At 43.1% G+C, this 63,021-nt stretch overlaps 1 protein-coding gene across 1 annotated transcript; it reads left to right on the top strand.

Moving 5' to 3' along the window:
- The first annotated feature begins 17,547 nt into the window (after positions 1-17,547).
- LOC145416324 (uncharacterized) lies at positions 17,548-62,807 on the top strand. Its single transcript, XM_080285322.1, has 15 exons — positions 17,548-17,977; positions 19,001-19,072; positions 24,394-24,951; positions 27,002-27,184; positions 31,679-31,845; positions 32,637-32,720; positions 33,404-37,561; positions 42,168-45,513; positions 46,387-46,736; positions 49,945-49,977; positions 52,356-52,556; positions 55,024-55,226; positions 57,071-57,253; positions 58,129-58,435; positions 62,554-62,807. Exons 1-15 carry the CDS (start codon positions 17,548-17,550, stop codon positions 62,719-62,721), a joined length of 10,443 nt encoding a protein of 3,480 aa, XP_080141448.1. The 3' UTR covers positions 62,722-62,807.
- The last annotated feature ends 214 nt before the right edge of the window (positions 62,808-63,021 follow it).

Here is a 63,021-nt window from a genome sequence, read left to right as displayed (position 1 = left end):
GTGGTAGTGTCAGCCAGGACTTTGACTACTTGGTAAATGTGACTGAGTGCCCCGCCTGAGGGTGTTGTGCAAAGCTTTTATCCTGCCTTCACCCCACGTCAGTCCCATGGTAGTACCTTCCAGGGACCATGGTAGCCATTCATTTGTGTGTGTGTGTGTGGAGAGAGAGAGAGAGAGAGAGAGAGTCAGCGAAACAAGGCCAGCACGACACACGGAGAAAAAGAGGAGGCGAGAAATCTTGTGTGTGTGTGTGTGTGTGTGTGTGTGTGTGTGTGTGTGTGTGTCCTCAAATTTTCTCACCACCATCCCCATGCTCCACCACTGTTGCTGCCTCTCTCCATCTTTCTCCATCATTCTAATGTTTCTTCACCTCTGTTACTACATCACCACCAGTGTTTCTGAATGACCACTACTCTCTACTCTCTCTCTCTCTCTCTCTCTCTCTCTCAGGACCCGGTGTCTGTGGAAGGCTTGTGCATCAATCTTCAGGCAGATGGCAAGTCCCATCTGTCTAAATCACCGGAACCATCTGTCCTCCTTCCTCACCATTACCACCATCATTCTCTCCATCACTCTCTCTCTCTCTCTCTCTCTCTAATTAATGGACCTGATGGAGCAAGAGGAGAGAAAGAGGAGAGATTATGAGGAGGAGAGGTGGAAAAGAAAGAGGAGGAGAAGGAGATATGAAGGAAAAGAAGTAAGAGGGAATGTATGAGACGGGATAGAAGGGAGAGAAGGTGAGAAAGTGACAGACTGAGTGAAATGACGAAATATACGAGAGAGAGAGAGAGAGAGAGAGAGAGAGAGAGAGAGAGAGAGAGAGAGAGAGATGTATGTATGTGTGTATGTACGTATAGTTTAACCCTCTCTTGTTCCTATAATCTCTCTAATCTGAAAAAATTCGTCTGACGTCAGCTGTCCCGTATTCTTTTATTTTTCCTCCTCCTACTCCTCCTCCTTCTCCTCTCTCGTCCTCCTCCATTTCTCCTCCTCCTCCTCCTCCTCTTACCACCACCACTACTACTACTACTACTACTACTACTACTACTACTACCACCCGCGTGTAAAAGTGAGGTATGAAAATGAGGAGCGAAGTGTGAGGGTGACAGAGCCTAGAAGGGCCGTCTTATTAGTGTCTGTCACCGCCTTTGCCTACCCCTCCTCTCTCTCTCTCTCTCTCTCTCTCCCCATTTTCCCATCCTACCCACCCCATTCAGTAATTTCCCAGTAAAGCTTTTAATATTCGTTCTAGCGGTACACTACACGGAACTGCCTGACATGTTTTGGCGGCTTAAAAGCTTACCTGCCGCTTCACGAGAGCCTTGATTAATAAGCTTACCGATAGCTGATTACATTATAGAGGCAGCTAAACAAGTCAAGGCTAAAGCTGGTTTTTTTTAGAAGTCTGCCTTTGATTCGTTTGATGGCGCGATGAATGATTTGCTTTTTACTCAATTCTCTGTACACACACACCTAACAAATCATAACACCCGCTCTCCCTTCTCGAGCGCGGGTGTAACGAGAGAGAGAGAGAGAGAGAGAGAGAGAGAGAGAGAGAGAGAGAGAGAGAGAGAGAGGCAGGCAAAGAAGTGGAAGGAGTGGAGAGACAAGCAAGGAAGAGGAAGGGAAGGGTGGAGAGCGGTGGTGGAGGTGGGGGGGGGGGGAGACGTGCCTTACACACTGAGAGACTTGGAGCTGAGGTTGTGGTTGAGCGGAGGGTGTGGCTGTGGTAGAGAGAGAGAGAGAGAGAGAGAGAGAGAGAGAGAGAGAGAGAGGTTGTTTGTTGTGTATGGTGTGTATGTATGTGTGTGTGTGTGTGTGTGTGTGTGTGTGTGTGTGTGTGTGTGTGTGTGTGTGTGTGTGTGTGGTATGGCCGTGTATGTGGTGTGGTGTTTTGAGTGGCGCTTGATGTGGTGTGGTGTGGAATGATGTGGTGTGCTGTGGAGTGGTGTGGCGTGGTGTGGTGTGGTGTGGTGTGGCGTGGTGTGTTGTGGAGAGGTGTGGTGTGGCGTGGTGTGGTGTGGCGTGGTGTGTTGTGGAGAGGTGTGGTGTGGCGTGGTGTGGTGTGGCGTGGTGTGTGGGGTGGATGGAATAATTACCAAGTGGAATTCACGAAAAACATATTGCATCTATACATGCATATGACATTTAGATTCATAGTAGGCAATATAGATGTATAGCTGGTTGAATGACAGCGTGGGTGAGTGTGGATGATTGGGATGGATGGTTGAAGAGGCACAAGGCTGGGTACTGAAATTTGCATAGAATAATTGGATGAATGTGTAATGGATGTTTAGTCTGAGTGGATGGTTCATGTGTGTTGGAGTGGATGATTGTGATGCAGGATTACAAGGAAAGATTGAACAGGCGTAGCGAAATCTTTGCCATAGTTACCTCCCACAACGAAAACTGGAGGAGGACATGTTTTCACCCCTGTTTGTCTGTTAGCCTGCAAGATATATCCAAAAGTTATTGTTGGATTTCAATGTAAATTTGTGAGAATGTGGGTCATTGGCCAAGGATGAGTTTGTTACATGTTGGTGGTGATCTGAGTTGGAGAGCCGGTTAAGGACTGTTTTTGTTCTTTGTCCACAAGATATTTCATAAAGGTATTGACGGATTCCAATAAGATTTTGTAGATATGTGGGTCGTGGGCCAAGGAAGAGTTTAGTAAATTTTGGTGGTGATGTGATGTGTTCGGTATGGGCGTTGGCGGAGGTGTGTGTTTTCTGAATGCTGTTCTTCGTGTTATTTATGTATTTGATTGTGGCATAGACTTGGCACTACATTTCCTGAGAGACCCATCATATTATATACCGCGCACTTTCATCTACCACCACTTCGGCACTAATACACCTTCCATACTGAATACTTCCAGGGGTGTGGCATTCAGGGCTGGTGTGGTGGTGTTAGCAGGGGTGTGGCGTTCAGGGCTGGTGTGGTGGTGTTAGCAGGGGTGTGGCGTTCAGGGCTGGTGTGGTGGTGTTAGCAGGGGTGTGGCGTTCAGGGCTGGTGTGGTGGTGTTAGCAGGGGTGTGGCGTTCAGGGCTGGTGTGGTGGTGTTGGCAGGGGTGTGGCGTTCAGGGCTGGTGTGGTGGTGTTAGCAGGGGTGTTGTTAGGTGGTGTCGGTGGGTCTTGTGGCAGAACAATGAAGTCTGCTTTAACGACATTCAAAGCGTCAAACTGTTCCCTGACTCAGCCTCTCATCAAACTCATCCGTGTGGGAACAGAACCACAGACAGATATATAGGGCAGATAGATAGATAGATAGATAGATATACAGGGTAGATAGATAGGCAGATAGATGCAAAGGGCAGTCCACATATAACTCTCCTCTTGCACTCCGACGGGCTATTTCTGGTGTGTTGCGGGAGCGGCTCCGGCAGGTGTACCAGCGTCTGCCTTGCATCATTTATTCATTCCCTACTCCCACTGCCACACCCTTACCCACACCAGCAGACTGAGCCAGATAAGTTTCCAGTGAAGCACTATTTACGGATCATCCCGTAGGTAAGATGGTGGCTGTGTACTGGGTGGAATAGAGAAGGTGGAGGAAAGGTGGAAAGCGGACAGAATTTGTGGAGAAGTATATTAAACTAAAGTGGAGAGGTCTGGAGACAGGGTGGGCGGTGGAACTGACTGTGGGTGGAGTGGGAGGGACGAGGTGGATGAAATGGGAGTGGTATGGGTGGGCTGGGGCACTGTGGGTGGAGAGGGCGAAGGGGGTGTTTGAGTGGGTAATGTGGACTGGGTGGAGAGTGCTACAGCGAATGGGACGGGGTGGGCTACAAGGGATGTTAAAGTTACACAGTTACAAACCACCAGGACTCGTCAAACCTTTCTACTTGGTCTGTCCTTTAAGGAAAAAATAAATAAATAAAAAATCACTAATTCCAGACGCTAAACGTTGAACCATCACAGGGGTTTAAGAAATGAATTGTACAGCAGATGACTCTCCTCCTCTCTCCACACCTACCAATCTAGTGTAGGAAAAGAGAGAGAGAGAGAGAGAGAGGAGAGAGAGATGAAGCATACACCTGGATGGAAAGGTAAAGCAGGATATGTCTGAGGGAAATTTCACAGGAATGGAGAAATTAGTACCAAATGAATCCACTCGTCATAAGAAATCAGGTGGTATGATTTGACATGCGTTATTATATTACTGTATGCATATTTACAAACTTCCGCACTCACACACACACACACACACACACACACACACACACACAAACATATACAGATAGATAGATAGATAGGTAGATAGATAGATAGATATAGGTATAGATGTAAATGTGCAGAGGGGGCATCATGGTTGAGAGAATGGGAGTGGGCGGTATGAGGTGGGTGGAGCGAAAGCCAGGGAGGAGAGAGAGAGAGAGAGAGAGAGAGATGAAGCACAAACCTGGATGGAAATGTACGGCAGGATGAAAAGGGTAAAACAGTAGATAGAGTGACAAGGGAGGTGTGTAAGCCAGAGTGATGTAGCAGAATGAGTGGCAGGGTGACAGGCAGGGTGGCAGAGAAGGCGGGATGACAGGGTGGCAGGGTGGGGCGGTGGCAGGGTGGCAGGGCAGGGCGGGATGGCAGAGCGAGGTGGCAGGGTAGGGAATCAATGCGCCTACACGAGTAAGCATTTTCGCTTGGCGTGAGGCCAGCTGTGTGTGTGTGTGTGTGTGTGTGTGTGTGTGTGTGTGTGTGTGTGTGTGTGTGTGTGTGAGGGGCTGGAACGCTGCTGTTTCCCTCCCACACCCCTCTCCTGACCCCCACCCACTCTCCCCGTCCCTCCGCCCTCTCTCCCTGTCCCCCCACCCATCTATTCCCTTCCCCTCGCCCCTCTCTTGCTGTTCCCTTTCCACCTCCACACTATCCTCTAACCCCCCTCCTCCACCCTCCCTCCGCCTTACTCTGCTACACCTAACCTAACTCTGCTACACTGCTACACCTAACCTAACTCTGCTACACACCACTACACCTAACCTAACTCTGCTACACACCACTACACCTAACCTACTGTAACTCTTTGTCGCATTGCCACTCGTCACATGACCTCTGCTAAGGCTGTTATGCTTGGCTAATGTAACCTAACCTAGCCTCCACACCTGGTTTGTGCCACACTACTACTCGGCTTCACAGTGCATCGTATAACCTATCCTACTTTTACGTCATGCTTGTACAATTAGCTGAACGAGGTACGCGGCTACATGTATCCGGCACAGGGAATAAAACCTTCCCTTGCCCTGCATAGTGCCGGGTCACCTTTGGGCAAGGTGTAACACTCATTACCACAACAAAAAGGAGCAGGTAGGTGGTTACAATTACCCCAGGAGCCACTACCATGGATGTGACGTGGGGTCAAGGCCCGGTAGCTGGCCTTGTACAACACTCTCAGGTGGGGAACTCAGTCACAGATACCAAGTACTCAAGTCCCGGCTGAGACTATTACTCATACATACGAGTATCTCCTTTACACAACTCATCCTCTTGGCGGCTACTCTTCCTCCATTTTCCCTGCACCTCGTCCCGTAGAAGGATCCAGTTCTGACCCTGGTGAGGCGTTGTCTGCCGCAGGAAGGCGGCTGCTTGCTTGTGGTCGATGAGTCAGCTCAGCCAGACAGACCGTGGTAGAAAAATAACACCTTGCTTTAAGTTACGATAACATAAACAACTTTACAGTGTTGTGCCTAACATACCGTAACATAGCATAACATAGCCAGTCATCACACGGCTTTACCAAACGTGGTGGCACCGATCTAAGCCGGCGATGGAGATGCCCGGCTGTACAAATGTCTGTCAGCTCCCCTCCTGTCTCACGAAGGGAGGATGGTGGACGGAGGGAGAGGAGTCTGCTGGGTTCACAAACAGCTGAGTCTGGGATGCAGTTACTACGACTAATAAATGAACCTCTTATTCCTAACAGCTCTTTCTGTTATACCTGTTATATCATTTTTTACTTCAACTTGGCCTAAAATTATCATCTCCATCTAAAATGCTGAGTTGTAGCAATAGATTAGCAGTAGCATATGCTAGTAGTCAGAAACAAGTGCTAAAAAAAGGATATAGAGCTGCAGCACTGTCTTTCCTGCCACTGAGCTACGTTGAAATAGACTGCGAATGGATGAAATTCTGAGCCAAGGTGAAAAGAGGATTGTTTTGCACCGTCCTGAGAGAGGAACTACACATAATGAAAATGGTGACAGCGCTAAAGGTAAGTAAAATAAAGCAAAAGGAACAAATAAAAAAAAAAAACGGGAAGTATGTCTCAAGAGAATGAAGATGAGAGATTAGATAGGAGTGTGCATGTACAGTATGTAGACGAATAGACGAAGAGAGACAGGTAGACGCACAGGAGCCTTAAAACCATCACCCAAGCGGAAAGTCTTCTGAAACTCTCAAAACATTGACGGGTTGTGACGTCACGTTGTAAGTTACCACCTCGGTGCTCTGTAGTCTGCAGACCCAATAAAAAATATAAATAAAAATAAAACGTCCTTCTCATCATAAGAGAGTAGGTAGGTAGCAGTTAAAGTTAAAGAAATATAGTGACTTAATTACATAGTGGGGTTGGTGGAGGATTAGTGCCCCTCCCTGTAAAACAATTAACTCTAAGCCCTTGGCCACCCCGTTTGGGATACATGGCGTCTGGCAATGAATGAATGAATTACATGATTTCGATATTTCATACCGGCACATATTGGATTCCTAAGGAAATATTAAAGACAGTGTCAGCTGACAGATAGGCTAGCTAGAACAATCATGGTAGTGGCTGTATGTCAACCTGATAGGCTAGCTATACAATCGTGGTGGTAGCTTTATGTAAACCTGATATAGTGGCATTATGTCAGCCTTAATAATGTTAATGTTATTGCTATGCTATCAACCAGGGGTGCTACTGGACTGGCCTGGAGAGAAGTCTACCCAAGTTAGCTTAGCAAGTCAAGAGAAACTCAGGGCAAAGATTCATAATTCAGTCTCTTCCATTTTTCTCATTATTTTTCTGTTCATGTCATCTTTACTTTTTGCGATTTTTATTCCGTATTTGACACAGGTAACCATGCTGGCAGGAAGTACTAGGGGGAGAGGCCAAAGTGACTAGGGTGGGAGGTCAAAGTTACTAGGGCAGGAAAAATTTAGGCCGGAATGACTTGAAATCGGCTAGACTAACCTAACCTAACCTACCACCATACTGTATACAGTAGGCCTAGGCCTAGACTCACTCCCAGAGTCCAAGTCCCATAAATTACATTATTTGTCAACTTAGCTGTCAGATTTTGAAATACTTATAAAATTTGGCTCAGTAGGCTATTAGGCCTAGGCCTATTCTACTCTGGTTCTAAACTGGTGTGGTGAAAATGTTCATATTTGTTATTAGGCCTAGGCTAACTTAGGCTGTTAATAGGGAACTTATTTAGGCCTAGCTTAGGCCTCTAACATCTGACTGAGCATGTTAAAATCACATTTAAGCCTAATTACAGCAAACTCCAAGAGGTATCAAGTATATCTAAGTTCTCTTACCTTTTTAAGCTGCACGAAGGCCAACTCCGTTGATCCGGCACTGCGTCTTCTTTTAAATTTCTTAAATTCCGTGCAATGTTATACCCCAACAGCTCATATTTCAAATGTCTGAATGTTTGTGTTGAACTAAAATGTTTCTGGCAAATGACTGCTGTTTGAACATTAACTTTGTCAGCCTACGGCACTTTTGCAGCCACATCTAGCTAAATTATCATTTCTGGGGAATTTGCGGTACCCCAAGTCACTGTTCTTGTCAGGGGTACAAACACAGCACAAACTCTAGGTTTTCCCATAGCCTATTAGAGTCTCCAGGTTATTCACGCACTGCACAAGAAAGGCAATTGATAATTCAAATGAATAACAAGTTTAAAGCGAAAAACGCAGGTCGAACACACGTGCCACACCAACACAACCTCGGATGTTTGCTGCACAGCGTGACGTCACAGCAAGCCCCTGGTTCCAATAATGTCCACCGTGCGTCGTCTACCTCTGTGTGTGAGTGAGGTGGAGGGGTGGAGGGATGGAGGGATAGATAGGTAGACAGATAGATAGATTGATAGACAGACAAATAAACAGATAGGTATGTAGACGGAGATAGATAAACATCGATGGATAGATAGACAGATAGACAGGTAGGTAGATATATAGGACTACATAATAGATAGATAGATAAATAGATAGATAGAAGCAGGAAGTCAGTTGATGAGAAGGTGTTGTGTCTGCGAGAATCGAGCAGTGCTAAACATGCTTACACACTCTTAACACTGAGGAAAGCTGACGACAGCGGCCAGTAAGGAGATGATGCAGTTAGCTGTCAGCAGTCCTCTCGTGAACAAAGATCTGGTAACCATGCACACACATATACACACATACTCACACACAGGCTCCTTAAGCTTTCCATCCACGAGGAACACACGTGACACACCCCTGCTACACCAGATTTTAGGAAAGAGAGAGTAGAAGGAGACAAGCGACCCTAGAGACAGGTCACGGAAGAAGGGCTTAGCGATTTGAGAGAGAGAGAGACAGATAGCGAGACAGGGAGGTAGCTACCCGGGACTTATACTCGTTCCGTGTGAGAGACTTGTTAATATTTCCAAGACAAAATAAAAATAGTCCCATACTATTCTTTACCTCTCCTGTCACTACATGACATTTGGTGGGGAAGCTACTACAAGATATAAAAGCCGCTCGACCACAAGTCTAAAATATACTTCTCTACAAGTAACTACAAAGTCTTTATGACAGATACATGCATCATAGTAGGCGAGATTATCCTCTAAGGCTACCAGACTCTTCTTTCCTTGAACCATCGAAGAGAAATAGATAGACCTAGATAGATAAATGGACAGATAAATAGATAGGCAGGTAGATAGATGGATAGATAAGCGGATGGATGGATGGAAAGACAGATAGTTAGATGGATTGATGGATAGATAAGTAGATAGACTGATAGATAGACAGACAGATAGATGGAGGAATTGATAGACAGACAGATAGACAAATAGAATTATACACAAGACAGCGCAAAGGAGAGACTAAATGTACAGTGTGTTGGCTAATTATTTTGGTTGACCCTCCTTTTTTATGCATTATTTCTGCTGCAGTCTCGGTGATTTAATGGGTAATTTCTTTCAATAACCTGATCTTTTTAATTCCACCTATAGCTGCGGTGAGGCATTGTCCAGAAACAAGGATAGGGAGAGCAAAATGGGAGTTATTGATAGCACGGCCAGAGAGAGAGAGAGAGAGAGAGAGAGTGAGTGAGTTCCACATTCCCCACTCGTTAAGGTGTAGGACAGATTAAACGAAAGAGAGAGAGAGAGAAAGAGAGAGAGAGAGTAACTATCAGGAAGCAGAGAGAAAATACATATATCAAAAGAGAGACTTACATAACTCTAAAACTTTCAAACCAATGCACATTTCCCGCTCGTTAAGGTGTAGCTCAGATTAAAAACATTACGCGTGTATAATGAGACTCGATAATTTCTCATCAGGCCGCTGGGAGCACCATTCGTTCGTGCTTTTTTTTTTTTTTTTTTTTTTAGCTGCAAATTTCATAATCCCTGAATAATGGATCCGTAATTCACCAATTGATCTCGTATGTAAAAGTTCATTATTTTATATCACGGTCATTTTTCACGCGGGGACAGGGACGCTTTCCTTTCTCTATTATTTTTCCCCCCAAACCGTGGTACTCTGTTTTTGCCGATGTTATGATTTATTTGGCAATGTATTCTGCATATAAAACCGTACTATTTTCTTGTTCGTTCAACTTCAACTTCAACTTCAATGAAGGTTACAACATACTTGCCTGCATACATCGGCCTTGGTCACCTAATGGTGGCTCTCCACGCTGCTCGATCTCTGGCAGCTTCTTTTTTTTTTTTTTTTTTAGTCCTTTATCCCTGAAGTCACACTGTATGACCTCGTCCCAGGCCTCTTTCGGTATGCCTCTCGCAACCCTACCCCGACATTCACACTTCCCATCTTGCGTTCCATCCTCTCAACATGGCCAAACCACACCAGTCTACCAGCCCCGCATCACACCAGTACTGTACATTCAAGTCCCGTCCTTCCTCTCAACTCGCTAATCGCAATCCTAGCTCCCCCAGGCCTTACATTCAAGGACGCACTGCACATCCATCCACTCACTGTCATTTCTGTACGTTTGAGCCTACGAATGTCCTCTTTCTTTGCCGCCCTTACAGCATTACACTCCTAACATATGCTTCATACAAAGATCCCTTAGCACAGAGGGAAGCCTTCTCACTGTCAGGAGAGGCAACAGCTCCCTGAACTTCCTCCTCCTACTTCTTTCCCTAGCCACAGAACTAGCTCCAGCCCCACCTCCAGCACATAACATTTCCCCTAAATAACAAATCTCCTCCACGTATTCACGAGACTCTCCAGCAAAACCAGTCCCTTCACGCCTAACAGTCTCTATGTGCTCTCCCCGACACACCACACACATGAAATGAACATTATTTTCCAGTCTAACTTTAATATTAATTCGTCCCTTAAGCACCCACTTATCACAAACACTGTACAAGATGGAGTTACTTGATCCCACACACTTGTGGCAATCTGCACATGGCCACTTTCCGTCTGCTTTGACAGTACCGCCACCAACCCTTGATATCATTATTTTTGTTTTTCTGCATTTACTCTCAAGCCCTTGTGCCCCATACCATGTCTCCATACCCTAAATCTTTCCTCTGCCTCCATTTCATACTCTGCAATCAACACCAAGTCATCAGCATACAACATCACCCATGGGAGCCCATTTCTGAAGTCATGTGAGGGGGCTTCAAGCACCATGATATCAAGGGGCTCAAGACTGATCCCTGATGCATTTGAACATTCACGGAAAACACATCATTCAGATCTCCATTCACTCTCACCTGGGTGAGAGCACCCACATGCATGGCCATTACCACTCTAACCAGCTACTCCTCAATCCCAAGCTTTCTCATTGCCCACTTCACCACCTGCCTAGGGACTCTCAAAGACCTTCTCCAAATCAACAAAAACAAAGTACAGTTCCCTTTTCATTCCTATACATTTTTCCTGAACCTGTAAGACAATGAATATGGCATCAGTGGTCCCTTTGCCTGGCATAAACCCAATCTGCATCTCATCAGTGTTCACTCTTTCCCTGTCATACTTACTACTGTAGATCTCTCGCCAAAGGTCAAGGGCTCGTATTCTCGTCGGTTGAGCAACTTCCCTAACACCTCTTCTTAAGCTATTTATTTTGCTTATAACACCTTGCTGTCCTCTTCTGTGTTGCGCAAGTCCTTCCAATATCGCCAAACTCTGCAAAAATAACGTACAGAAGGACATTAACCAACCATGTCCAAAAATAACTACAATAACTGAGGAAGAGGTGTTAGGAAACTTCCTTAACGAGGGAGAATACGTGCCATGGTCAGAGAGCAAAGTCAGATGTTCGATCCCATGACTCACACAGCTCTGATCCGATTTTGAGCACACTTGGTGGGGGAGTGAGGGTTAGACAAGGATGATGGGGGAGGGGGAGGGAGGAGGGAGAGAAAGGGAGGGGGTGAGGAAGAAGGGGATGACGGAGGAGGGGTGGGGCAGGGGGAGGGGTGAGGGGTGAAGGGGTGAGGGAGGAGGAGTTATAAGGAGAGTACAAAGGAACATAAGAAAATAGGAAGAGAGGATAACTGCAGTAGGCCGGTTGGCCCATGCTAGGAAGCTCCTAAAAGAGTAACTGAACTACTAGAATGACATAAGGGTAGCGAAGAAGACGGCTCTCACCCCGCCCTCCAAACCCTCTACCCGAAGCCGGCAGGAAAAAGTCAGAAGGAACACCACACAGTACAGAAAAACTGGAGTGGACATTTTATAGAAAAGTGTGAAAGGAGAAAAAGAGACTATCATTGTGTAACCTGAAAAGTGAAAAGAATTAATTAGTACTAGTAAAAATAAGATTTTATTTTTTCTATACCCACCCCTTATTTGTCATATACTTATCTTGCCTATGCTTGAAACTCTCAGTGGAAGAGGCAGCAACTACATTCTTAGGCAGCTTATTCCATTCGTCTACTGATCTATTACCAAACCAATTTCTACGTATTTCCATACTGAAACGGAATTTATCTAGTCTGAAATCATTACTTCAAGTTCTATCCTGTATGCTCACTTTACGTACCTTGCTAATATCTCCCTTATTTATACCCTTCATCCACTTAAACACCTCAATTAAGTCTCCCTTTACTCAACGCCTTTATAGTGAGTGCAGATTTAGTCTTATTAGTCTGTCTGCATATAAAAGGTTTCCGAACACCATGTAACACTTTTGTCCTTCTCTGTACATTTTCTAAAGAATTAGTGTACATTTTCTAAGGAATTACAAAGGAAAGCAAACAGCACCAGACCTGTTGCTCCTTTGGTGGCTGTTTGGTATAGGGAAGGTTATAACAAACAAAGCTACTCTAAAAGACGATGATAGAAAAGAGGGAAAGGCGAAGGAAGGGATGAGAGGGAAGGAGTGTGGGAGGAGGGAATGAAGGAGGAAGGGGTGAGAGGGATGGGGTGTGGGAGGAGGGAATGAAGGAGGAAGGGGTGAGAGGGATGGGGTGTGGGAGAAGGGAATGAAGGAGGAAGGGGTGAGAGGGATGGGGTGTGGGAGGAGGGAATGACGAAGGAGAGGGTGGGAAGGAGGAAGGAGGAGGGGAGGGTGTGAGGAGCAGTTCATTGGAAGAAGCTCCTTCGATAATGCCTATCAGCTGGGCAGGAATCATAAAAAGAAGACAATCGGTATTTTCATGGTGTCAGTTATCCCCCGAAACACGACCTGCAACAGTCAGTGTCACATCCAGGTCCCTAATAATACTGCTTGGTGAAGGACAGGGGAAATGACTTTCACCATCTGCCAGGGCCGAGAACTGAACTCGGGTTTTTCCAGCTGTGAGGTGGATCTGCTAACCAACGCATCACCTGCTTCCCCTAGTTCGTTTGTGTGTGTGTGTGTGCGTGTGTGTGTGTTGGGGTCGGAAATGGGAGAAATGGCGCTCCCCGAACTAGACCCTGTATTGGATCACATAGCCCCGCTAGGTTACAGGAGCGCGCTACCACTCCCGGCACGACAGTCCCGGGCGAGGCTCGAACTCGCAATCCCCCGATTACGGGCTTAATACTCTACCACTGGGCCACCGTGCCCCCATTGGGGTGGGAGGTAAGGACAGCAGCTGTACCCTTGCCCCACTGTTTCTGCCGTTTCCCACCAGATGCCTTCGCTTCATCTCTTTTTCCATCCTGTTTATTCTCCACAAGCCCAGACACGGAAAGATGCTCTACTGACACCGGTGACTGATAGGAATGAAGGCCCGTACGCTAGGAGGCGTAGGAGGCTTGGTAGGGATAGGGGAAGGGAGATACCTAAGATGAGATGCAGGAATGGGATGGAGAGGTATGCGAGTAAGGATGAAGTTGGAAGGGATACAACCTGATGGGAGAGGACAAGGTGACATGAAAGTTATGTGTCTGTAGTCAATAGATAGCTAGGTAGAATAGATGCATCGTGTTGGGGAAAAATGGCATGGGTGAAAAATAGTGGGAGGGGGTCGGGACATACTGGAATGGAAAGAGCATGAAAGTATCCCACAAAACATCAAGATGAGTCATGAAGTGATATTATAAACCAGTAAATACTAAATCAAGTGGGCTGAAGGGAGCAAAATAAGTATACCTTGCCTTCTATTCCATTTTCTTCAGTGGCACATATCGACTACTCTCTCTTTTGCAGGTTAGTGGTAAACATTTATAAATCTGCTGTCCACATCTTGCTGTCACACAATGGCTGACCACACTTTCCGTTCCCAGCTCCGTCCTTTTCCTGAGACTGGTTGATGTTCGCTGTGATGCCACACACCTCGACCGTTTCCGTGGCACTCATGTCCCCGGTGTGACTTCCTGGCTCCAAAGACGTCTTTCAGCACTCTGTTGTCCTCTGCTCTATGGGCAGAGATCCCGCCACTGTTCGTGTTGTCCTTGTCACACCCATCCCTGCTGACCTTCTGTCCCCTGTCTGGACACGTACAACTGATATTCATTATTATACCATCTAACACTGCAGCTAACCGTCCACCTATCCTTCCTCAGTTCTCCATCACTGAGACCCTTAATTAACTCAGTGGCCCGTACCTACCTTACCCTACTAATCCTGTTTACGTTTATAATGATGGTTCTGTTCTTGCTAATGGCCGGGAGGGGGCTACTTGCCTTGCCTTTCTGTTCCTCCGATTGATTTCACCTCCCACCGTCTCCCCAGCTGGGCCAGCAGTACCCAGTTGATCTGTCTTCTCTTACCTCTGCCCTCGACTTTCTCCTCTCTCAAAAACTCTTAGGCCTAAACATCAGCGATTCCCAGGCAGCCCTCGTCCATCTTTGCAACCCTTCTCGCCTCCTCCCTCTTCTTCCCTTCTTACTCTACTTTCAGCTTCATCGGGTTTACGCCTCGATCTCGGGCTCTCTTTCATCTGGATCGCAGCCCATGTTGGTCACACCCAACACGACCAGGCAGATTGCCTGGCCCGAACTGCCTGCAGCCTTCCCCTCCGTGTCTAAGGCGACTTTCCGGTCAGGGCCAGGGAGGACATAGCCCTGCGTGTTTATGCTAAATGACCCACCAGCGTCACCATTCAGCACTACGACAACCACTGTGGGGTGAAACACTCTTATGGCATGCACCCCACCCTCACCCGCCGTTGTGATGTGGCTGTCTCACGCATTCACCTGGAGTGTCGCTCCATGTGGAAAGTAATTTCACGTCTGGCCACCGACAAATTTAAGCCCTGCAAACCTGTAATCCTCCCATGACTGACTCATTATCCCATCACATCGTTAACTGCCCAATTATTGCCCCTTTAGACCCCCTGGTTTACAGTTCTCTGCTTTGTACACATTACTAGTGAACATTCTCACCCTCTATCCTAACTTCCTTTCTTTATACAGCCCTGGTGCGCTGATGATGATGATGAATGTGTGTGTGTGTGTGTGTGTGTGTGTGTGTGTGTGTGTGTGTGTGTGTGTGTGTGTGTGCCGGCCCTATAGCACTGGGGTGCCAGTGGTGCCTGCAACTTGTGCCACTCGACTCAGGTGTCCGTAAACCCTTTGTAGGTTGGTAGGGAAAATGATTACGTAATGTATCACCATGGTAAACTGTATAATACAAAGGCTCTGTATCCTAGGACATTGAGTGAACAGTCCACCACAGGCTCAATGGCCCATGTGATGAACAAGAGCATCGCGACTGAGTGACTCACGACGTCTGATTCCACCTTTACCATTCCTTTCTTCCACTTCATCATCGACACCCCAGCACAGATTGCACCAGCCACACGAATGTACAGGTCTCCTATCATGTCATGCGATTTCCTTACGAAAGAACATTTACAGTACAGTATGCTAAGGAAAACAACTGTCCCCTTTGTTTTGTCTCAAGTGTTTAAAACCACCGAAACCTATTCTCTGTCGTAAACTTGGACTTATTTTAACAGATACGTATGGGTGGGAATGTGACACATATTTACAATCGATAACTTGTTGTAACCATGATCTGGTTTTTGCCGGAAGGACAATGATAGGAGAGTGCAGTCTAACCATATTATCCTGTTCCTCCTACAATAATTAATCTTAGATGAAAGATGAAAATTTTTGTAGACTATATCTGTTTTATGCAGGAACAACCAAGAAAGAAGGATACAGAACCCTTCCTACAGAGTGCAGAATCTTCCCTACAAGGGAAATTCTGCCCTCTGCAATGAGGCAGTGATTGCGTCAGGAAATCGATCGTAAATATGTGTGAGAATTCCATCTCATTCTTAACTGGATCAGTGCGTGCCTCGGATGGTTTGACCTTTTCCAGATGTATACACCAAACATACAATTCCATGACTAAAAAGAAGTAGGCATAATGCCCGAGAAATTATACGACTTTGCCGTCTTGCATGCTCAGTGCTTGTAAGACATATTCAGCGAAATAAATAAAAGATAGAAAAAGACATGAAATAACTAAGGAATAACAGAAGTTAAATGACGGGATCACAACTAGTGTAAGGAAAAGTTAACATTAAAATGGAGCCGAAACATGATACACCCGAAAACAAGGCACAACTGAACTCGACTTTTTGCATTGTATTGACAGGTACATATAGGGAAAACAAACAGAGAATTGAATTTATCTACATTTGACTGAAATTATAGGTTTTGTCGTAAAGATAACAGAATGACAATGTGGATAAAATAAGTATGGCATTTCCATGTTGTTTTGGTTTGAATTCGAGGGTGATGGGGGGCACCCACGGGGGACCTCAGCCACACTCACGAGAGGTTAAGTACATTTCAAGCTGTGACGGCTCTGTAGCGTCTATAATTTGCATGTAGGTTAGGCACGTGTAATTGTTACCTAAATTTGGTTTTAAGAATACAGGTATTAGGTAGTAATTTGGTTGTCATGTAGCCTATGGGGAACTTGGCAGGCCAGTTCTGAAGAAGTTGCTTGCATATCAGCCAAAGATGGTGTACCAGAGTTACCTTTTCTGCGTTGTGTTGATGGTCTTAAGCTGACTTGCATGGGTATATCCAGGACTTTAAGAGAGGAGGTTGTTGCGACCCCAGGATCTCTCTCTCTCTCTCTCTCTTTTAATGTACAGTTTAGTTTAAGCAGCAGAAAGAAGGTAACAGTTCATTCTTACTGATCGTCCAGCAATCCACCAACAATTCATCAGGGTCACTGTTTATTGGTACCTGGCTGGTAGGTTGAACTGTTATGTTACTATATCCCTTTTCTCTGTGAGGTCCTTCAGCTTTTCTCAGAGACCTTTCAGTGCCCACAAAGCTTGTTAGTTTTGCTTTTGGGGGGTTGATGCATTACTACAGTATGTATCTGGTGGTATATGGTATATGATATACATGCAGTACCATTACAGTACAGTATATATACAGTTACTGTGTGAAACATGTCACATTATTTATTTGAAGCAGAAATATATACAGTACTGTAGAAGATTCCATGGTTGTGTACAAGTAAAATAATGTCCATAAAATGAAATGAATTCCATGTGGTGCCAAGTATCTTATGCAGGGTAATGTATGGAGTACAGTGTAAGATGATTTAGGTTTGTTTAAAGTTTTGTGAGCACCCTATTCAAGGAGTTTAGTGACATGATATGCAATTAAGATTTTACCCTTGAAACCTGTGTGAATCTTGCAGTATTTAAATACAGTAATGTCAAAAAGACCTCCAGTAATGAGTTTTAATCTTCCAGCAGATAACTGTATTTAGAAATGACAGAAACTTGCAGCAATATTTGTAAGAAATGTTTTCCTCCCTATTCGGTAAGCCTCGGCTTTCCACAGCATTTGACAGAGAGAGTCATCAGCCCTAGTGCTGTATAACTCTTTGATGGTGAGTCATGACAGATCTTTAGCTGTTACAGTACCGTAACTTATTTTCTTACAGGTATTGGTATATCCAGACGTGATGACCTGATGATGTACCACAACAATGGCTTCTCAGGGCTGGAGATCGAGAGCCCCAGCCCATCATCTCAACGACCTTGATGTTCATCCAGTGAGAGAAGTGAGGGAACGAGTCCTGAATGACGTTCCCAAAGACCCACCAATTCCTGTGCCAAGTGTGAGGTTTAATTTTGTTGATGTGTCATTTCCAAAGCCGCCCTCAGAAAATGGTGGTGGATGTAGGACAGGAGAAACTGTGGATAGAGATTCAAAGAAAAGCAGATCTCATAGTGACAGTCGAAGGAGGAGCCATAAAGCACAGAAACGAGATAAAGAAAATGAAGGGTCTGCAACAGCTGAGGGTCTAGAAGGTAATTATGAAAGCAACCGACGTGAATTTTTGTGCCAGCTGCTGAAGAAAGGAGTCCCTGTGTGGGAGGAAGTGCCTGAACATGAACGCAGAACCAGATATATCGGTAAGATTTTATTTTGTATGGGAGCTATGCAGTTTATCTCTTACTAATGGAATTTTGAGCTAACCACAAGCTTTTATAGATACAAATTTTGGGGGAGAAGCATTTACACTAACGAACTGTTTTTCAGTGACATTTGCAATACAAAATATTACTCTTACAGATAGTACAGTAGCTGCCTACCTTTAAAGACTAATGTTAATGGTATATACTGCACTTACTAAGATTAGTGACGGTAGTATCAGTTACTGTAATTATTAACGTTAGCTACCTAAGCAGTTGGTGCAAGTGGTACTGGTTATTCAGTTTTCATTTGCTTTCATGAAATGAACTTTTTGAGTTACAAACCAGCTGTCAGAACCAGTCAATTTGGAAGTAGGAGAGCACCTGGATTACAGTATATTGTCTCTTTAAACTGCTTTGGTACTTGCTCTGCACATTCCTTAGTTTTTGTTGGCCATTTCCTTCAGTTATTGTGTAATATCAAGGAAAAGCTCTTCAACACAGTAGTTTTCAGCTTAGCCTAAGAGAGCCCCTGGTGGTAAAAGGGTTAAAACAGGCCATATGGAACCCTCCAGTTTGAAAAGAACTGTATATAGTAAGCTAAATTAATTCATCTGGAGATACCGGTAGCAACATCAGAATAAAAAGTGTCCTCTGACTCAAGGCAAATTAGGTATTGTCAGTATAATAACAGAATTGAACCATGATAGTCTTTCAGATGTCATCATCATCATCATCATCATCATCATTACTGAAAATGATAATATATAATTGATGAAAAAAGTCAAGGAGAAATTATTATGGAATAAGAAGTAGCAAATGACTAAGGAGATACCAAATTAGGAAAGGAAGTATGAGAGGCAGAAGATGATAAAAGTTTCATCATGGCTTCTTTGTACTGTGTATGAACTATGGGACTTGGTAGGTGTATGGCAGCAGATTGAAAATAGGTAATTTTGTAAGCTTTAGGTGTGTTAGTATGTGTAGTTTCTAATGTGCACCTTATTCATGTTTATTTCAAAGGTGGTACAAATCCGTTCAGACACCATCCTTACCCGTCCAACATCACACTCCGAAATTCTAATAAGCAGAGAGGTAAGTAGTTTTCAGAAAGTCGTTTATTTATTTGTCTTCATATGCGTCTGATTTTCAGGCTGTGTTTTTGCCAGTTTAGTAGCCCTCTTATTAACCCATTTATTGCTTTGTGTTCATGGATCTAGATCACTGCCATTGCTGCTGCGACTCACATTCCTTGTCATCCATAACTTGTACATCTCAAACTACAGTATACCCTTTTTAATGTCGAACTTGGCCAATAATCGCCATCTTTCAGTCTTGAATGCTGAGTTGTAACATTATAATATGGTGCTGGTCATGATAAAATGCCATGGAAAGGATATAGAGCCATAGTATTGTCTTATTTTGTCACTGAACTGTGAGAAATAAGGTTCAAAAGGACTAAAATCTGGGCCAAGTTAAGCTTGATAGACTATAATTGTCCCATCTTATTAAAACATAATCTGTCCGGCATTTGTTACTTTCTGACTTGATTGTTACCAGACTACTGATGACTAGGCTACCTTGTCTAAGACAGCTCCAGATTTTGAAATCCTTTCTCATTCAGCGTTTCTGCTACCATAATCACAGCCACCATGGATTCCGTGGACTTCCCTACTTTACCTTCCAGCATGTCTATCCAAGTCCTCACCAAGCACTGTGATGTACTGTAGTCTCTCAAGTATCCGGCGTAGTTCAGCCAACCCCCCTGCTGGATATTGCAGAATGCCAGACATTACGTTGGTACCCCTAATCGGCTCACCATTTGGCGTTGAGCTTGATAAAATGTCACCACCCTAAGCTATCTGTTTTGACCCTCTATCCTAAAAACTTTCTTACAATATTAGCCATGAGTAAATATGAAAATCAGGCTTAAAATACAATACAGTAATAATACAATACATACAGTTCAGCATCATCATGCAGTAGGGTTGCATCAAATGAAGACCTATTGCATAACGAATTGTCACATAACATGGTCGATATAACATAGGTTCAATAGGGCTAGGGTGGGTGACCTCGACCACAGAGCCTAAGATGACATAAAAAACCTCTGCCACCCACCAGAAGTTTGTTCTATGTTGGTACGAGTCATCACCAAGGGTCCTCCACCTCCACCCTCCAGGATGGGGGACAATTGGAGGGCCTGGACAACCACTCCACAAAAAAGATACGATATCACTTTACTTCACATCACACGCTACGCTGTTTATTAAGTACTTACGCTGTTATTTGGCGAGAGAAATGGTGTTTCAGTGGCCATTCACGCACAAAATAAAACAAAAGGCAATGATCACAGCCAGTGTAAGCACGAGGCAGGCATATTGGCATAGTCAGCTATGTCGAGGCCTAAAAAGAGGATGATGGTTGTGTAAGGTTGACATGATTTTTAGATTACAAGTTTCAGTATTTCACACAGAAAACTATCACTTCACTTATATTGCACACAGCACTCTTTGTTAAGCACTTGCACTGTTATCTGACAATAACAATGGTGTTTCAGTGGCCTTTCATGCACAGACTAGAATGAAAGACAATGATCAGAGCAAATGTAAACAATGGGTAGCAATTTTGATTTTGTATGCCTCACCGCATCCGCACAAGATTCTCGGAGGCAGTCGTCAGAAATACTGTTGTAGGGAAATTGTGATAGATTTGTTAACATTGTACAGTATAACTTTTTAATTATCATTGTAATGAGTTATCACATAACAGGGCGTTGTATAACGAGGCTGCACTGTATAGTACAGCTACAGTACCTGCAGCAGCCAGGGCACCACCACAGAAGCCACAAACTCAGCTGTCATGCAGAACTAGGGCACAGTAGTAAGAGCACTAGGGCATGGAGCACTGAGGGGCCACAGGGGAAGTCACAGTATTGCAGCAGTGAGTGAAGCATGGGGAGTCATCGGCTAAGTTAGCGTACTGGGGGTAGCCACTGTGTTGGTCACCAATGCACAAAGCATGGGTAGGTCCTCACTATATGGTGTCCAGTGGAGAGAATGAGAGGGCAACGGTTGCCTTGGTGCGTTGGGTGGGCTGCTTCTGTAATGCATTGTGATTGGCTGACGTGTGTTGCAGAGTCTGCCTGCATGTCAACTGGGTCCTGTGTCAGAGCAGGATGATACACTTTACCATCAAAAAATGCATACTGCTTATTGTCTCACATTTCTAAGCTGGATATTGCCTAATATTGCCGGATGTTTTAATATAGTCGAGCCTAAAGTGCCAGAAAATGCAAAAGGACAGAAATCGTGACAACGGATACTTGAGAGTCTACTGTATTATAGCTACCATACTCATTATTCACTTCAACTATAACACTTGCATACTTATCCCAGAAGTTGTCCCTTATCTCTTCAGTATGTCCATATGGAGCATAACCACAGTGCACCTCCCAGATGACATGTAGAGGTGTATGGTATGTAGGAGGACTGCTGGGCCTTGATAGCAGGCTGTTAAGCCTATGCCCAGAGTAGGACATATAAAAAAAAAAAAAAAAAAAAAAGATGCCATCTATCAAAGCATCATTCTTGGGCTGTTACTGTATATCTTAACCTCAGGCACGCCATCCACCCATGTCCCATCAAACAACACTCGTACACCACTGATTCATGTATCATCCCCACACCAGAAAAAAGCTTATACTTCTCCCTTTTGCCCTCAACCATCCTTTAGTTAACCGCCTCCCCTCCACCACCACCACCCAACTTGCACGCAGCATATATCCACACACCTCTCTGATAGTCCTGTCATAACCCCCGCTCTCCATTTCATCATTACAGAATTCCAGAACACAACCTTCCAGGCAGTAATTGTAAAATGTTTTTTGGTCAGATTTCAGTTTTGGGACCATGTTCATAATTACAGTTTGTTTTGGTACAGGGAGTGAAGTACATCCATCATTGTTTAGCCCCACTTGTTCACCCTGACTTTGTTACTTTAACTAGTTCCATTGCCGGGGTCAGGAACAGCACCATGGCTTCAAGGCATCCCACTAAATACAGGACCAGATCTGAGAACAGCATAGCACTACAGTTTCCATAGTATTATTTGTAGGCTGGCGTGGGGGGGGCATCCTCCTTGGTTTTCCTCCCATGTTTGGGCTGCTATAAAACCAAATGGGATTTTCAGCATGTAACTGTGTGCTCTGTATCCTCCATTGCTAGGAAGGCAGACAGCCCACTTGCCCACTAGACCCTTTGGTGGTAAAGGGAGCAGTCACCTTTCCTCCTACCAGGCACTGCAGTCAGGCATCAATGAGACAGCAGTTACAGAGCCATACAATGTTCCCTCCATGTGTGCATGCTTCATGTGCACAGATCCCAGTGCATAGGTGAAAGAAAAACAGTATCACAAATTACATATGCACAGAAAAATGTGGATTTGCACAGCATACACCATCACTGATGATTTAAATTGCTTGAGCAGTTAGTTCCTTTCCAATTTTTTATTCCTTTAAATCTCCTTAATGTCACTGTTGTATGTCTGCTTACCTCCATGCAGTAGAGTATGCCCTTGAGAAGCATATCTGTATGTTAGTTTCAGTCATACAAGGCCGTTAGTGGGCAGGTCGGGGTCAGGCTGGAGGGTTGGTTAATACATTAGATTTTTATGATGGGATATGGATATCCAAATACAGTACACAGATTCTGTTTGCATGGTACCCTAGGTTAACTCATTAACCATACATATGGAAGGGGTACTGTATGTTCTGACTTTAGTGTCATCTGTGGCCCCAAGTTCAACCACACTGATTTGTTGCTGTAAAGGGTGATGGTAACTCCACCCCCCTCCATTTGCAGTACAGATGCATTCCTTACCCAGAGGACAATATGGTCCTGAAATGTGAATGTTGGGCATCCTTAGCTAAATAAATAATTCATCATTGCAGTGAAAGGATCAAGACTGGCTCATACTCCAAGCTAGTTACAAGTGTTGTTCTTGCATGTATGGCTAATTACACTATCTATCTATCTATCTATTGCCAGACGCCTCAATCCCGTTTGGGGTGGCCACAAACAAATCGCCTCCAAGTCGCCCTGTCCCCCGCCATTTCACTCCCCTGCTCCCAACTCACACCCCCCTCTCTCATATACCTCTCCACCCCATCTCTCCATCTCATCCTCGGCCTCCCCCTCCCTCTTTCCCCCTCCACCTCACTCACATACACTCTCTTCATCAGTCTTTCACCCTCCATCCTCTCCACATGGCCAATTACACTACAGTAAGAAATAATTTCATTTTAAATATCATTGCTATGTATTAAGCTTTTGGGAGGTTCCCCCAATTTATATTTCCAGTTGTGGCCCATCCTGAGTGTTGGAGTAGGAGCAGAAGCTAATTCCATTTCCAGAGTGAGGAATGGATGGAAGAAGTTTAACTGTTGCCTTTTATGAGTGTGAAGGGGCTCACCTTTTGTGCTAAGGGTACTCTACAAAATGTGTGATCAGCATTATGCTGTATGAGAGTGGGACTTAGTCAGTGAGAGAAGAGGATACAAGGAAGTGGAATCCGCAGAATTGAGAATGTTTCCTTCTTTCCATCCATCCTCTTCTGTCTTTCTTTCCTTCATTTTTTCCTCTTTCTTCTGCCTGCGGGTAACTTTACACTCCATCTTGTGTCTTTCTTTCCTTCATTCTTTCCTCTTCCTTCTGCCTGTGGGTGACTCTACACTGAGTGACAAGCCAAATAGTTTCCTGTACACCAGGAAACCATTTACTATGCTGGGTGGTAACCATATAACCAAATTTTGGCTCCTGGTGGTTTAGTGGGTAATAAAGGTGCTCCAATCGGATTGAGCTGGTGAAGGTTTATATCCAAGGGATGGTTGGGGTTTATTGCTCATGTAATGCCACTCAGGGATGAGTGAGACTGGTCACTCTCATCTTAAATGCCAGGACCAACTTTCCTAGCCCCGGGCTCCTACGCTCCTTATGGGGCAACGTAGGATTGGATGATGGATGGATAGATGGAATGAAACTGAGAATAGTGTGTTGTGAGAAATTTGGAAAACAAATATTAGAGAACTGATATGAGTTGGTAGACTGAGGTGTTTGGATCATGTTCAGAGGAGAGGGAGGGAGACTGGTTGAGGAAGATTGTAGGTTTGAAAGTAAAGGGAATAATGCTCAGTGGCAAACCAAGGAAGACATGGGATGGGGCCCTGTATAGAGACCTCTGGGCCAGGGGATTTAGCAGGAAAATGGCTCAAGATTGTGACACATGCAGAGCAGCCATCGAGTGAGTAGAGCAACACATGGTAGAGTGGTCAGTGTTCTCTTAAAAAAAAAAAAAAAAAAAAAAAAAAATGCTTTGCTGATTGCCAAGTCTCAGGCTTGTGTTGTTTTCTTTTACAGGGAGGATTGTTAATGCTGAGTGGGAAGATATCCCAGATGGATTCAAAAATTCCTACCGTCTACAAAATTTTGATGACTTAATAGAAAGTCCTGAAGATACCACAGATACAAAAAGTGGTCCGTACAAGGGCAGAGATACAAAAGGAAAAATCACCAAGGCCTCTGAGATCAGCTCTGAGACTACTGATCCTTTGCCCAATGAATCTGATCGGCAAAATCAGCCTCACATGCAGAGTAGTGCACCTAACCAGTGGAGTGCCATCTATGTCATTCATAAAACTACAAGTTACACTCCAGTCATGGAAACAGAACAGAATGAACCATTGCCTAAATATGATGAGAAAGAATCAAGCCAAACACCTAAAGCAACAATGTCCATGGAGAATTCTGCAGAACATTTGGGTGATGCACAAACACATAACACTCAGAGAACTCCCCAGAAGGTTGTTGTTGTCAGTACTGAAGATGATTTTGGATCCAATGAAGAAGTTTCCAAACCTAATCAAAGATCAAGACCTATTATGAAGAGAATACATGGTGGTCTCATTGATTCTACCAGCAGTAAGTACTCTACAGTATGCTACCAGTAATTATAACTAAAGTTCTTTGAGCTTTGAGGTCTTTATGCATATTCATTATCACTGTGTTGTATAACTACTGTCATAGCTACTGTAACTTTGCTAATGCCATCATACCCAGAGTATCATAAATATTTTCAGTACAGTACTGTAATGTTTTGGGACTGGCTGGTAAAAAAAAAAAAGAAGATGAAGAAGAGCTACCCACTAGGAGTCATGTTGTAATGGCAACACTGTGTACTCAGCAAAAACACCACGGTACAGTAAAACCTCAATATAACGGACTTCAATAGACCGGAATTCGCTTTTATCAGACTCGAGGAGCTACCGGACTAAATTGCTTTATGTTGAAAAATGTCCGATAAAGCCAGAATTAGTCCAGACTGCCTGACCACTTCAGCTATGTTCACTACAATAAAGTAAATAAAAGACATGTTTGTCAGTGTACAGTACTGTATTATTATATATCATCATCATCATCTGGACCTCCTTTCCCACCCAAGGGCAGGGTGAGGAGTAGCAGTGTCCAGACAGGCCAAAATTGCCCAATCCAATGGGCCACGCTTCCTTTCACTCATCGTTCAAGCCCCCGGAATCCTGGCTCTATCGGATACGCCAAAAACATATACCATTTGATTAATGTAGTGAAGGTATACCACAGTACAGTACTGCAATGGTAGTGAAAACAGTTTAAAAACCGTTGGTGCCATCTGGACTAATGTCTGATATATCAGAAAAAGTCTGGATTAGCAGGGGGAAGTCCGGATGTCACTTTTATCGGAATTTCTCTTTTTTCAGAATGGCTTGGGCCCCAATTAGTCCGTTATAGTGAGGTCTTACTGTATTTGGACCATTTTGTCATATTTTGTTTTATGAATGAAAAGACAACGTGTATCTAGGATTAAGCAGAAACTGTTAACCCCCACCATGTACTGATGAATTGCGCACTACAAACTTGTCTACTAGGAGGATGTACTGTATGAATCTAAAGAGTCAAGACTAGAGCACTGGAAATGGAACTGTTGGGGAATGTGTATGGTAGGAATAGAGTGGATATGATAAATGATGTGACACGAAATATTTGTAGTGTAGTAAGTCTGTTGATAATAGGATGTCAAAGAGAGTGCTTAGATTGTATGGTCCTAATGGAGAGAGAATGGAAGTAGATACGGTGGTTTTTGTTGTTTTTGCCTAATTTTGGTCTGTCTGACTGAACAGACCTGTCGATCACAAGTTGTCGATCACAGGTAAGCAGCTGCTTCTGTGGGGTCATCTTACAGTACAGTACAGTACAGGTACCTGCAGCTTGTAGGGAACCAGCATCCCCTTGTGGTAGACAGCACCTCATCAGGGTCAGACCAGGGTCCTTCACACAAAGAGGTGCAGGGATGTACTGTATGAATAAGTTTTGGCTCCCAGCTGGATGTCACAGCTGCTTCTCTCCACCCAGGGTAGACTGACCAGAAAGCAGATGGGTATGGTAAATGATTGCCCGAAAAAAAGATATAGGGACACCGAGTCTTGGGAACTGACAGGAGATCGAATTAGTTGGATGAAATAAATGTGTATGAATGAACGCTTGCAAAAAATTTGGCATCCGTATTTTTTTTCACAGAGTAATGACCCAGACAGGTGTGTATGCGAAGCATATCTAGAAAGAAGGAATTTTTTTTTAATGTGCAGGTTAAACGTGTGGTGGAGCCATAAGTTATATGTTGGGTGAATGTGTGACCCATTTCACAGGGCACACATTTGATAGTTCTCCCTTTTTATACTTTCCCTTTCCTTGTTTTGGGGTTTTACCTCACCCCCATCTTTAATTGGAAAAAGGGTTGATAGGCTAAGTTTTTTTTAGGCTTGTTTAGGTTACTTAAGTTTATTTGTGTTCAATTTAAGTTAAAGTTAGTTTAGTTTGGATTGGTTTAGCTTAGTTAAGTTAATTTGGTGTACTTTAGGCTTTGTTAACTTAGGCTGGGAAAGGTTAGTAGGTGGTGATGACTGTGGATTTTGAGCTGAGAAACATGTTTCAGTTCCAGCAAGCATAAGTTGGCGACCGGGTGACAGAGGGTTTTTAGAGCGAATCAAAGTTGAAGAGGAAGAAAAGCACGAGAAAGAGTCCACTAAGGAGAAACATAGCAAGAGAGACTCGTCAGCCTCCCCTGGTCACCCAGCTGAGCCTTCATCTCCTAACCGAGGATACTCACCTGATCAGGGTAAGTGATCATTTCTTAGGGTAGTAGATGTTTGGTTACCATTGACTCTAGGGGATACCACCATGAGAGTGGACTGTAGCTGCAAGATTGATAACCAACCACACAATCATCACTTTTATGCTAAAAATTCAACCACAAATAAACAGAATCAAAGTCCAAGCAGAAATTCTTACAGTTTTACAAATCTTGTAACATGTCTCATATTTCTTATTTCCCAACAGTTTTCAAGAACTGTTAGGATGTAAAGTAATTAGATGGTTTTGGCATTGTTTGTAGCTCCCAGTTCATAGAAAACCTCAGCTGTTGTCGTTGATCAACCCTAGTCTGTCTGGCTGAGCAAGCCCATTAACTGCAGGCAAGCGTTGCCCCTGCAGGGCTGTCCTGTTCTTTAAACTGTTGTTCCCTTGCAGTTGACAGCGTCCTGCAAGAGCAGGACACGGGGAAGTAGCATCAGCTATACCATGGCCAACCTCAGTATGGAGATTCCTGATGAAGAAGCATGTTGTCATTTGATTTAACTAAACTGAAAGAATTGTTTTAAGTCTTAAAAATAATATGTTGCCCTTTTTCAGATTCATTTTTGTTATTAAGTTGACAGTCATCTTTAGGAAAATTGCCTGTTGAAGTCCTAATAGTACTGTACACTTATAAAATTGGTTTTAACGGTTCCCTATAATTTATGGAATCAGCTGTACGGAAAAAGTTATTTTATTTCACCAAAAAGGACTGACGGTAGTGTATGGTATACCCGCAAATGGAAATGTTGTTTATTGGGCATATACCAAGTCTTTGCCCAACTCAGACCCCTCTCTGCATCAAGCCATAGTTGTTTCATTTGCTTAGTAAACAATATTTCATTGTGTGAGTATAAGTCTTTCTGTTTCATTTATAAAGGCTCCAACAGGCTTGCATGTGTTGGCGTTGATCACCTAAAGGTGTCTGTCCATACTGCTCGATCTCTGGCAGCCTCCCTATTCAGTCCTTATTCCTATCACACTCTCTGACTTCATCGTAGGTCTTTTTCGATCTGCTTCTTGCAACTCTACCCCCCTCCATTCACACATCTCACTTTCCACACCCAGTTGTCATTCCCCATCCTCTCCACATGCCCAAACCATCTCAGTCTACCCCTCCTCACCATAGCACTAATACATTCCAGTCCCATCCTTCCTATCAGCTCTTCAAACATAAACCTAGCCCCCCCCCCCCAGGCCTTGCATTTGAGGATGCACTGCACATCCGCCTAATCATTTTCATTTCTGTACGTTTGAGCCTGTGAATATCCTCTTTCTTTACTTCCCAGGTTTCACTACCATACAGTATTACACTTCTAAGACATGCCGCATACAAAGATCCCATAGCACGGAGAGAGAGCCCTCTCAGTGTCAGGAGGGGCAAGAGCTCCCTGAACTTCTCCCAACTGTGTCCCATTTGAATCACAGAGCTAGCTCCAGTCCCACCTCCAGCACATAACATGTCTCCCAAGTAACAAAACTCTTCCACACACTTAAGAGACCCACCAGCAGAATCAGTTGTTTCATGCCTGACAGTCTCGATATGCTTTCCCTGACACAGTGGACACACAAAATCAGCACTATCTCACAGTCTACCTCTAATACTACTACATCTCTTATGCACCCACATATCATAAATGCTGCACAAGTTGAAATTACTTTCCATGCCCTTGTGGCAGACCACACATGACCATTGTCCCTCTTTCACAGTACCACCACCAACCCTAGATACCATTGCCATTGTTTTGTCTGCATTTACTCTCAAGCCCTTGTGCCCCATATCATCTCTCTCTTTCCTAAATCTCTCCTCCGCTTTCCTTTCATTCTCTGCAACCAACATCAGTCATTGCCTCCGCAAATTCAAGTATGTTTTCCCATTCCACATTCCCTTTACCATATGTGCATCCCCCATGTACCCCTTCATATCCTTGAGCAGCTTCACCCACATGACCATTTAAGTCCCATCCCAAAACTGCAATCTCACCATCCCCCATACCACTTACTACACGTATCAAATTGTCCTAGAATCTATCTTTTTCTACATCATCCAAGCCAGCCTGTGGAACGTACGCCAGTATCAATGAGATGAGCCTGCCAGTCAAGATTTTCACTGCTGTAATCCTTTTATTCCTCTCATTACATTCATGACATATTTCACCCATTTCTCCCTAACCAGCACACCTACATCACCATATCCATCTGCACTTCCCTGCCAAAACAACTTATACGTACAGTCCCTCCCAGCAATCATTCGGGCTGATCCTCCCCTATACCTAACTTCTTGTGCACAACCAGCGTCCATCCGTCTTTTACTTACAGCTTCAGGTACTTCCCCAACTTTACCCCTCAGACTGCCCACATTCCATGATGCCACTCTGATCCCCTTGGGTAATTTAGTTCCCTCAGGCTTGATGTGATTTATCTCGTTTTTTGTCACAATTGGTAAAAATAAAGGGGAAAGAATGACCACAGGCCCTGGCCACCCACACAGTCCCTGGAGCCCATAGCCCACCAGCCATGGCCAGTGGCTGTGGCAGTGGCCTCGGGGCACCCTGCCAGGACAGCTACAGGTACATCCTCCAAGTGTGCCTTGGCACTGTAACTGCCTTGCCCTCATAAATCTACTAATAGGGCAGCCTCCCGGGGCACTACTTCTGGGTTCAGGCCCCGTCTCGATGGGATGGAAGCAGCAGCCTAGGAACTGCAATGACCCGTACCTTTGGGCACAGATCCTAGGTCCATTCCATCCTGGTCCCCAAAACTACGCTGGCAGAGCCTCTCAGGTCTGCCACTAGGTAGTGGGGGCAAAGTTGTTTTGCTGCTTGTCCTTGTTGACATCAACCCCTGTGATGTAGTGGGGTACATTTTGTTGTATGTAAACTGCATGTAGAGTAGTGCATGAGATGGTTACAAGTGTTTGGCAGAGCATGCTGGCCTACTTTCCATGTTAATGTCACACTGAAAAGGTCAGAAAAGGGGGATGATTAGGATTTCATGATGGTTAGTGAAACAGGAAAGCAGCTCTCCCTGTGTCACCAGCGTTCCCATCCTTTACAAGAGTACCACCCTGATCAGCTGGAGCTACAGTCACAGCACTGTCTGCTTGTCCAGGCAGACTGGGTGTGAGTCTGCTTTATCAGGTGGACCAGGGTTGAACAATAACAACAGCAGCACTGTGAGGTCAGATACACATATCGTTGGTTTGTTTTTACCTGTTGGAACTGGGCCATTCCCGCAGCTTGAATACTAAGTTATGATTGCATGAAATTTGAAGAGCTTTAGTTGTGAGGTAGGAATGAGTCTCTTTGGTTACCTAGTCAACCCCCCAGTCTGACTGGACTTACCCATCAGCTTAGCTGAAATGGTTTAGGGATCTTTGTCAGGTTAAGGCAAACATGTTTTGATTTGTCACCTTAAATTAAAGACAGTATTGAATGGGCTTTTTGTTGTGATTATACTGTATATCTTTTTTGTGTTGCATTATTGGTTTCTTTCTGTATGTTTTAATAGATTTACATAATCTATCAAATCTTTAATTTTTATATGTACCCTTTTACACTAGGTCATTCATGAAGATGCCCCAGTAGCATGGACGATAGAGTTCATGGTTCTAACGCTCAGCAGATTCTGGTGCTGTTCCTCCATCTCCTCCCCCCTCTGATTACCATATGACTGATGTTAAAATTTTTTCCGTTGATATACAGTATGCTCTCGTATCCATTGGTGCATTACCTGGCATGCATCCATCAGCACATTACCTGGCATATGTCATTATCAGTCACAGCAGATGGCTGAATTTAATAAAATTCCCTGGAACACCCAAAAATCACAATCCGTGCCATTCGTCTCGTCACCCAAACACGGTTTCCTGGCAGCTTTACTTGTAACTTGAAATTCTGGCCCACAACAGATGGCTTCATTTCATTCTTGTTACTATACAAACAAAATCAGACAGATGCAAGCAGAATATGTTTAGATTTATGTTGCAAATGATTCCCCCCCCCCCCCATCCTACGTTGCCCCATGTAGAACCTATCTGGTAGCCAACTTACCCCTTTTATATCCAACCCTAATGCAAGAGTTAAGTGATAATCCCAGTCCTTCATGTATGCAACATGTCAGCTCTGGAACTGTCTTCCTCTGTTAGTAGTTCTTTCTGCCTGTGACCTCCAGTTTTTTATACACTATGTGCCCAGGCATTTTGTGTCACCTACATTTTGCTAGAGATGTAGGGTAATATCATATTGCATATTTGATCTGGACTGTGGTAACCTAGCTTTAGGCCCTCCTATGCTTCAGGCTGTCTGTTCTTCCTAAAGGGAAAATAAAGAGTAGGTGTATATTATTCATTTATTTGTTCAATTTATTTTTATTTATGAATGAATGAATATTTGTTTATTTTTCCCTTACTATTACCTTCCAGGAAAGTGTGTTTACATTACCATTGTTGCTTCCTCAGAATGTTAAAAATACATTTCAGAAGCTGCATCCACAATGGCTCCCAGAGCTCCTCCCCGTGTCAAGCAGTATGATCAAGCTGAAGTGCAGAAATATATGGAAGCAAAGAGATCAGAACGGTTGAAAACAATGAGAGAGGAAAAAATGTTACGTGAGCAAGAAAAAGTTAAGAGGGAGGAACGACTTAAGGTAGGTCATACAATGGTACTGGACTTTATTCTGTGTAATGGAGATAACTTGTCACAAATTAACTATTTTACTACAATAATTTTTTTGTTGACCAAATTGGCAATTTTATGCAGCTTTGGAAAGACCTTTGGCATTGAACAGATTACCAGGTACCTTTTCAGTCTGATGGTGGGTTGTTCATGTTGTTGTCACAAGCCTTGGGCAGTTTTATTTTGTATTTATTTATTTATTTGAGAGGCTAGATACTGCCTCCAGTTACCTTTCAACTGCGAGATGCCTCTCCAGAACTGAATAAAATTATCTGAACATAACAAGAATAAACCCATTAATAAAGGTCTCTGGATTAAAGGGGCAAAGGAAGGCTAAAAGTGACCTTATTACGGAATTCTCTTAGGCTGAATGAAGTTGTCATGAGACAGCAGGAATGAAGTAAAAGGTACATCATTGAGCTGAAGGGATTAAGACATAGAGTAAAATGTCATTAATCCAGCATATATTATGAAATATGTCATGCCTAAATATGCATCCTTTCATCACAGTTCCACTTTGGAAAGTGTCGTTGAATTAGTCTTCCGGTAACCCCTGTATTAATACAGTACATATTCAGTACCATGACATAAATTGGGGAAAAGTGATAAAGGGAAGAAAGTTGGTAAATCAGCTTTATAGGAGTGATGGCACTTAAATGGATAATATTGTGGTAATTTCCTTTGGTCATAATCACAAAACAGGACATTGAAGATTCAAATTCTAAGGGGGCTTACTATTACCAGTTTATCTCTGCCTCTCAGGAGTTGGCAGCAAGGACCAAACAGCTGGCTCAGGCAGGCAAGACTGGAGGTGATGGGCAGACGAACACTGACATAACTGCTCAGGTATTTATACTGTACAACTTATCTTGGTGTACTGTACTTGCTGGAAAGCCGTAGGAGGAATACCCGAAGATGGTTTAACCATGTGGAGTGAATGAAAAGTGAAAGCTTTAATATGTGAGTGTGGTGGAAGGGAGAGGTAAACCAAGGATGATATGGAAAGATAGGGTGGAGAGGTATTTGAGTGGGAGAAATTTGACATGGAATGACCTGGCTGATGACAAAAGACATAGCCTGCTACTAACCTGGACTTCAAGTGAAACAGTTGTAAATGAGGACTAATTGCATACATAAATGCATACGTAAAAATGACATCATGACTCCTCTTAAGGAATCCTTGTAATAGGATTGGCCATGGTACTCAATGCTTTCTGTTGACAGGAAGCTGAACCAGGTGCTAACTTGCTAATTACTTTTCAGCAGTGTCTGGAAGCTGTTGGGTAAACCTGAGATGTTTAATAAGATGTGTAACAATGTTAGTCTCTCTCCATGGACGCTGGCTGTTTATGTGTGGTTGGGTGGGCCCTGCCGAAGAGTAGCTAATGATTGTTTGGCAAGTTACCAAGCTTGTAGGTGCACTTTACTCTTATGGAAGTACTGTACCTCCCATGGGTGATGGTATCCACCTTTTTACTACCTTCAAGAGAACTGACTTTGTGTTACTAATATTTTATGTTTCTTTACAGGTTGCTTCAAACAAGAGACCTCGTGTGGAGTGGGGTTGTGCCAAGAACTGTAATCATGAGTGCCATCAAGAACCAATGTTACCTGAGGATCCAGTAGTGAGACAAGTTATGAGTAAACGTGCACAGAATACAGGAGTTATGAATGAGCATGCAACTAACTCAGAAAGAGTTATGAGTGAACCTTCAACTAATAAAGGAGTATCAAGCAATCTTGCAGCTAATAAAGGAGTTACAAGCAAACCTTCAACTGATACAGAAGGACCAAGTCACATATCCAAGACAACTCATAGTACTAAATGTGATAAGCAGAGACACCCTAATGATAAAACTGATGAAGATGTGTCAAAGAAAAGAAAGAAAGCCGATAGCCAGAAGAAAAGGAAGAAGAAATTGATAAGTGATAGTGAAAGTATTATCAGCATTGTGAGTCGGACGGTGGAAGAATGTGAAAAACAGGTTAGGTCATCCAGTGTGTCTGTTGATAGCTACTCTTCATTATCATCAGGGTCAGTGACCTCAGCAGGTGGTGGGTCAGTGAGCAGCAGCAACAGCAGCAGCAGGTCTGAATCTCTCAGTTCTGAACTTGATCTGGCACCTGAAGAGCGTGTGTTGTCACTTAGTCGATTGGCTCAGAGGTTAACCAGTAGGATCAGAGAGGAAGAAAAGTATCTCAGCCAACATCAGCATCAGGAAAAACATCCCACAGGTGACCCTGTGTCATCTGTAGCTTTAAGAACTGTAGGCTCTGTTAACATGCCTGAAGGTCATGATAATGTTGCACAAAAAAGACACATCATAACAGATGATTCTAAGCCTCCTCAAAAAGTATCATATTTAGAGAAAGAAATGTCTGTTGATGAACTTGTAGCAAAAATGACATCATTGCTTCCAAAAATGTCCAATAAGCATGGAGTTATAAGTGAAACTGAGAATGCAAAATATCAAGAACAGTATATTGAAGAGAATATCGGTGTTCAAAATCAAGAGGGGAAACGAAAAGAAACTGTATCAAAACCCCACAATACATATGCAAACATTGCAGCACAAGGAGCATCAGCTAAACAGTTGCCAAGTTTAGTCATTCCAGATGTTCCAAACCTGCAGCTAGCTGGTGGTGGTACTAATACCATTGGAATGTCTGGTATATTCATGTCTAAGCCAGCAATACACACGACCAGCCAAGAATCACATGATGGAGATCTTACATCAGCCAAATATTTGCATGATGCTGGCCATTCATCTCTCTTTTTTCTTGGTGAAAGACCCAGACTGAGTCAGCAGAGTCAGTCTAGGTTGTTAGGCAGTAAAGAAAGACATAATGCTGCCCTGATTATTCAAGCTGCCTATCGAGGTTACCGTGTAAGGAAAATCACCAGAATGCTTCTCAAGAGAAAGCCAGCTAAAAAGTTGGCAAATAAAATGTCTTCCAGCGCTAGATTTCATCATCCTAGTCATGAAGATTCTTTTGTATTAATGACTCCCAAATTTTTCAGACAGCCATTTCTAGACTCGGTGCACAATAACCCTGATTTGGCGGAAGTGGTTTCTGGCACCGATAATGAAAGTACCCAGATTGATTGGCGGCAGGTCAGAGCTGAATTACGCAAAAGGACATTTAAACCAAAAAAACATTCAAAGTATATTTTTCAGAGGACAGATTTACCTGATTGGATAAAGCCATATATAATGTTAAGTGAGACAGGTGATGTTGAAGGCTTTGTTGGACAAGAGAAGGATCTGAAAATGCCTGAACAACAATGTGCTGAAAGGAAAAATGCAACTCAAGATGATGGTGAGGGAACTCAGAATTATAAAAATGAAATGGTACATAAAAGCACAGATCAGCTGAATGAAACATTAACGGAAGGTCGTGTGTCAGATTTTGAATTTGGCAATGTCAGTGTATATGAAAAGGAAACCCAGACAGATGCCCTTGCTGTTAAAAGTAGTAGGAAAAGAGGTCATAGTAAAGACAATACTCAGAAACATAAGAAACTTGATGATGGAAATACAGAATTCGTTGATTTAAGAAAAAAATTCAGAGGAAAAAAGGTGCTTGCTCTACAGGATAAAGAAATCCCAAAAGATTCTCTCCCAGTAATGTCAATAGAGAAACCACAAGATGAGAAGACTCCAAAAGAGAGCTTCAAGGCAGTGTCAGCAAAGGATAAGCAAAATAAGGAAATTCTTAAAGGTGATTTCCAGGTAATATTACCAAAGAAAAAACAAGCTACACCAGGAGGAGGCATACCACTAGAGGATACTTTGGAGGAATGGCCAGTTCAAGAACAAGAGGTATCACTCCAACAGTCCGAGAGTTTATCTGACACTGAAGGAGGTCCTTTGGTTGAGTCCTCAGCCAATTTTGAAACATCAGAGGCAAGTAAATCTGTTGACATTGAAGAGGTTTCAGCTCCTCATGAATTATTAGGCAAAGGTCTTCACTTTGGTCCAGCCAGCCTGAGGCTGAGACTGAATGCAGAACTTATGTACCAAGACACTTTAGGTGAAGCTGTCAGTCAGTTGCAAAGTGTTGAGCAGCTTAACTTTGTAACAAAGGGTCAGCAAGAAGCTCTGATGATTTCACAAGCTTTAGCAGCCCAGCAGAAAGATATGGAAGTCAAGGCTCAGCAGGATGTTAGAAATGAAGCAAGAAAACAAGAAGAGCAAAACAGAGAGATAAAAGAACAAATAAGACAACAACATGAGGCTTTGCGAAGTGTTGAGAAAATGGAGAAGGAGGCGAGGGAGCGATTTGCTGCACTAGAGCATGAAGTTAGAGCCAGGGCTGAACAGGTGCTTTCTAGTGCAGTAGACAGAAGACCTGAGAGTAGCAATTCTAGGCCTGATGTCATTGCTGCTGCAGCTGTGGCTGCTGTTGGAGCCACAATATCTCAATGGGAACGACTTAGGCCTGTTCAGCAGCCCAATGACCAAGAGCAGGCTATATCTTCATATTCACCATATAACAGATCTGTCTGTCAACACAGCTACACCTCTCAGCACAGTTCCACCTCTCACTCATACCACGAATCCTCTCTCTCACATCAGAGTCACCAGGAAATGCTGTCTGTGGAGTCACACAGCCTTAGGTCAGCGAGGGACAAGAGAGTTTTGTCTGAGTCTGGGAGTACAGTAAAGAGCTCTGTTGTACAAGAGTTGGCTTCTACTCAGATTTCAAATAGTCAGATCTCTGTTGATGAGGAAGTAAGTAAAGAAATTGATAACAGCCTGGTTTCAGTATCAGAAAATGTAATTAGTGAAGAGAACAGAACTTCACATGCCCAGAGTGAAAAGGATGGATCAAAAGGTGTCACTTCAAAAACCAACCTTCACTCAGCCGTATCCGTAGAGGAGTCGGTTTCAGAAGATTTAGTAGGTAATAAAACAGCTGAAAATAAAAATTCTGCATCTAGTAGTGTAACAGAGTGTGTAGTTACAGAGGGTTCTTACACCAAAGAAAATGAAGCATCAGAGTATGTAGCAGAAAAATTAGTAAGTGGAAAGTCAGTCAGCAGTGGGAGTGCATATACTAATGACTTTGGGAGCTCGAGCTTTGTTCAGTCTGTCAGAGAAGATTCCAATATAAATCAGGTGTCAGTTTCATCACTAGCATCCAAAAGATCTTCAAAATCAATAGCCACAGAATATTCTGAGCCTGCCAGCACCAGTGTAAGTAAAGAGGGAGTACCACCGTCTACTGTAAGTGCATCTGCTCCTGTATCACCTTTTGTGGCAACTGGAAGAGATGAGTCGCAACATGTAGACAGATCATCGGCAAACAAACACAAGCCATTACATTCAGTAGATCAAACCAGTTCCAAAATAACTAGCACTTCTTCTGCTTCAGCTTTTCCCACCAAATCAGAAAGCAGCAGGAAAAAGGGTAGTGTTGCTGCATCTGCAACCTACTCTGAGTCCTTTGAAGTTGACTCTGGAAGTGAAAGCACCTCTACATCATCCAGCAGCAAGTACCACAGCAAGAATGTTGGGGAGTATAAGGGAGATCTTGCTCTGGTGGTATCATCAGAGAAGCCTAGACCAGGGACTGCAGGTGGTGGGGAGAGTGCTTTGGGGGTCACTCTTAGCTTGGTAGAGTCTCTGCAGAAAGAAGAGGAAGTCAGGCATCAACACCAGAAAGCTTTACTCAAACTACAGGTAAATATTGTTTGTACAGAGTGGTCTATAATTTGCACTCGTTTAGAAACTTGCCTGGTGGTGCACAGTTTGTTGGTGTAGGCGTGGGTGTGACAGTGGAAGTAGGAATGAATAAATGTTGCAGATTAGACATTCATGTCATGGACTGAGCTCTCCCACCCAACGGAGTGAAAAAGCAGCATCACATATGGACCACCCTTTACATTTGTCGTTATCTTCTTCACTGGTGATGGAGAGAGTTGCCTTCCCATGGTGCCAGATGTAACCAAGTAACTACTGCCTGGTTACACAAACATCCCTCAGTTCCCTTCCTGTCCCATGAAAAGTACATGGTATGCAAATGTCATCATAGGCTTATCATAATATCTCTGCCACAGCTTTGAAAGTTCATCTGCAGGTACTGGTATTATTATTTATTTATTTTTTTACTTTAACTTGTTCAATCCTTGGATATTTTTTTATTTTATTTTTTTATTTAATAGCTATTGTTAGATAGTTTTATTCAGCTTTGGGAGAGACGTCAAGTTGTGAATGAGTTAATGGCACACTGTTTCTAACCCAGTCATTACCATTATATCATTACAATTGAACTTTCCAGGGCTAACCAAAATCATGTGGAGGCAGCAAGAATTTAATAATAATAATTCCTTTATTCTTTCCATGTCCTTCTGCCCATGAGTGACTTTACACTCCCTCTCTTGTCTTTCTGTTCTTCATTCTTTTCTCTTCCTTCTGCCTGTGGGTGACTGAACACTTAGTGACAAGCCAAATGGTTTCCTGTACACCAGGAAACCATTTACTATGCTGGGTGGTACCCGTATAACCAAATTATGGCGCCTGGTGGTTTAGTGGGTAATAAAGGTACTCCAATCGGATTGAGCCATTGAAGGTTTATATCCAAGGGATGGTTGGGGTTATTGCTCTCGTAATGCCACTCGGGGATGAGTGAGGCTGGTCACCCTCATCTTAAATATCAGGACCAACTTGCCTAGCCCCAGGGCTCCTGTGCTCCTCATGGGGCAGTGTAGGATTGGATGATGGATGGATGGATGGATAGTCCTTAGATTTATGGGTTCCAGCATAAAAAACACATTTAGATTCATCATTTTTTCGGGAACACCTCTCAAATGTATGAACAAAACTCTGACAACGATGACACTGTGTGACCCAGAATCTGTCAAATGCGCAGCATCTTGTAAGATCCACAGATATTGTTGCCCTGTTCTCTGTTGGAGGATCTCACATCAGCGACATCTTCAAGACAGCAGTTTTAGTGTCATTCCTTGTTCTTGTGAAGAGAAGGGTGATGATACAACCTTGATCAGTGAGCATCTTAATTTTATTGTTTTTGCTCAGAATGTTTGGGATGATGTCAGAGTTGCCCATGGAAGAGAAAATGCCAGTCATGGTCATTTTTGGAAGTACTGTATTTTCTTTGGCTCTGATGCGCAACAAGTCCCATGAGAGCCAAAATGAACATTCAGTACCTCAACTGCTTCACCTTTGGCCTCGGCTGATGGAAACTTCATTACTAGCTCACCAGCTTTGGTCATATGGCAGCTACCAACTGGTACTGAGTCAACTACACCTCTGATTTCTTCTGGTTCCATTTGACCTGTCGGAGCATCAGCATCACTCTTTGGTAGTACAGTCAGTACCTTTTGACTGCGAATGGCTTTTTTCTGGCCATGAGCACTGATCTCAACGACGCCCCCGGACAGATCCTTCTCTCCCCCAGCGAGAGACCCTGAACAGCATCCACAGATGACTTGGCCTGGTCTTGAGTGACAGCCATGGGTAGTGAGACCTTGGCCTCTGGTGCCTCCAGTCTGCATGAGACATCTTTCATATCCCAAAAGATTGGGCCCAATAACCCCTTCTTCCAGCTTCTTTTTAGTGACACTACTTCCTCCAGCCAAGACCTCATCTGCTGGTGCAACACATAGCCACACAGCCAGCAAAAGCCCAGCTGGTGGCCCTTCTTCATAAATGGATAATCATTAGCACCCATGTTTTCACATGCCAAATGAACCCACTTGCTGCAGTAGGTGCACTTCAGTGCTTATACACATTTTGGTATAGCCCTACTGCAGTGAGGACACTGGTGTTGTTTGCTCATGGTTGGCAAAAAAGAAAAGAACAAAAAAACAAACACCAACAGCAACAGCAAAAAGTATATGCAATACTACCCAGGATAAACCTGGGTGACGCCACCCCTGTTTGTGTCACCCTAATTTAGGGGGGGGGAAAAAGGTAACCGAAAAACACAAACAAAGGACAGAAATTAAAAAACAGGATGTCTGCTAGGTCACCATGAGCAGGTGGGGTACAACTTGACTGCCCTTCTAGGAAAGGTAATCCAAACTGAGGTGACGCAACAATGCTGAGATGGTATTTTACAACTTTTCCCAATTTGAGCTTTATGGCAGCAGCAAATACGTCGCTTAGGAAAGACGTCATTGGTTACGATACTGCCACTGTGCAGAGTTTTCAAGTCTATCTATCTATCTATCTATTGCCAGACGCCTCAATCCCGTTTGGGGTGGCCACAAACAAATCGCCTCCAAGTCGCCCTGTCCCCCGCCATTTCACTGCCCTGCTCCCAACTCACACCCCCCTCTCTCATAAACCTCTCCACCCCATCCCTCCATCTCATCCTCGGTCTCCCCCTCCCTCTTTCAAGTCTATTCAGAACAAAAAAAGTTTCAAGCATTTTTCACAACCTTCTTTCTGATCATTAGTACTGTATAGGTTCTGCCAGGGACACTCCACTAGTGATCTTCTCACCTTTCAGACTCCTGGTCCTCCTCCTTTTGGGACTTTGGCAAAAGCTTTGCCATTGCTCTTGACATCTCAAAGGCTTTTGTTTGAGTCTGGCATAAATCTTTAATTTCCAAAGTGTCCTCTTACGGTTTCTATCCTTCTATCTGTGTGTTCATCTCTAGCTCCCTTTGTGGGTGTTCTACAGCTGTTGTAGGCGGCCACCGTTCTTCTCCTACAGCTATCAATAGTGGTGTTCCTCAGGGCTCTGTTCTATCACCAACACTCTTCCTTTTATTCATCAGTGACCTTCTAAGCTGTACATCTAACCCTATCCACTTATACATTGATGACTCTGCCCTTCACCTTTCCATTCGCTTCCCACAACGTCCCTCAGGAGTTACTTTAACAAACAAGGAATGAGGCTATGGCACACCTGTTGTCTGACTTGGCTCGTATATTTGACTGGGGTAAAAGTATATAATCCCGTTGTTTTTAATGCATCAGAGACTCGGTTCTTCCATCTATCAACCCGACAAAATCTTCCGCAGGAGTACTCTTTAATTTTTAACAATCTCTAGCTCAGTTGTGCATCATCTTTAAAAACATACTTGGAGTTTCATTCTCAGGATTTATCTTGGAAAAAACATATTACCTCTTGTAAAATCTGCTTCCAAGAGATTGGGCATGCTAGGCCGACTCTGTACCTTCTTTACCCATGCACAGATGTTGACTTTATACATGGGTTTTATTCGCCCCTGTGTTAAGTACAACTCTTCTGTGGGGAGGCTCCACACACACAGCTTTTCTCAACAGGGTGGAGTCAAAGGCTTTTCGCCTCATTAACTCTCCTTCTCTTACTGGCCCCCTTCAACCTCTGTCACTTTGCTGGACTGTTGCATTTTTATCTCTTTTCTGTCACTACTTCAGTGGTCACTACTCCTCTGAACTGTCTGCTTGCATCCCTCCACCACTACGGTGGGCACATAGCACCCGTCTAACAACAAACTCTCATCCCTTTTTTGTCCAACTCTCTAATGCAGGAGTTAACAAGAGTTAACCGCAACTCACAATCCTTCATGTATGCAACAGGTCAACTCCAGAACTGTCTCCCTCTGTCTGTTTTCCTACTGCCTATGATCTCCAGTCTTTCAGACACGGTGTGTCCAGGCATCTCAAAATGAATGGATCTTGAATTTTGCTCTCTCTTATCTTGTTTTTGTTTTTCTTCTTGGAGGGAGCAATTTGCAGGCCCGTAGCCTTTGATTCCTTCTTCCTTGCATTAAAAAAAAAAAAAAATGAAAATGAAAATTATGTTCTGAGATTCAAGGGTGGTTGTGCAACCGAACCCCGATTATTTTGATACCTGGTTACCTGTATATAGAAGGTTCATCAGTCAGTATGTACATTTGCCCTAGTAGCAGTTGCAACCCTAGGCTCAACTGAATGTGAGCCCAGTGGATTGCAGGCCAAAATTGTCCCTCTCGTGCAGTTTACCATCTTCCTGTCAGTGGATAGGGAGAAAATTAAGGGATATTTGTATGATTGGGCAATTCCCCCATCTAAGTCATATCAGTGCCATTGCTTGAAGGTGTCCTTCTTCAGTACTACAATTGCCTTAACGTGTACATTTACGGGAACTAGTCAGATTTTGTCAGATGTGGCAGTTCTGAGTTTGTAGATAGTTTTGTAAAAGAAGTATGCAACTGCAGTATCCACACAATACTGGCCAGAATAAGATTTAGAAATAAGCATAATGCTAAATATCCCTCATGGGTAAATATTTCTTAACAGCACATGTTTAAGAGGTTTGGATACAATTGTTTTGACAACTGCATTTCCCCAGGAACAGTCGCTGATTGAGGAGGCAAGGTGGAAACTGTCAGCACTGCAGTGTGAGGGTGGACCAGGGCTACGCAAGCGACAACGAGCCGTTCTTCTTCAGCTGAGAGAACAACGAGCTCACCTGAGACGCTTGATAGAGACACAGAATATTGCTGCACAACAGAGAAGATTGATGCTTCTACAACACCACCACCTGCTGGCTACCACCACAGCAATGTCAGCAGCAGGCAGCAGAGGTCATATGCTGGCATCATGGGCTCACTCACCTGGACCCAGCTCACCACGGCTTACTCCAAGACTGAATGAGTTGGGCGCATCATCATCCAGTGACGCTCAGGAGGATGTGTCCCTCAGTTATCTATTAAGAGGGCGAGACACTGGCTCAAGCAGTCCCTCAGATGGTGGAGGACGGGAGAAGCGCAGATCACACTCTGAGGAGAGGTTGAGGATACCTCCATTTAGATTGCATGAGAAAAGACGAGCTGCAGAAGCTGAGGCCTTACAACATCAGTTATTACATGAAGAGAAAGATATTCTTCGGTCAAAGATTAAATCACCATATGAGAATCATGAGAAGGATTTGTTGAAGTCAAAGAGGAAAGGAGATTACATTTCAAAGAGGTCACGAGACAAGAGAGACAGAAGTCCTAGTGGGTGTGCATCCTTAGTCCTTACTCAGAGCAACAAAACCTCAGGAGAAACGTCAGTGCCAGAAGAAAGTATGGATGCTTCCGCACACGAGAGCCAGAGTTCAGTACCTGAGGAAGGAGGAAGTGAAACAGTATTGCATAGTGATATTGCTTCATCTGTGTCAGAGCAGGAAGGCTCAATGCTTACAGATAATAAATCTTCAGCATCAAAGGAAATAACCTACTCAAAGAAATTGTTTTCTCTTGGAGATAAACAAAAAGAAAAGGTTGTTGGTGTTGGACCCAGCTCCCATACAGAACTGGTTTCAGAGGCCAGTGAAGCACCACCTCCTGTTGCAGAAACACAAGGAGACAGATTGTCAAGATCATCTGAGAGAAGTAGTTCCATCAGAACTCAGTTTTCAAGGGAAAGTAGATCAGGATCAGTAGGACAGGATCAAAGTAAATCATCCTCTGACAGAGCGTCAAAAAGTACAGGAAGGTCATCTATAGTACATTCAGCTTCTAGTGAAAAGATATCAGAAGCCCTAGATCTAGCAACTGGTACAATATCCACTGTAAGTAAAACAAGTAACTCCATTAGGACCAAGTCTGAGTCATCAGTTTCAGATGAGAAGAGTGATACAAAATTAAAGATGTCTGATCCCTCTAGATCTGGTGAAGTCTCCACAGGAACTGATGTGAAGTCAAGTACTTCAAAATCAGATGAGTCTAAATCTCATCAGAAGGTGTCATCCAACAGGCCTATCCCTCTTCCTCTCAGAGTGCCATTGTCTCCTCGCTCACCTCACAGACAACACAGGCGATACTCCAGTGAGTCAGATGATTCATTTACCCTTTCTCAAACTGAAACTGCATCTGATATATCTGATGGAGAAGGTAAACTTCTAGCTCTGAAAGAACAGTTGGCTGCTAGACGCGCTGAAGCTGAGAAACTAAAGAAGGAAAAGCGAAGATTACGCCGAGAGCGTCTGTTATCCCAGGAACGTGCTCTGAGGCAGCAGATCTCAACTTATGATGCATATATACAGCAGGCAAGAATGGAACTGGAAAAGGAATCCAAAGAACTCCAACAAGCATCCATGGTCAAGCCACTCATCAAGAAGCCACAAGTTGCAGAGACTAAGAAATCTAAGCTGTCAGAGTCATTAATAGCAAGTCCAGAGAAGTCCGATGTATCTGATTTATCTCTAGTGTCAGAGAGCTCAAAGTCAGACCAATCATACTATTCTAGGAATAAGGAAATTCACGCAGAAGAACCTTGTGCAAGAACACCTGAAAGTGAGTCGGCAAAATTCAACTTGGAGGATACCTTCTCTCGTAAAGACGGTTTATGTTCCGAAATAAACCCACCCAGCAGTGGTAAAACAAATCTACCTGATGCAGAGCAGTCCAGAACAGAACCTGAAGTATCCCAAGTATCACACACATCTTCCATATCAGAAGAATACAGCTATGAAGAGGGCACCACCTCAGAATCAGTGCAAGAAAAAAGCACTGCAATAAAATCCATGTCCCAGGACTCCAGTGTGGATACAGACCATTCGCCCTCTCAGGCTTCCAGTACCGAGACAATCGTTCATAGTCCCAAAAAAGTTGGCCCGTTAATTGAAGGAGATCTTTCTTTACATGCAGAGGTTATTGCCTCACAGATAGAAGAGAAATTGATTGGAATCGCAGTTAATGATGAATACATAAAGGAGGAGGAAAATGAATTGGCTCAAGATAAATCATTTTCAGAAGTTGTTGCAGTATGTGATGAAAAAGTAGTTGAAAATGAAAACACTAGTGGGATTAGAGATGTGTCTGAGAGTAGACTAGCTGAAGATGCCAATATGTTAACCAGCCATACAGAAGGAGAAGCAAAGTTAGATATATTTATACCAACTCCTGATGGCAGGTTTGATGAAGCTGATGAATCTGTAGATCAGAATAAAGATGCCAGTACAGAGGAAAGCATAGTAGAGGAAGTAGCTGATGAAGATATTGAAGAGGCCATTAGTGAGAGTGAAAGTCCTGACTCTGATGCAGAAATCAGAGTGCCGTCCATTCATTCTGCCAGACAAAGCACTGTTGAGAAAGAATCAGATTCCACCCAGTCTTTATCACTGCCATCTAATAATGAAGAACCTTTGAAACCCAATGATGCTATAATATCATCTGATGAAAAGTCGGTCATTGCAGAGAGTCATGAGAGGGAAGTAGGTATTGTGGAGTCTCATTCCCTTGATAGACAAAGGCTTGTGGATGACATTTCAAACAGTCTGCTTGCCACATTGTTAAAGGATACAAGCCAACTTTATACAGATATACTGAAGGCAAAAACAGATGCATGTAGTAATGAAAAGACTAGCAGTTCAGAATCCTCTGCCAGTTTAACAGATCACTCAAGAAATGATCATGATGTGAGGACTGATGATTCTAAAACTATCAGGGAAAGTAACATATCCACAGAACTGCATGGATCTAAGGAAGAAAACTCAACGGAAATAGGTAATGATGCTGAGCCATTCAATTCTGGCAGCATCAGCAAGAAGGGAAATGTCTTACAGCGAGTTGGTGAGCCAATCAGTGATAGCACGTTGTCACCACACACCTCCTGCCAGAGATCATCAAGACCAGTAGAGATAATTCTTACACCTCAGCACACACTTAACCTCAGTCCTGATGTGCAGTTGCCAACCTCTCCTGTCACTGGTAAGCATTACCCCTTTTTGTATGTATGTGTATAGGGAGGAGGAGGATGTTAGAGGTATTAGATGTTGAGAGTAGGAGGAGCTGTCATGAGTGAAATGTGGTTACGAATTTAATAGTCTATCTATCTATCTATTGCCAGACGCCTCAATCCCGTTTGGGGTGGCCACAAATAAATCGCCTCCATGTTGCCCTGTCCCCCGCCATTTCACTGTCCCGCTCCCAACTCACACCCCCCTCTCTCAAATACCTCTCCACCCCATCCCTCCATCTCATCCTCGGCCTCCACCTCCCTGTCCCCCCCTCCACCTCACTCACATACACTCTCTTCATCAGTCTTTCACCCTCCATCCTCTCCACATGGCCAAACCACCTCAGTGCATATCACAGTCATCATCAACATAAAACCCTAATTCCCAACTAGGAGAAGGGGTGAGGGGAGAGCTGTTGTAGTGGAGGAGTTCGTGAAGACTGTACTGTATACTGTATATTCTCCAATTAAAAAAAATTCTCAAGCCAAAAATAAATAGTTTGGTAATAGCAAGAATAAAGTACAAAATGTCATTGGATTTAAAGGATTTAAACAAAAAATCATAAGCTGGTTTTGCTACTTAGTTTAGCTTCCAGTTCAGAGAAAACATCAGCTGTACTGTGGCCAATCTGAATATGGGGATTCCTTAGGGGGAAGCATGGTTTCGTATGATTTGATTGATTGAAAGTTGTGGACTAAGCATTGTACATTGTCCTTCAGATGTAGTATTGATTGAACTGACTGAAATTTGTTGACTAAGTATTAGTATGTCTTTCTGTAGATGCTGTATTGATTGAATTGACGGAAAGTTGTTGATTTGCTAAGTATTGTATGTCTTCCTGTAGATGCAGCATCAACACAGCAGGAGGGCACAGAAGAAGGATGCACTGATAGCTTTACTCCAGTTGGTGAATCTGTCTCCACTACACCTCAGGTTTCAGTTGATGAAACTGCCAAAGCTGCCACAGTTTCAGCTGACTCCTCTGCACCAGCTGACATCCCTGCTTCATCTGCTCCTCTTACTTCAGCCATTTCACCTGCTTCATCTGTTCCTCCTGCATCATCTGTTTCTCCTGCTTCAACTGTTACCCTTGCTTCAGCTGTTGCTCCTGTTGTATTGGACACGGATGGTGATGATAACTCAAAGTCCCCCAGCCACGACATCTCTCAGGCAGATAACTACAGTCTGGATATGGTAAGTTTTTTATATACTGTTAACCGTTCTGTACACATATATAGTAACAATCGTACTGGTACAATCTCTCCCACTTTCATCTTACAAGCAGTGTTTAGATTTTGAGCTGCTGTATACTGTGTCTTTTAATCCAGAAACTCCTCTTTCAGTAACCTCCCGTTGTAGTTTCTTTGGTTCTTTAGTGTAATGAGTCCTTTTTGAAGTTGTTCATTGTCAAGTTGCTTATGAATCAACACCTGTTCTTCACTTAAAACTGCTCATCTTCATGATAGAGGTGTTCAGAAGTCAGCAACAAGTCCCCCCCTCCCCCCCCCCCTCCATTAATCACGAACTAGCAGCATGACTCACTTTAAGTTGTTCCATGTAAGGAAGTATTTTTGCTAGCACATCCCCAAGTTTTAAGAGAAGACCTACCATATATTAAAAAAAAAAAAAAAAAAAAAAAATCTAGACATCTGTAAACAAACACAGTGAAGCAAGTGATCAAAACTTGAAACCTTTTTTCTAAATCTGGAACCGTGGGTGACTGTACACATTGCACTTTTTGTAATCCCTGCAGCAGTGTCTTGGCTTTTGAACAGGCTCCTGTCCTGGTTTATAAGAATCTTGTTTTAACCTCTTGAATCCAGGTGACATCTTCTTTAGTTTATTGTTGCTGTTACCAGGCTGTTTTATTTAGCTTAACAAAGGGTTCTTGTATTGAAACAGTTTATTAGTTCTGAATCTAACCCCTCCATTTCCTTAAGTCTGCCATGAGCTGAGTAAAACCATCAATAAAAAGGAAAAAGACAAATTTTGTAATTTATAAAGGCCCCAACATGCTTTCATGTGTCGGCCTTGGTCACATAATAGTGGCTCTCCATGCTGCTTGATCTCTGGCAGCCTCCCAATTCAGTCCCTTATCCCTGAGGTCTCGCTTTATGACCTCGTTCCAGGTCTTTTTGAGTCTGCCTCATGCAGCTGTACCACCAGTGTTCACACTTTTCACTTTCCACACTCAGTTGTGATCCCTTCACAATGAGAGATCCTTGCCAAGCTAAATAATACCATCAGCAGCTAGAGTAAATTTAAAAAGCTGCCTCCTAGGCTCATTGGGTTCAAGATGTTTCGTTTTAAAGTAAGTTTGTTTGTACCTGGTAAAGATATAAAACCCATTTTCAATTTTGTTGATGGCCAGGTGTAGTCAGGTTGGAGGATGAATATGAGCAATAACGAAGGAGACTCATTTGTATCCTGTAACTAAGACTTATAAAATTCTACTCAGCCGCACCTGAGTGTTTAAGTGGTGGAAACAGTCCAGTTCTATCAGATGAAAACAAGCCAACTGATGTGCATTTGAAGCTGTTCCCTGACATAATTTTTGAGCCATTACTGAAGATGTCCAGGAATCCCTTGTTTAACTTGATGAGCTTGAGGACACCTTTTTCATTTTGTTCTTGCCTTCTCCTGATGATTTTACTCAGCTTAGAGTAGAGTGGGAGCTGGAAGGGTTAATTATAGCCTTAATAGACCCTTTTACTACAAGAATTGATAGGCCTTTCCTAAGATGAGTAAAACCTTTTGGTAATAGTAGTAATAAGCTAAAGTCAACATTACCTGGTTGCAGGATCTGTTAATCTGCTTTTCTTTACAGTTTCTTATAATTTTGTCTGCAGATTCCATCACTCAGTCACACATTTTGCAGCCCACTTTTAATTATTCATTATGTATATGGCTGTACGGCACTTGTTGCTAAATGTCTGTATGTATAGTTTATATTTAGGCTCTGTGTAATGTGTGTCTTCATGCATTTCTGCCAGTAACGTTCAGTTTTTAATAAGGAACACATTTGAGGTCATTGTGCGTATTTATATGTGTGAATTCAGAGTAGTGTTTATCTATCTATCTATCTATAGCCCGACGCCCTAATCCCGCAAAGGGTGGCCGCAGACAAAACGCCTCCAAGTCACTCTGTCACCCACCATTTGACTCCCCTCCCCCCAACTCACTCCCCCCTCCCTCATATACCTCTCAACTCCATCCCTCCACCTCATCCTCGGTCTACCCCTCCCTCTCCCTCCCTCCACCTCACCTACATACACCCTCTTAGTCAGTGTTAGTGTTTATACTATATATTAATACACTTTTTGTCAAGTACTCTATGTGCTTGCTGACAGTAAGATGATGTATTGCTAAAACAGTAAGTTATATAAATTCTTCCCTTATGCCACCGTATGTATAGTACCTGTATTTATTTCAGCTTTAACCATTTCAGTCTGGGAATGTCTTTTTCACTTTAATCTTGCATCTCCTGATGATTTTATTCAGCTTAGGAGAGGCTTTCAAACTAGAGAGGTTAAAGATAGCCATAGCTCCTTCAGTCTGATGATCTGTATTTTATATTGTTCTTGTTTCACCAGACAGTTTTATTCAGCTACAGAGAGAATTTATGAAATGGAGGAGTTAAATACAGCCTTCAGTAACCCTTTCAGTACAAGAGATTTCCCATGAGCTGAATTTAATAGTCTGCAGGTAGCAAGAATAAACTAAAATAAAACATCAGAGTGAAGGAATTAATGCAGCCCTGCAATACAGACACCTTACCTTAGCTAAGTTTAATCATCTGGTATATTCTTTTTGTTTTATCTTGGACTAAAATTACCATCTCTCTGACTTGAATGCTGCATTGTAGCAGGAGATTAATACTAAAATATAATAATTGTCACAGAGCAGTGCTCTGCAACTGCACTAGCCAACATATGCAAAAGGATGAAACTCTGGACCAGGTTAAGGTGAAAGAACTGTAGCAGCAAGAGTAAAGTAAGAAAGACATCACTCAGATTTAAGTGGTAGACCCTTTCAGTCAGATGATGTATTTTATATTTTAATCTTACTACCTACAGATGATTTAATTCTGCTTATGAGAGACTTCTTGTAATAGAGGAGGTTAATGAGGCTATATCTAAGGCTGCATCCACACCAGATGCATGCTGGTGCGGGCGAGAGTTTTGCATCACTATAACCCCATATGGTTGGTCTCACTGGACACGGGCGGGTGCGGGCAAGAACTTCCCTCCTGGAACCACAAGCATTTGATGTGGATGTAGCCTAACCTCTCCAGAGTCTCTCCTGAATCAAATAAAATTAATTTGTGGTTGTAAGGATAAGCTAAAAATGTGTCCTCTGATTTATGTAGTTAATTGTATCGCTTTCCTTTTATGCACCAAAGGAGATGGAAGGAGATCATTTTGCCATAGATCTGGTGAGAAGTTTTTTCATAAGGCATCTGAAGATTGGTGTGTCTGTCTATCTATCTATCTGTTGATATCATCTTTTTTTATTATCTAAGGTCTTGGCTTCTAATTTAGGGTGAGAGTGACAACCCAGCTTGTGCTGAGTGGCATTGTGGGAGTGGTATACCCTCATCCATACCTTGGATATAAACCCCTATGTGCCACATCTGGTTAGATCTGCAGGACCCACTACATCTCTGGGTGTCTTGACATAAGCAATTAACCCCTTCAGTCCTGTGACTTATTTACAGCATTATTGTCTTCCTTTCACTGGACAATTTTAGTCACCACAGGACAGACCTTTCAGACTAGTACAGCAGTAGTAGTAGTAGTACTTGAAGTCCCAGTCTCAAGGTATGTGAGCCCAGTGGACTGCAGGCTGAAACTGCCCTTGACCCACAGTCCACCATCCTCCTCCTGGAGAACAGAGAAGGGGTAGAAGGGGATTTATATAACCAGGCAGCTGCACTGTCCAGTCATATCAGTGCCATCACATGAAGACCTCTTCCAGCATCACCTTTTGAACTGAAGGGGTTAAATATCAGTAGTCCTTATTTAAAGTTGCTTCACTTATTGGCTTCAGTATTTAGTGCTGATGAATTAGCACCATTTCTTCTCATAAAGTCACAATCATTGTAAAGCTGTTATAAAGTCATAAATGATTTTTTTTTGTGCCTATAACCCATCAGACATAAACCAGAAGCATGTTTCACTTAAAGTTGCTCAAGTTTCATTGTGTAGTTGTTTCAGTTATAAATGATATCTCAGAATTCTTTTAACTCATCAGTCACAAACCAGAAGCATGTTTCACTTGGAGTTTTTTCACCCCAACCACCCCTTGGATATAAACCAAGGGGTGGTTGGGGTTTATTGCTCACTTAATGCCACTCAGGGATGAGTGAGGCTGGTCACTCTCATCTTAAATGCCAGGACCAACTTTCCTAGCCCCGGGCTCCTACGCTTCTCATGGGGCAACGTAGGATTAGATGATGATGATGATGATGATTAAATGCAAATTTTTATGATACAGGCAGTGCTGCATATTATATATATACAGTAGCCATAGAAAAATTGCATGTTAAAGTTCCATGAGCACCTAAGCTGATTTGCCAGGTTACCAGATTTGTAGTACCATTTCTGTGGAAAATTTAATATTTTGGAATGGACATATAATGAGGAGCTCTGTAATATTGCTATGTTTTTAGTACAACATAAATTTTCAAATCCAAAATGTTTGAGGTGAAAGACCTCATGGGAATGGAGAATTTTTGAATGTGGAACCATAATGATACCTAAGAGCAAATTGGATAATAAATAGCATACAATCAATTAACAGTAAGTATAGTAAAGTATTTAGTAGTATATTATCAGTTTCTACACTTGTCCACCAAAAATTAATTTTGTCTTCAGAGATGCAGTGATTGTGTGAAGACAACTGGTGAACACTCTTTGGTGCATGAAAAGCTTATTCAGGAAAGTGGGCATTGTTAGTAGTGTGATTTTTGGATTTGAGAGTTTGTACTGAATTGGCTTGCTATTTTACCCTTTCACTGCAGTATATTTTTCCTTTTAATTAGGCCACCTCTGGGCAGTTTTACTCAGTGTATGAAGGGCATTTAGAAGTGAAGGGGGTTGGTGAAGGATAAATCTAACCCTCCAGTTTGATAAATCTTCCCAAAGCTGAATGAAACTGTCCAGTTATTGCATGAATACCAGAATATTAAATGAACATTCTCTGATTGAAGTGATTAGCCCCTGTAATCTGAGTGCTTTTTTTTCTTGTTTCATAGTTTTACTCTCTCGTGATGATTATATTCAGATTTGGAGATAATTATTAAATTGTAAGGCTAAGATACAGCCTTCATTAAGAGCTTCATTATGAGAGGTCATTCCTAAGTGAGTGATATTGTCTTATGGCAGCAAGAATGAAATATAAAAAAAACATTCTCTGATTGGAATGGCTAAACTTCAGTCTGGTGCTTTTACTACAGTATTTTAATTTTTTTTTCTTCCTGCAGTTTTATTCAGATCTGAGGGGATGTCTTGTGAAGAACAAATGAAGATTCTGTTTATCCTACATTACATTTAGTAGAGCTGGTAGCAGACAGTTTCATTTTACGTGGGAAAGCACCCTGGCAGTGAAGGAATTAATGAAGGCTTTATCAAGTTTCTCCTTTTTCAAATGTCGTTTTAGAGGTAGCAGAGGTAACATTAAATACATGTCATTGGGCTAAAGGAAGTACTGGCAAGAAGAGAAATACTGTAAAAGTGCATTATCAGATAGAAAGGGTCAGTGCTGTACTCACCTCTTTCTGTATTAACACTTGAAATCTATCTCCTTGAACAGAAGGCACTAAGTAGCAAACTGGTGAACCTTACATCTCAAGACTTAGACCTGGAATCCAGACTGGGGCAGCTCAGTGAAAATACAGAATTCTCAGTGGAGGGAATAGAAGGTGATTGGTTTGATGACGACTTTTGGACCTCCACTGATAACAAGAAGAAGCAGCAGCAATTGAAGGCTGAGGAAGAGAGGATTGCTGCAGAGGTAAGGGTTATTGTAGAGTAGCAACATTTTCCACTTTATTCTTGCCAATTTCTACTTTATCCATCTATCTATCTTTGTCTGCCTGGTCTGTCTGTCACTAAACACCTTAATCCTCCAGGGGGTGACCGCAAACATATCACCTCTGTGTCACCCTGTCCACTGCCATCAGGTTGTCCCCCCTCCAGCACACACCACCTTGATTCTTATACTGTGCTCTTCCATCCCCATCCCTCCACATAATTCTTGGTCTGTATCTCCCCCTCTCCCCCTCCACTTCACTCTTATACCCTCTTATAGCTGACTTTTTGTTCTTTATTTTCTCCACTCATGCTGCTTACAGATAACTTTTTTCAGTTTAAGAGAGTTTTTTCGAACTGTAGGAATTAGATATAGCCTTCATTGCCTCTTAGTATAAGAAATTTTTTGTGTAACATATCGTTGAGAGGTAGCGTGAATAAAATTACAAAAATACAGGATTTTAAGGAAAGTTTTGGTATGAGGTCAGTCCCAAAAAGAGAACAAGCTTTTTGGCAGAAAATTTTATTCCTTTACTTACAACTTAATCTGACTTGTCTCCCTCAAAATACTCTCCTCCACTGTTCTTACAACATTCCCAATGTTTTTTCAAGTTCTGGAATGTGTCCTGGAACACGTTTTCAGGGATGGTGCGCTGTTCTTGTAGCAAATTTTCTTCCATCTCCCATGTCATCTGAAATTGGCAGCCCTTCATGGTGCATAGCAACTTGGGGGGGGGGGGTCAGGGAGCCCACAGAGGCCAGATCCGGAGAGTAGGGTGGCTGGGGGACAATGGTCGTTTCACGCTTCACTAAAAAGTCACGGATAAGGAGCGACATGTGAGCAGGTGCACTGTCGTGGTTCAGCATCCAGGTTTTGTTTGTCGATGCCTCAGGCCTCCTCCTTCACTCTGCCTCCCTCAGACGCTTCAGGATGTCCAAGTAAAACTCATCATCTGACCACATGAAACAAACTCACGATGAACAAAGCCTTTCTATTAAAAAAGACGATCAATATCACCTTCACACTTGAGCAACTCTGATGTGCTTTTTTGGTCATGATGATGATGTTCCAACCCATGGTGATGACTGCCTTTTTGTTTTGACATCATAGCTGTACATCCATGTTTCATCACCTGTTATGACATTTTTTAGAAAGTTTTCATCATCATTCGAACAGTCAAACAACACCTGACTTACTGTGACATGGTTCTCATTTTGCTTATCTGTCAGCAGATGTGGCCACAAGATGCATTTTTAGGTTTTTGGTTAAAATTGTGTGGCATGAACATTGACAAGTGCACTTCTTCAGAAACTTCATAGACAGTCAGGCGTTGATTGTCACAGATCACAGCACACGCTTCCTCAATGTGATCGTCGTCTTTTGATGTGGAAGACTGTCCAGAGTTAGGATCATCTTTGGTGGATATTCTTCCCATTTTGAACCATTGGAACCACTTGTGACAATGCATACAGCTTAAGCAATCCTCCTCATAAGCCTGTTGCAGCATTTGAAAAGTCTATGTAAAAGTTTTTCCCAATTTGTAAAAATATCACGCATTACACTTCAAGATCATTCATTGTTCAGCTTGCAAGAAATTGCCAAGTTCACTAAATACTTGCTTATTTAAGCACGTGTACCTTGATGACTTAATGACCTTGCATGATTTGACTGTGTTAGATTAAAGCTCAGAGTCGCCATTACCCAGTGCTCCCATCATGACCACGCCACACTGGCTTGTTGGGAAGCCATTTAAAAAGTTTGGTTTCTTTTTGGACAGATCTCACACAGTCAGGGACAAAAGTTGGCTTACTGTTCACTGCATCTGCTTTACACTTACTGTAGGTCATGTCTGTTGCTTCTTTAATAACATCATATGGAGGAATCATCTAGGGGCAGAGAAACATACCAAGCCATTCTCGTTGCAGGGATACTAACAAGCAGAGGAAAGTGATGAGTGCAGTAGAAGTGACATATTAGCCGTACTTTTGTCCCAACTGTACCTATGCATGTCTTTACTATATGTATTATATTGTATATCCCATCATTTTATAAAAGTATGCATTACTTTAAAGTGTTTGGCTTATCCAGTCTATTGCAACATCAAATCCAAAAGGTATTGCTTGGCGTTGTTTCCCGTGTGGCTTCAGTGACCTCATGTATGGATATAAGTATAGCAGTTTTAGTGGTGATGGCATATGTTTTCAGCAGTTAGTCTACTGGCTAAATTTGTTCAGTTAGAGTAATAGCCTTGCCTATGTTTGCTTCCCAAGAGGTGGCTGGAGGTTTCCCTGTCATTCAGTGCCGCCAAGGGATGTTGGTTGGTCACCTGCCCTTAAATGTACAGGTCATGTTCCCCTGACTTTGGGCCCCTACACCTCTGAGGGGGTAATTTGTGAATGGCTGTTATTGTGTTATGTATTTATTGCACAGTCATTGGTTTGTCTTTCAGATTGCAAGGCTAGAAGAGTTACAGCACTTACAGGAACAGTTCCCAGGTCTTGTATTCCGTGAGGTGCCCAAACACCCTCCTCCTCCATACTCCTCCTCTGTCTCTACCAGTTCCTCACCTACCAAGACCAGCCCTCCTGCATACAGCCCTCCAGCTGGTGGCCTCACTCCATCTGACGACAGCAGTCCAAGGCATTCATTAAGGTACTCAATTTATGTATCTTTACTAGTCCATATGCAGTCCACTGCTTGATCAGATCTTCCCATCAGAAAGAAAGTGATAGACAGAATTATTCCTTCCTTATGTTGTCCAAGTACAAATGGGGGAGGCCTTTGAGCTTGAGGCAGATTTTGCACCAACTATCCTGGATTATTTTATGTCAACTTGAGACTTTGGTATGTAGTGAGAACAGAAAGTTAAGAATTAGAACAATGAAATAAGATTATCAGGAAATGTTAGTTGAGTGCAAGGAGTGTTGAGGATAAAAAATTATTAATGTTATTCATGAAAGATAGAGTATAAAGAAGTCCTTTGGTAACGGGTCTGAAGAGAGTGTGCTTAGTGTAGTAGGAAGGTTGGTGATAAATGTACTGTGTATGTGAGTGAGTGTAAAGTGGGAGGCAGTGAGGTAGGCCAAGAAGATGGATGACTGTCAAGGTAACTGAATAAGAAAATGAAATATAAAGTTGATGAGACAAGCAAATTGACAGGCAATCAGGTTGGTTGGATGGATGAATTATGTATGGAGAAATACACGACAGGTTTGGCATCCCTTTTTAACCTGGTAGTCAGTGAACAGACTATCTGGCAGGTGCATGTGAAGTGCACATACCATATATATACTGTATATATATATATATATATATATATATGAAAAAAAAATGTGCAGATGGTTAGACCTCTGACCTCTGAGGTGGATCTAGGAATCTGGAAGTGTGAATGATTGTGTGGCACTGAACATGATTTTGATACTTCTCCCATTTTCATACTTTCTTTTTTCTTGTTTGTAGATTGTACCTCACCTTGTTGTTATATGGGCTGATGATGATATCCCCCCCTCCCCAGCAAATGCCTTATGTATGTAAGAGGTGGCCATGAATGGATCTCCTCTGTGTCACTGTCCTTTCATCTGGCTACCCTCTCTCCAACCCAACCCTAATCCTATAATTACTGATGTCACAAACTTTTTTCCCTCTACCCCATCGCCTTTCTTCACCATACCTACTTCTGTGCTATCATCTCTCTCTCTCTCTCTCTCTCTCTCTCTCTCTCTCTCTCTCTCTCCGTCTCTCTCTCTGATGATATTCTGAGAGGGAAGGCAATCATGTCACTCCCATAGTCTTTTATGAAAGCTTTTTATATAGATACCAGTATCTGTAATGGACATCTAAGATTTTTTGTACAAGTTAGGGCTGTATTATTAAAGTTGGGAGTGCCAGGCTGTTGATGAACCCCAGTTTTGTGATGGTAATATTAGAAGCACCTGATTATGATAGAACATGTCAGAACTTTTCATGTTGCTGATGACACTCATACATGGGATGTAGGCTGATCATATTATTAAGGTGTTTTATTTTTGACCTTCAAAAATTTGAGGGGTACCGACACCTTTACACACCCGGTTTTATTGGTAAGGTTATCTGGGAGGAGTGTGTTGAGTTATGTGGAGAGACAGACAGACAAATGAGGAAGTGAAAGTGTTGTGATTTTGATATAGATGTGCTAGAGAGCATTAGGAATAATACTTTGGGATGGTTTGGCCTTGTGTAGAGGATGGAAAATGAGAGTCTGACTAAAAGGGCATTTGTGAGTGAAGCGGAGGGTCGAGGGGAACGAGGATGAGTTGCAGGGATGGGGTTGAGAGGTACATTAGAGAGGGAAGGTGTAAGATGGTGAGAGGGCAGCCAAATTGTAGAGGACAAGGTTACTTAGAGATGATTCATTGTGGCCACCCCTTACAGAATTAAGCATCTGGTGATAGTAGTTGGAGCTAATTTCCATAGTTTGTTCTTGTTCTTATGCAATATGTACTATATTTTCTCTGTAGCCCACACCCCCTAAGCAAGGCTGATCAGAGGAGGCTTGAAGCAAACGTAATACAAGTGGTGCCTGTCAGTCAGAGCGAAATTATGGCCATTATGAATGGGGCCTTGGCAAGCCTGTATGAAACATGGAAGGAGAATATTGACCCAAGTCAGATACAGCCTCCACCTGCATTCTCTCCTGAAAGGTAACTTCATCTTGTAATATTTAAACAGGTTATGTTGTTCTTGTTTGTCCATCCATCCATCCATCCATTCATCCATCAGGCATCCTTCACATCAGACTTGATTCAAGTTAGATTCAGGTTTCTACTACATCCTGTTCTGCAACTTCATCTTGTCTCCTTTATTCAGATTATGTGTTGTGCTTGACCATCCATCCATCTGTCCGTGATGTCTTTTATTGCTCTTAAAGTACAGTGAAGGACAGAAGACAGCCAAGGAATATTAGCCAGCAGAGGAAAGTGAGAAGCAGAAGAGGTGATATTTTAGACAAACTTTTGTCCCCAGCTATACGTAATGTTTTACTGTCTTCCCTTTCCTTGATCACTGTTTGCACCTGAACTTCATTGTCGGATGATATACCGGTATTTTTTTTTTTTTTCCCAATTGATACAGGAGACGTTGCTTTGGATTTGGCCATTAATCCATCCACCCATCACAGTATAGTTTCCATGCTCTGATTTTCCCAAGTGTCATTCATGTTCAGTCTTATTTGCCTCAGTGATTGCAAATATCTTATATTTCAAAAACTTTCAGTATTGTCAGTATTGCTGGTATGATAAGAGTACAGGAATTTTTGTAGGGCTTTGTGTGTAGTTTGGTTTCATTTTACATCAGGTTTGCTGCAGATTTACTTTATTTTGATGCTCTCGGAATCAAGGTTATGTTTGACATATACATTTGGTGCTTTGCTTTGTACTCCTCATTGTTGAATGTGTTGAACTGTTATGATTAATCTAGGATTGTGATATCTATAGCACTGTAGAAAAAAAAAAGTTATAAAGGCAAAGTACAGATTACTGTTTCCAGTCTTTTACAAAGCTTGCTTATGTGTTTACAGACAAAGTGATGAAAATGAAGATGATGATGAAGTCAGCGTGAGGGCATTCCGTTACCTGCTGTTCAGCTTAGCTCGTGAACTTGTTATTAAGCCATACAAGCTTCAGAATGCTCCTGCATTGCCTCCTTGGGTGAAGCAGGCCTTTCCTCACTCCCGGATATTGAGTAGAGTTTACACTAAGTCTCGGGACAGTCTCTTTTCACATGTACAAGAGCAAGTGGAAGTGTTATTTGGGTGGAGGCAGGCACGAGAGAAGGAATCGCTCATGGTTCGATGGGCACAGAAACATCGGGATCTTGTGGATCAGGCAAGTGATTTATTTGTCTTGTACTCATATTGTACAGTATCTTATCATTGATTTACAGAAATAGTCTTTTAAAATGATGAAAATCTTTGCCAAGTTAAGATAAATGAACTGTGATCACATATATGGAGTGCTTGCTATATGTCACTACACTGACATTCTTTAATGCTGTTAAGTTCAAAGTAAGTTATGGAATAAATGCTTACTGTATTAAAATTCCATCGCTACCTGTGAAGCTGATTTGCCAGTTTCTCCCAGTTTACAGTACTATTGAAAGGAAAAAGTTGTGATATTATGAAGCACACATACTGACATGAGAATTTACTGTATTGCTAATAGTGTATAGACAAAATGATGGAACATAAGTGTCCTTCCTGTTGCCTAGTGTTTCATAACTATATTTATCCTACTGTTATTGCATCTTTGTTTATCCAGGGATATTTAACCAACGTACAAGTAAACTGAGTCAAGTCCAAGATGAGACTAACATTTTTTTACAGATTTTACATATCTTCGATTTCTTTTTTCCCAGCAGTTTTTAGCAGCATCCTGTTCGGTCTGTCTTTCCTTCATTCTTTCCTCTCTTCATTCTACGGGTGTCTCTACACTGAGTGACAAGCCAAATGGTTTCCTGTACGCCAGGAAACCATTTACTACGCTGGGTGGTAACCATATAACCAAATTATGGCCCCTGGTGGATTAGTGGATATTTAAGCGCTCCAGTCAGATTGAGCCTGTGTAAGTTTATATCCAAGGGATGGTTGGGGTTTATTGCTCACGTAATACATCTCGGGGATGACTGGCCACTTTATCCTAAAAGTCAGGACCAACTTGCCAAGCCCTGGGCTCCTATGCTGCTCAAGGGGCAACACTGGATTAGGTGATAAATGAATAAACAAATGAATTTTAGCAACTGTTGGGAAGTACAGTAATCACTCGACTATCTGGATGCCTCGTATCTGGACATGCTCTGCATCGAGACGTTAGGCCTTGGCTGTATTATTTCCATTTCTGGATTTCTTTTGTCTTTATCTGAACATAAAATTTCTGACATCACGAGTTGGGCAGCCTACAAATTTTTAAAAATCAGTTGGGCATCTGGCTGGCCTTTCTGGCCACACATGGGCAGTAGACTGCAGCCCACCAGATGAGCAAAAGTGTCCATCTGCCGCCTCACCAAATGGTCAGAGTCCCCTGGCCACCCGGATGACTTGAATGCACGGCCATCCACCTCCCCACTGAATGGTCAAAGTAACCTGGGCAGCTGGATTACTAAGATGCTCCCTGAAGCCATGTTGTAGTTAAACATTTTCCTGACCGAGTGAAAATGACCCTTGCTGTCATAGGCCAGTTTGGCACATTATAACTGTGTGCTTATAGCCAAGTGTGGGTAGAGACATGGCAGCACACTGTTCATGTGGCAGTACCGAACCTTAGTTCCTGCCTCTGTCTCTCTCGATTGTGGATGTGCTTGGCTGAGTTGTAACCATAGGAGCTTGCATTGTTGCATTTGTGGTGGTTCCCTACCTTCTTCAGGCCTTGATTTTCCTCTGCAGCATTCTCGTGTGGGTGATGATGGTCCCATCACATCCGAGAAACGAAAGAGGAAGGTTTTGGCTCTGGAGAGGAAGCGTAAGATATTGAGCAAGGTTTACTTGGGCTGGACCACCTCACGCATTCTGTGAGAATATGATGTGGCCATTCAACCTTGTTTGATGTCAAGAAATCATGGGCCAAGCTGACTCAGTATGGACATGACTACGGCGATGCCACGTGGAAGGGTGATGTCTCAGCTCCTCCACGCTGCCACTGACCAGTCGACTTTGGTTTAGTTCCGCCAGCAACGGGGTGCTGTGTGCTTGTATGTGGGACTGTGTTGGAGGTTGCAGCTGAGTAGTTTGCACACCTACACAACATGCATGACTTCAGGGTATCTCAAGGTTGACTCTTGCAGTTCACACTTTCGACATGGACTTAATGGGCGTAAGACACAAGACGAGGCTTTGGATGCGGCAGCAGAGGAGGTTGAGCTGTTTCGCCAGAAAGTGCAGCACCTGATCGAGGACGAGGGCCTTGCTTTTGGTCAGGTGTACAGTGCTGATGAAAACTGGCCTCCTGTACCACTCCTTGCCCACCAATGCCCTGGCAGAAAAGAGGGAGAAGACTGTGCTTGGTTGGAAGTTGTCCAAACAGCGTGTTTAATTTTTTTGCTGCGTCAATGCTAATGGGATGCACCGCCTCAAGCCTACTATTGTTGGACACGCAAAACAGCCATGTTGTCTGTGTGGGGTAATGAATAGCCTGCCTGTTGTGCGGTATCATTATGTGAAGGCCTGGTTTACCTATAAGATCTTCAGAGATTGGTTCCACAGGCACTTTGTCAAGGAGGTTGTCCATTATCAAATGGAGGAACTTGGTATCCCTTGTGACCAGGTGAAGGCACTTCTGATCCTCGACAATGCCTCTACGCATCCGTCCGAGAAGGAATTGGTTGCTGATGACTGTTGTATCAGGTGCATATTTATGCCACCTAATACAACTGCTCTCATTCGACCAATGGACCAAGATGTTATCATGGCAGCGAATAGACTGTACCGTTGGAGGTTCCTCAGCGAGGTGATGGTGTTGCTAGAGGACAGGGAAGGGGTCGACAGATGTGGGGAGTGGACCTTGGAAAATCTTCAGCATTATTTCAAGTCTGTGGTGTTCAGCTAGACGAATACATGGCAGGAAGTCTCCATCAAAGCCCTTGAAATTGGTTGGTCTCATCTCCTTCAGGGATACGAGGCCTCGCTTGACTGGAGGATTTGACGTGGACGATTTCCACCTTCACCTACGTACGGCAGACGAGGATGTGGACGTCGACGACATGAGGGAGTGGTTCGACAACGACAGCTGCGATTCTAGTTGTCAGACATCGTTTGATGAGATTGCTGCTGCTGTCTCTGTGGGGCTGACAGAGGACAGCAGTAAGGACAAGGACCCTGACTCTGAGCACTCCGCCACTCTATCACCCCCTCGTCTTAGTGAGCTGCATGCTGACATAGTACAGGTGCTCGAATATGCCAAGCACCTGCACTGCGACAAGGAGTTGGTGCCACTGAAGCTATCGAAGGATCTGCAGGCAGTCAGGAACGCTGTCATCCTCCGTCAGAATTGCTGCACCTATTGCTAGACCAAGATAGACTCCTTCTTCAAGCCTGCCACCTCCATGCATGGAAGCCCGTTCTCCCCACCACCACCACCACCACCTCATCCCCAGTCTTCACTCTCGGATCCACAGTGAAGCACATCGACAGCCGTTGAGTCACAGTTAGATGAGCTTGCGGCTGTCTTCAGTGTCTCCTGAGGTGGGAAGGCCTCCATCACCTTGCTGCACGTCCCCACTCATCGCCCAGCTCCAGTGGTTGGAGGAGGAGGTGTGTGACATTCGTTAAGTGATGTTGTTAGCCACTAGACCACATGAGCTTACTGTACACCAGCTGGAGGCTAGCCGGGTACGACTCCTGTCCGCTGTTCAGTGGGTAGTAAGTACAGTACTGTGGATTTTGTGGATGTTTATCATTGGTGTATTGTTTTCTTAGTGTCTAGCATTATACTGTATTTGCACATGTGTTTTGATGTCTAAATAGCTGAAAGACTGAAGAACAATGCCACAATTAGGAGGGGCACTGTACAAATAGATTGGGTGTAGGTAGGGTAAAGGTAGGTAGGATATTGCTTCGTATCCGGATTTCATCCATATCCGAATTTCATCCATATCTGGACGTACCAGTGAATCTGTTGTGTTGGATAATCGAGGGATTACTGTAATTATGGTACATGATTTTCAAACTCGATTTAGTTTCCAGTCTTCTGAAAATTTCAGCCTCAGTATGGGGATTCCTTAAGGGGATTCCGGTCTTTTGAAAATTTCAGCCTCAGTAAGGGGGGAAGCATGGAAATATTTGATTTGATTTGATTTTTAACCTGATGTAGGATTGGATGATGGCTGGATGATATTGTATTTTCTAGGCACAAGTAAAGGAAAGGCCTTGCAGTGAAGAAGTGAGTTGGGCATTGAAATTAATATGATTTTTTATAATTGGAATTAATTTTAACCATTATTTTGTATTCTGTAGGTACTAGTGAAGGAACTGCAGAGCGAGGAAGTGAGTTGGACCCACTACGATGAAGATGAATCTGCTGTCAAGACACAAGTTGCCACTGAAATCTTTTCTGGTCTCATATCAGACACTGTCACCGAAGTCACAAACATTTTAGCAAAGAAAAGGACATATATAACTTGATGACATATATCCACTAGTTGACAAACAGGTATTTCATGGATAAAACTGAAAACCACCTTTAACCCTGTGTGATAAGGTGATTAAAAGCACCTGGAGGCTGGAGATGGAAGGTACCATATAGTACCAAAAATTACATTACCAAATGGATGGGGTTAGCATAATACTGTACTTATCAGGACAAAATAAATGTTGTTTAGATAGTCGTAGCTATATGTCTGTCCATCTCTAGCCAGATGCCATAATCCCGTAAGGGGTGGCCATTTGACTTTGCGTTAGTCGTTTTATGGGGAGGGGCAGTAA

The sequence above is a fragment of the Coenobita brevimanus genome, chromosome 105 (assembly GCF_032717465.1).
Source record: "Coenobita brevimanus isolate Jiangsu-jjx chromosome 105, ASM3271746v2, whole genome shotgun sequence".
Taxonomy (NCBI): domain Eukaryota; kingdom Metazoa; phylum Arthropoda; class Malacostraca; order Decapoda; family Coenobitidae; genus Coenobita; species Coenobita brevimanus.
Note: the sequence above shows the minus strand (reverse complement) of the source record. Positions and strands in the feature narration are given on the sequence as shown.

Bases quoted from the DNA above. Each gene is read 5' to 3' on its own strand.
- LOC145416324 (XM_080285322.1), top strand. From the start codon at position 17,548: ATGGCTTCTCAGGGCTGGAGATCGAGAGCCCCAGCCCATCATCTCAAC. The intron at 31,846-32,636 runs GTAGGTCATACA...TCTGCCTCTCAG, and splicing joins AGAGGGAGGAACGACTTAAG to GAGTTGGCAGCAAGGACCAA. The intron at 58,436-62,553 runs GCAAGTGATTTA...TGTATTCTGTAG, and splicing joins ATCGGGATCTTGTGGATCAG to GTACTAGTGAAGGAACTGCA.